Source organism: Melospiza melodia, chromosome 13, assembly GCF_035770615.1.
Source record: "Melospiza melodia melodia isolate bMelMel2 chromosome 13, bMelMel2.pri, whole genome shotgun sequence".
NCBI classification, from domain to species: Eukaryota; Metazoa; Chordata; class Aves; order Passeriformes; family Passerellidae; genus Melospiza; species Melospiza melodia.
Window position 1 is genome coordinate 4,924,547 of NC_086206.1, and position 60,948 is coordinate 4,985,494.

Sequence of the window (60,948 nt, forward strand, 5' to 3'; positions counted from 1 at the left end):
CCATAAGAGATTCCTTTCTCTGCTTTATTGGTAAACAAGATGTGCCAATGCCAATCCTCGAGGTTCTTATGGCTCTGTAGGTTCTTCAAAGAGCTTCCCAGTTTCCCTTGGTCTTCTCAAGGTTTGTCTTCTGAAGAATATTTGGATGATTCAGTTTCTTTATCCTCAGCTGAAATCTCAAGGTTGGCAGTATCACTGGAGAAGAAACCACATCATTCCCATCATACAGGTGCAGAAATTGCCTTTTAAAAAAAAAAAGGCAATTTTTTCCCCTTAACCTCTGTATTCCAGAACAGGAGAGAAATGTTTTGTAGAATCATACACCAATAAAAAATGAGGGCTATCATGAATAAGGCCATTTGGAGATCACAAAGTTCACCAGTTCAGTTGCCCTTCTTGCCATTTACACAGCTAATGAAGAAGAGTTTGTTGGTTGTTGGCCCTTCACTGACTCTGAATATTCTGCTCACTTTCTAGGTATAAACACTTGAATACAAACATTTCTCTCAGTCACAAAAGAGAACACAGCACAAGCTCTCCAAATGCAGCAAGTGGCCCAGAAATCTGGCAATGTGATTGTGGCAGTGCCTATCTGAGAGCTCCAAGTATGGAGGATGGGCTGGCCACAAGCAAAGGCAGCTTTGGGAGGGAGCACAGCTGCCACTCCTCCAATTTCCCAAGTGGGAATAACCCTCCCACCTGTTCCACCAGACCCAGTGTGCTGCTGGGGGAGCCCCTCAGCTGAAGGGGCCCTGGGGAGATGTTGGACACTAGCCTGTTGTTCAGGTGTGACAATCAGTGACCCATCAGTGACCCATCAGTGACTCCATCATCACAGATGGTCACAGATGATTCATCCTTTTCCTTTTCTTCTTCCTCTGGGTTTTTTCCTTCCTCTTGCAGTATCTCCTCTTCTGAAGGAAAGAATTATCCATGAATAGAAGACAAGGCACATTGCCAATCCCACTGAAGCTGAGAAGTCCCACTTCCCCAACAGTGGCCTGTCCCAGAAACAATGGATGCTGCTGCTCCTCTCTGAATCCCCATGTTCATTCTCACTCACAGGGGATCATCTCATCCCCTGCAATGCCACGCACATCCAACCCTGCCAAAAGCCCTGCCAGCCTCTCTCACAGCTTTCCCAAGCTTTTCTGCCTGGCCATCATCTTTCCAGGACTACAACAATGTGCTGGCAAGATCCTGGGAAAAGGATCCTGGGAAAAAGCCTAAACGGACTCAACTGCTCAAAACTCAGGAAGCAGCCAGAGAGGCCAAAGTGTTGGTCTGGCAGCCCTGCAACTTCCAGGCTTGTGGAGATGGGTGTGAGCTGCCTGATGTGTGATGGCAGGGGAAACCAGGGGATCCTCCTGGGAGCCAACACAGTGCTCACCTTTCAGCTTCCTGGGCCGGTACTTGGTAACCCCAGGGAAGGTCCCCTTTCCCTTCAGGGTGATTTCTGCCGGTTCCAGATGAGCCACTTTGACCTGGAAAGTCTTGTGGAAGGCTCCCAGCTGTCCTGGCAGATAATAGACCTTCAACACTTGCTTCTGGCCAGGTGCAAGGGAACCCTGCAGGGACAGGAGAGGAGGAAGGGACTGCATCAGGGCTTTGCTGTGGGATGGCTCAGGGGACAGACAGGCTGAGGGGACAGGTTCTCATGCAGAAGAAACCATCAGACCACATCACTTTCTACCTTCCTTGTGCTCAAAACCCTGGAGTGCAGTGTGTGCTCTCGAGCTCTCGCAGGGCTGCAGCCCCAGCACAGCTGGGGGGTTTCCCCCCACTTTTTCCCCTCTTTTTCCCCCCACTTTTTTCCCTCTTTTCCCCCTCTTTTTTCATTTAATTCTCTCCTGGGCTGCCTGACACAGGGCCAGAGGCAATGACTTGTGCTACTCACTGTGGTGGGCACGACCACGGGCACTCCAGGCAGAGGCTTTGCTGCAGTGCCAGTGCTGCAGTTTGGCACCACGAAGGTGAATTCCATGACCCCGGTGTTGCGCAGGGTCACCTCTGCTTTGAGGACTTTGTTCAACCTCTGCAGAGAGGACAGAGCAGGGAGAAGTTACAGACACAGGCCTGATGCTGGCAACCTCCTGCCTCTTTGATGGCACTGAAAGCAAACAGCCACAGTGCAACCACACAGCTACAGAGAGGTGGTAAAACCTTGGAAAGGCCAGAAAGAAATGAACCAGGGGACCAGGTCCTCTGCACTCTGAGGGGCCACCAACAGCCAGGAGAAACAGAGGAGGTGGCACTGAGATGTGTGAGATGAAGCCAAAAGCTTATGGAGTTAAAGAATGGAAGTTGTTGGTTCTGCATGTTGCTGTTTGTGGTTTGGATTTGTTCAGGTTGGTTTGTTGGGTGTTGCTGTGAGCTGGCAGAGGGATGGGGCTGACAACCTGACCTGACCAAAAGGAAAGAGGATGAGAGGGGAAGGAACAGAAAAGTTGTTGGTCAGAGAGAATGGAAGTTCCTGAGTGCCCCTCCAAGGGGAAAGGGGCCAGGGACTGTCTCAAAGGGGATACAAAGATTGCCCTTTTGTTGGAGATGTGTTTGCTCCTCTCCAGGGGCAGGGAGACACACACCCAGCTGGGCCGAATTGTTACTAATGAACAGTTTTGTTTTGCTTTGACACCTTTGTCCCCATTGAATTGTATCTAAAAGTCAGTGCATTTCTGAGAGGCATTCCAGGAGAAAAGGCACCTGCATGCAAATATTGGCAAGAAACAGACAGGTGACAAGAGAGACACACAGGACAACACAGGCAGTGCCAGCAGCTGGAAGTACCTGTGGACTTTAAAGTGTAAAGAAGTAAAGTGGGGATTATTGTGGGACATTGTTTTCAGGTACTGAAGTGACTGAAAGCCCAAGTTCCTCCCTGGATGATTTTGTGGATCAAGCCAGAGCATTTGACAAGAGCATCTCCTTGGAGCTCAAGCTTTAGGAGCAGATCAGTGGAGGGATATCCCAGGGACAGGTCCCTGTGGACATCTTCCCTGGGAGCCTTGTGCTCCCCAGGCGGCAGGGTCAGGTGCCTTGGAGAGGACAGTGTCCTGTCCCTCAGCCAGGGGAAGGGAGGGAGGGGTGGGGATGGCCATTCCAAACCAGCTGGGATGCTGGCCTGTCTCTCACAGGTTGTGTTCCAAGCCCCAGAGCCAGCAGAGGGGCTGAGAGGGGGAGAGAGCCTGGGACGGGGGTGGCCACGATGGCAGCCAAGGAGCTGTGGCAGGAGCAGCCTGTGGTACCTGCAGCCCCCAGTCGATCTCCTGCAGGTCCAGCTGGTAGCTGGGGCACGAGGCCTCCCCGGTCAGCACCACCTCGTAGCTGGGGCCTCCCTGCACGTGGCACAGCGCCCGCACACGCGCCACCACGTTGGCGTGCCCAAAGAAGGTGAAGGTGACCTGCTCGCTCTCTCCCGGCTGCAGCTCACCCCACAGCGGCCGCACGTCAAAAACCTGCAGGGAGGGGAGGAGAGATGGAGATGGTGAGAGTGGACATGGATGCAGAAGAGCAGCTGTGTCCTGAAATAAAGCAGAGTCACAGCTGGAGGGGCCTATTCCCCAAACACAGCCAGAATCACCCTGATCTCATCCTGTGTCCATGCCACTGACCAGTGGAGGGACCATGGGGAAAATCTTCTCCCATAATCACTTATCCATGAGTATAAACTACATTAGAGTCAACTGGAATGTCTCCTGGCAGCAAGAAATTCTCTCTGCTGCAGAACTTGTCTTTGGAAACACTTCTCACTGTCTTCAGAAAACCAGGAGACTTGGAGGTGGGAGCCCTTGGAGCTGGGGGAAGGCTCATCTGACTTCTGAGGCCTTTCTCCCTCTCTCTGACTTACGTGCTGTTCTCTCAAGCTGCTACAGCCAAAGTTCCTACAAAAATGTGCTGAAAACCACCTGATGAGGTAAATGGGAGCAATGCCCTCCCCAGGGGCTGCACAGGGAGCATCCTGGGGCAGCCCTACAAAACATTCCACATGGCCTCTCCAGTGAGCACTGGCTTCAGCAGAGCTTTGTGATGGACTGGGAGGGATGTGAGGCCCCTCTGTGAGCAGTGCTGAGGGCCACCAGTGGCACCGGGGCTACAGAACCACCTCCCACACTGGAAACATGGACGTGAGACAAATTCCCACTTACCTCCTGCATTCCCAGCTTGGGGTGCTCCATCTCTGAGAACCAGCTCAGTCCCCTCATCCTCAGCGGCCTCTGAGACGCCCCAGGAGTGGATGACAGCCCCTGGAAAAAGCACCACGGGCTGCAGTGAGCTGGCTGCTCTGAGCAAGGTCACGCTGCTGCTGCAGGCTCCAGCACCTCCCACACCAGGAGCAGCTGGAAAGGGGCCTGGGCACAAACCAAGGGTGACAATGTCCAGGCCATCAGTCGAGGGTGGGTCCAAGCCCAGCCACAGATCAGACCTGGGCTCCATCTGCACCTCCTACATCAAACCTGCCTGAGGGAACTGGGTGCCCCCAGCACTCAGGCAGGGAGGGTTGGAACTACATAATCTCTGAAAGCCCCTTCCAAGCCAAGCCATTCCAGGATTCCAGGATGGCCACCTGAATTTCCCTGGTTTACTTGTGCATACATGGCAACAATGAGGAAATAAAGATGATTTTGCGCTTCTATTTGAAAACATTCAGCCACACTGTTCATATAGGGCTTTGTTTCTCCTGATTCAGAAAAACTGTCCAGTGTAGAAACAACTGGTATTTGTGTGTGAGCAGGTACAACCCTTCTCCATAAACTTAATGCCAACACTGGGCTTTTGAGAAACTCTCTGGAAGCAGAGAGTTACATCTTTTTTTTTTTTTTTTTTTTTTTTAACTGCATAATAATAAGTGACTTTTTATTGCTCCATAATAAGTGACTTTGCAAAGTCTTGCTCTGGAGCTGTCACTGCAATACTAGTTTTTGGGAGAAGGCAGAGATGTGAGTGCTCTAGCTGGGTTGGGAAGGGGCTACGTGGAGATCAGGACTCTTCATGGACTGACATGGGAAGCTGGAGGCCTTCTCATCATGATGCAGATAAAGACCTCATTTTACATTGTAAAGAAAATATGCCAAAAAGTCCCAAACTCAGCATAGGTGTGTAGGATCTGAGTGAGCTTCTCTGAGCAAAACTTTCCTATTTCTGCCTCCCCAGACACCCCATGCCCAACTGCCACTTTCAGGGCACAGAATGGAAGGGCAGCAAAAAGGGAGGCTGGCACAAGTATGACTTTTTGGTGGCAAGTTGAGGAGGCAAAGCAAGTGGTAGGTGCACAAGAAAATCCACCTCTGATTCCAGGGAATGCTCTGCATATGCTGACTCCTGGTCAGAGTCCTCCTGAGCAGAATCCTCCTGGTCAGAGTCCTCCTGAGCAGGATCTTCCTGGGCAGGACCCTCCTGGGCAGGACCCTCCTGGGCAGAATCCTCCAGGGCAGGACCCTCCTGGGCATGATCTTCCTGAGCAGAATCCTGCTCGTCAGAATCCTCCAGGGCAGAATCCTCCAGGAGAGAATCCTCCAGGGCAGAATCTTCCTGGGCAGAATCTTCCTGGGCGGAATCCTGCGTTGTTTCTGGGGTTTCAGTTGGCTCCTCCACACTTTCAGTCCTGGAGTATCTCCGTAGAAACACTCTCCTCTTGTTTAATGACCGTGGCTTGAATTTAGGTGGTGAAGGGATGAACCTGGAAAATAACATAACTGTGATGGTGGACCTGTAGTGGGGGAGAGAGGTGCCTGCAAGAGCAGCTCCTCACTGCACTGCAGCCCCTGGCTGGGTGCTGGTGTGCTGGGCTCAGTGACAGCCACTCAGAGCCAGGCTGGAGCAGCTCCATGCTCGCAGCAGCATGGGGATGATGATGCTCATACCTGATGGTGTTCACCTGGCTGTCTGTCAGGAATGACCAGTGGTAGTTGACAGGGAGTGGGCTGCAGTTGGTCATCTCCATCTTCAACTCTTGTTCAGTGTCATTTATGATGCAGCCAAAGTCCACGGCCTTGGTGGGGAGGTGGAGATTTGGGAAGCAGACTTCCCCCCGAAGAGGGATCTTCTCCACATGAGGATGCTCCATGAAGCTCACCCTGAGAACCTTCTTTACCACCCAGCTGATCAGACTGTTCTTATAAGCTGGGTTAAAGCAGATGCAGAGATGAAGTTCCTTCCCTACACCCACTCTCACAGGCTGCAAGGAGATGAGCAGTAATTAATCACCTGTGGGATGATGTCCCAAGGCCTGACAGCAGCAAACAGTAAATGCTCCAAGCGAGCCCAGCATGGGCTCCTCAGTTCATGGTTCATCTCTCTACAGCAGGGGTCTGACTGCAGGCACCACAGTCCAGCCCAGGATCCCTCAGGCTCCCGTTGCTGTGCTCAGCCCCAATCCAAGGGGGTGGCTGCTGGAGAGCTGGCATGCTTTCCAGGAGACACCTTTACTGCATGGCTTGCCTCAATCTGCTTTCCTGCTCCCCTCTCCTCACGTTTTAGAGCCAGCATGGATGTTACCAATTCAGATAAGATTTTGATTCCTTCAGCAGCTCTGCTGATTCAGCTCAGGCCAATCCACTGCTGACACTACAGAATGAGCTTCTCAACTTGAGGAGCTCCCAGCAGAAGTGCAGCACCACATCCCTCCTCCTCAAACCCCACTGCACAAGCCCACAGAGGCTCACCTTGCAATTTGCAGGGAGGGGCTTCCGGTTGACATTGCAGACCAGGAAGGGCTGCTCCAAGTCCAGCACCACGCTGAATGGCAGGGAGCTGGTGTTTTTTAAGGTCAGCGGCTGGTACTGCAGTGTCAGGACATCACTGGGTTTCTACAGAAACAGGAGACAAGGGAAAACAACCTCAAGTGCCATAGACCTCCTTCCCCTTCTAATGCACTTCACACTTTTCAGCCCCAGAAGTGCATATATTTCTATTTACTTCCAGCCAAGTTAAGAGTTACACCTTTAAATGCCAGGATGCAATCTGGTGACTTTACCTTTTCCACACGGAAAGCGATGGCTCTGGGGGACATTTGCACTGCAGGGCAGATGAAGTTGCAGATGACATCTGTTTGCAGGATCTGTTTCTTTGCTGTCTCTTTCCCCACCACAGCGTGGCACAGCAGCCGCTCCTTCACCTCCTGCACACAAGATTCCCTTGTGTCCCAGTGTGTGCTGGCAGGCCCAACACCCCACACTGCCTTGCCACCCACCCATGGGCCCCATTCCTGTCACTTGTTATTAGGGACTGTAATTAGTCTCTGCTCTCCTCAATAGCTTTCTTTTCTTTCTGTGCTGCCACCTGTTTATTCTAAATATCTGTGCCCAGGGCTCCTGGAGCCAGGGAATGCATACCAGACTTAGCTGGCAGCTTCTCTGCAGAGTTTCATTTCCCCTGGAAAGAAAGGTCCAGGTAGGAGAACACTCCCAGACCCTGCTAAAATCTCCCCCTCTGCGCTGCTCTCCAGGGGTGCTGCAGAACCTGGCTGTCCCTGGGACACCAGGGGTGGCTGAGACACTGGGGCAAGCAGTGATAGAAAAGTTGACCAAAGTCAAACTGTCAATTCTGACGATGTCTGGGAACAGTTTCCTGCCTGGATGGACATTGCACAGATCATTGGAGCTGGCACACTGTGTTTGCCCCCTCCAGGACTCATAGCAAGAGCAGCCCTGTGCCCACGTTTGTCTTCAGAGGAAAAGCAATGCTGCTCCCAGACCCTCCTGCCATTCCCAGGGCATTTGTTTTACTGCCTGGGTAAAGGGTTTTTCCCTCAGAAAAAGCACTTGACAGTAGTTTAATTTGCTTCCTGCCTGGGCTTCTAGCCTAAGTGCAACTTCTTTTCTCTGCTCTTCCTTTCTGCCTCAGCACACGACACAGGTAAGCCCTGTTTGCCCAAAGGAGCAGTACTTCCTTCAGTCTGTATTTTGGGATCAGCAAGTTGGGTTTATGGTAGCTAGGGAAACACAAAAGAGCCTTAGCAACTGATGGTGGCCAGCAAGGAAAGCAACTGGCTTTGAAACAGTTTCTTGAAGTCACTTGCTCCTTGTGCCAGGCCAGTGTCAAGGGGCTGCAGAAGAAGCTGCAGTGGAGGGGATCTGATGGGGAAGGCTCAGCCCTGGGCAGGGCCTCACCTGGACAGTGCTGGAGCAGCCTTCCAGCACCATGTCCACAGTCTGGCCCGGCCTCAGGTCCACCTGCGCTGGGCACAGCTTGAACACGGGGCTGCCAGGCCTGGGCATGGGGGGAGCCCCTTTGCCCGGGGGGCCCGCGGGGGCCGGGGCCCGCGCGCTGCGGCGGAAGGTGCGGAACCCTTCCGTGCTCCAGTAGAGCCGCTGCGTGCGGCGGCCTCTGTTCGTCAGCTGGAAGTGGTAAAAGCAGCGACTGAAGCTGCAAGAGAAGAGAGATGGAAAATGTCACGGGAGCTGTTATTTCCCTGGCATCACTCAGCTTCAGCTTCACCCCGATGGCATTCCCTGACTGCGCACTCTGCAATAAAACCTCTGCCCAAAATGCTGCCCAGGCTCAAAGCTTCAGCCCTGCCAGGTCTTCCGGCTTTTCCATTTCTGTGGCTTTCCAGGATATTTGACATATTTCTCAATGAATTCCTGTGGTTTCATGGAAACAGAGCTGGGACCTTGAGTACTGAAGATCTAGTCTGAAGGGCTATGGAAAAATTGTTCCTTGCTGAACACACAGGAGATGTGGAAGTTTCTAGAGTCTCCTACCTGAAGCAGGACTTCAAGTCGAGCTTCGGAACAAGAGGTTTGTCCGAGACAACTGTGGTGCCAATGCCCACAGCCTGGAGAGGGATGATGGTCACAGGGTTGTTCTCAATGAACACCTTCAGCTTCTCCTGGAATTTCACTGTGTCATTCAGGTTAGCTACAACAGCCACGGACACCTCAGAACTGGGGGGGACCACTCCTTTACTGGGCTCAATCCTCCAGCAGGAACGTTCCACAGCCTGTAGGAAAAGCCAAACACTAAGTTAGATGGAAGCCATGGACCCTGCTCTGCTGTGAGGTGCAGAAAACGGGAAGGCTAAAGAGATGAGTATAAAAACCATAAACGTTTAATTTCCCTAAATGTAAGCTATGGTGTCCAGCACAGCAACTCCCCAAGAGCTTATACAACCTGTATTTTACCTTCCTTTGACAGACTCGGGTCATTAGCCCTGTTTTGCTCAACCCAAGGGAAGCACCTCCTCAGGAGAAGGTAATTCCCCCTGCTGGCTCTCTTTGGAGCCCTTGCCAAGGGAAGCTGTTTACTCCCTGCTGGCTTCCTGGCAGCGGAGCTGGCTGTGCACAAAGGCTCATGGCTGGAGGAAGGCAGGACTGCTCAAATCCCAGCCCAGCAGCCACACAGCTGGAGGACACTGCTGAGAGCCTGAAGGATAACTCTGCAAAGCCAGCTGAGCAAAATCCCAAATCTCCTTTCCCAAGGGGCCATCAGTGCTTCTCAACACCCCCTGAAGGACTGAAGCCCTCACTCCCCACCAATCATCAGCTGTAGAGAGGTGCCCCAGGGCCCTCTGCTTTGGAAAAGTCACCTCTAAATGCTTAGAGCAGAGCAGGAAAGCAGGAAGCAGAAAGAAAACTGGACAACATGTGCTCTGTGGGCATGGCCCACTCTTCCCAAGAACTCTTGTCATCTGCTTTCTCATGGACTTCATGGACTGAGCAAGGGAGCTGGAAGGTGCCCAAAGGAGGGGGAAAGGCCTTGCACCAGCACAGCTGTACAGACACAGCTCTGCAGGTCTGGCCCTGGCAGGAGCATGTGAAAGCCAACCTTTACACACCATGAGCACCCAGCCAAGGTGCACTGCTCCCTGCAGAGGCTGAAAGCAGAACTCCATTGTGGAGTCAGGAAAAACTGCCCTGCCAGTCCTCCACTTTGGGATAACATTTATCCCCCAAACAGCTGGAAAAGCAGCAAGAGGAAAATTCACGCCCCTCCTCCTTGGCCCAGGAGGCTGAGCCTGAACTCTCACACAACACCTGATGATTTATCCACAAATACAAACAAGTCCACTTGATCAGGGTTGGCTTTAACCAGCTCCAGAAGTTGAACCCACCCAATATACAGAAGATCTCTTTTCAAAGCTTTTTTCAAGCTGTAGCTCCAGCCCTGTGGCTTGTCCCCCTCTGTAACCTCCAGGAATGAAACAACCTTCCTCTGCAGGTGATCTCCAGAGCCATTCTGCAATGCTACAGAGACCACAGGCTCTGGGGGTGCACAGCCCTCACAGGTGCATTTGTTTGCAACAGCACCACTGGTTTGACCCACAGGAGTTGTGAAATTTGCCTCCCCATGAGCAGTTTGAGGGCAGATCTCACACCCTGCTTTCTGCCATTAACACAAGTCTGGCACAAACAAATGCAGATGGAATGGGGAGTCCATGGGGAAATCCATGCCCTCTTAGGAGCAAAGGGCCACAGCTTCTCTTGATCTCAGAGCTCCGAAAACAGGACTTGCACAGCTAAGTATCTTCCATAAAATAAAGAGAGAACTTGCAAACACGATCCAGACTCATTTCTGCTCCAATCTCTCTGCAAACTATTTCACAGAGGCGTGCCTGAGATCCTGGCTCCTCTTGCTTGCCCTTGGATGGAATATCTTGCTTCCACTCACACAGAACAGTACAGAAACGTTGCATACAAAAACAAGTCAAGGGCTGCTGGTAACCAGCACCTGTCCCTGGAAAACAGCCCCACAGACACTTACCATCTCCACCTGGAAGGCTGCAGGAATCTTACACTGATTGGCGAGGTGGAGAGTTTTGGAACAATCCTCTAGGACTGGGATAGAGCCGAAGTTTATCTCCCTGGGATGGACATAGACAACGGGGCCCTGGCCAACGCACTCTAAACGGATTTCCTGTTCCAGGAAGAAGGTAGGAAAGGTCAAAAGACGCAACAAAGGCAGTTTTAAAAACACAGCCAGCTCCAAGAGCATTCCTAGACTGGGGACAATGATGGCCCTTGGAAGTTGTCAGTGGTGCAGACTGAAACAGAAGGCCTGGAGCAAGTGTGGGGTCTGCAGTGATCCCACCTGAAAGCCACAAGCTCCCATTATCAGAGCACAAAGCACTGCTGTTTGCCATGCTTGCTTCTTCACACCTCTTCCACATGGCTCTTTCCTTTACCTCCTGCCTGCTTCATTCAAATGCTCCACCTTGGCCCAAAGCACCTTCCCAGCCTTTGCTGCTGCACAGCCATCCTTGAACACTAAGTTCTTTACAATTCAAAAAGCTGCTCTGGTGAAAGCAGCACGAGCCAGAAGCAAGGCAGGCTCTTCAGAGTGGAGATGAGGCAAGTTAGCTGCCATCAGTTTGTGCTGATGTGTAATCTTCATATATATGAGTAAGGGGCATCAATTAGTAGTTGCATCATTCAAGCAGTATTTTTTCCTTAAAAAAAAGTCTCAACTGACTTAATAGTCTGAAACTCAAAAGGATTGTTCTTGCAGAGGTAGCACAGATGATGGGACAAGGAACATGGAATTCTTTGCTAAACTATGTCCACATGCTGCAGCACTGCTGCCTTTGTGGGTTGCTCATGGCACAAAGCAGACTATGGAGGGATGAAGAGCATCCATGCCTGGCAGACTGGGCCTGTATTTTGTAGCCACTTGCTGTTATGATATATGTCTCTCTTAGGAGCTCTTTTAGAATCTTCTTTACAGTCCTTGGAATCTTCTTCAGAATCTTCAGAGTCCTCTTTTAGGAGGCTTTGGTTCAGGAAATTGCTTGCCTTATCCATTTCCAAACTTGGTGGAAAGAACAAGCAAAGCCTGTGCTCCAGATGCAAGTTGTGTGGACATTCATTTTGTTTTGGGTGGGCTTTTCTTGAGGAGATATGCTGGGTATTTCTCAGACCTGAGGGACCTGGCTTTCAGAGAAGCCTCAGTCCAGCTCTGCACAAAACATTCCTTTAGCAAACAGTGCTTGCTTTAGCAGGATTCAGGGATGTGATGCTGAACAGCTGTAATGAAGCAGCACTTGTGTTCATCTGATAACATGGCAGAGTATGAGACCCAGGGACTGGTTTGGGTTTCAGCCTGGGCTTGTTATCCCATCTCCCAGATTTGTAACTCTATGCTGGGTCAGGCACTCAGATTGCCACCTGTGAGGCTTCCACTCTTCCTCTTTCCTAGGCACGAGCTGCTGCTTGTGCCACCAGTCCCTTCTGTCCTTGTCCACACCAGCCATAAATCACAAGCTCCTGGAAGAATCCCTGTGCAGTTTACACCCCACTGGGAGGAGTTGCTCAAGGCACACGAGTCCCCTTGCTCTCACCAGTGGGGATCCTGGTCTCCCAAACACGGCCAGCTTGGCAGTGATGCTGCACTGTCCCAGCAACTGGGCCTGGAGTGTAATTGGGATCTGCACCGAGCTGTGAGCCTCGATAATCCCAGAGGGTGCAAGGCTGGAGTACCACGCAGCAGCCTCCTCCTTGTGTTCCTGGCAGGGACAGAATCAAAGGCATCTTCAGAACTGAGAAAACTTTAAACTCCTTAACCTCTACCACAAGAGCAACTCCCACACGCTTGTAAAAATTCTCAGGAGAAAGCAAGAAAGCAAAAACCAAGATGCAAGGTGTAGGTGCTCAGCATCCCCAGGGGTCCAAAAGTTGCTGCATCAGAGACACCCACTTGGGTGCTGACAGCTTCCTTGCATCGGATTTTCACTGCCCTCGAAGCTCTGCCACGTGAAAACAAGTCAAGGACTAGACTCTAAACATCTTCCTCAAGATGTTAAACTTCTTCCTAATGTTTGTATTTAGGTTCCTGTTCTCAGAAAACCTTTAGCTTTGAATAGAAACCAGCAAGGTCTTATCCAAACCCTTTTATTCCCCTAATAACCCCCCCAGTAAAATCTGAGGGGAGGAGATGGATGCAAGGCCAAACCTGAGGGAGAAGACAGTAGCAGCCTGGGAAGTCACTGTCATTCACCAGGGTCACCTTCTCATCATAGAGCACCTTCAGGCAGCAGTGCCCCAGTTCCACGACAGGGTTGAGCACTCGCAGAGTAGGAACGATGCACCTGGGCGAAGAAATGACCCCAGGGGAATGAGAGACACTGGGAGCATGGAGAACTTTTGTCCTCCAAGAGCATGCAATGGAGGATATCTGCAAATCTAACAGAGTAGAGTAGTAGAGCAGTCCTACAGTAGTCCAGAGCTGTCTTAGCAGTGTTGCCCCTTCTCTGCCCAAGGACACTTGCAAGGACTCCCGTAACAGTGCCAGTGGTCCCTGAGCTCTGGGGGAGCCTTTCCAGCGAGGACCAGTGCCCACCAAGGCTCAAGGAACACAAGACTCCAGTGTATCAGTGAAAATGACTCCCTTTTCTCCTCCAGCACGGTTGTCCTGCCTGAAAACTGAATCATCTCTTCCAGCAGTGAAGGGCACAAGGCCCACAGTGCAGGTGATCAACTTCTTCCAGTTCCTAGAACTCCCTCAATTCTTTCCCCCATGGGTCTCTACACTGACTGTCCCCATTTGTGCTTGCTTTACAAAATGGCAGCCCAGGCACTGACTGGATGGCTCTGCCTGGGAGAGGGAACAGCACCAGGGAACTGCATCCCTCTTGGCACTAAACTGACACCCACAGCAGCACAGCAGGATGGAATTCTGCTGCAGCAAGAATGACTTTTGGTCTCAGCTCTGAGAACATGACTCAACAGAGCCAGAGGGAAGCAGCGAAAGCTGAGCTGACCTTCTGACCGGTCCGGCCTTTTGTCTCTGCCCGGTCACGCACAGCATCCTATGCCTTGGGACAGCCCGTGCTCCAAAGGATGAGTGCACTCTTCATATTTTTCGGTCTTCAGTATTGTTTATGATTTCTTATCTACAAAATTTTCTTCCAGCCCGACAGAGGTCTGACCAGCAAGGCAGCCAAGGGCACACTGACCTCCCACTGGGCAGTCGTCTATTTTTATACTAAAAACTACGTACAATATATTTACCTTTACTTTCCAATACCTTTTACCCATACTAACAAGTGCACATTCAACATGAACCAATCCCAAAGTGCCAACATCACCACAGAAGATGGACGACAAGAAGAAGAAAGAAGAAGGGCAAGACACGACCCGATTCCTCCATCTTGTCTCCTACAAGCCCCCTGCACCAAAATCCTAAAACCTGTATTTCCACCCTGTGAATAATTAATTCTTACACCACTTATCCCCAAGTGATTCTCTTGTCCTCACAGAGGTGGCACATCCCCTGCAGGGTCAAAATCCTACCACCAAGCACTTCTGGCAACATTCCAGGATTTCCGAGCCCCCCAAGGGTTATCTCGGCAACTCTGGACATCAGGAGTGATATGCTGAGTTCCTACAACCTTCCACATCAAGGACTACAGTCCTCTTTGTAAGACCTTTTGCTCTCCCCACTCCTGCCTGGAGCCTCTTCCCCACTGCACACGCACTGCTGAAGGCACCCAGACCCCAGCTCTCAGCAGGCTGCTCACTGTGTTCCAAACCACTGCTGCAGGGTGGTCACAAGCAGCATAAGTTCACCACTTGCAGGAAGAAGGGCAGGCAAGCCTTTGGAAATTTGTTCCAGCTCAAGCACCAAAGCCCAGGCCAACAATTCATGTTATTCCTGCTCCCTTTAGAAAAAGGGCTAGGGCCATGGCTGGCTGTGAGCAGGGGGGTATCTCACTAAGGGCTGCTTTCCTGGCACTGTTCTCATGTCTAGATGGGCAGATGCAGCTCATGAAGCAGCACTTCTCCTTTGGAGCTGCAGCCAGGCAGTGTGCTGGTGCTGGATGCAGGAGCAAAGACAAGCAGGTGCAGGAAAGGTGTTGGTACCTGGCTGTGAGGGGCAGTGCAAACACCTTCCTGCCAACGTCTTCCACGTCCAGCACCAGCTCCAGATTGTAGTCCCCAACAGTGTTGGGACACAGGGTGACCTGGCAGAAAAGAAATGAAGTGCAGCAAGTATTTCCTAACTCCCAAAATTCTCATTACCCATGTGTGCTGTCCTCCAACTCCTGTTCCATGGTAGACAAAGGGAGGATTTGCTTTAATTTTTCTGCTGGTCCCTAAGTAGAGCAACAGTCTTTGAGAGTAAAAAAAGCCCTCTGTCAATATGAGATTTGCTAAAGGGACTAATTTTTCACCTGACTACAATGACATAAATGCAGAAGAAGTCTGTTGTCTCCAATGGAACAAGTCCAGCCTTACAGCGGGAAGCTGAGGGCAGAGTGTGGCCCAGCACATGCTGGGCAGTTTGTGGCTGCAGAGTATTTTCTGTCCCCACTGAAGATTCCTGCAGTGAATACAACTCATCTGCTGCCCAGGAGATGAGAAACAAGACCAGGAAGAGAAGAAAACTGCTTTCCACGATGATATCTCTCTCTTTAACAGCAACTTTCTGTTTTCATCCTTCCTCTGCCCACTTGCAATCAAAGAAATTGTTCTCAAAAACACAAGAATGGCTTCAGGACTTGACCATACGGTATTGATCTCAGTGTATGATTTTGGAAACAAAACAGTGCTCCTGAGGAACATCCCAGGTAAGCCAGCTAGCAGAGGCCTCCCAGCAGTGCAGATCTCTCACTCCCAGGATGCTCCAAGCTGGCACCAGAGCTGAAGCCCTCCCACACTGCAGTGAAGCCTCAGCCCCAGCAGCTGGACTCTTCCCATACCTTGATATCCTGGGATCCCAGGGCACGGACGGTCCCGCTGTGGGGGTTTATGGTAAATTCCTGTAATCTCCTCAGAACTCGAACTTCCTTCCTCCACAACTGGCTGCTGGGTTTGCCTATCTGAGTAGTGCTGCTAACACTGGGCACTCCCAAGCCATCCCCAGGAATGTAGAGGGAGAAGCCCATGGGCGTCAGGGAGGTGTTAAACAGGCAACACTTCAAGGTGTGAGGAAAACCTAAGAAAATGACACAAATCCCCATTTAGGCATCAATAGCTTGTGATTGCTGGTGTGAATATCCTGCTGGTAGTATAAAACTGTGCTTGGATTTTACTTCTTTGTTATCTGAACTACAGCTCATTGCAGTGGATCTACGGCTTGGCTGGCCAGCTATGTGTGGAGCAGACATCTCCCAGCCTGCTTACCAAGAGTCATTTAAACCCAGATGGGGAGGAAAAACCAACTGCAGGCACAGCCCAGGGCTTCTCCATGCCCATCAACAGTGACTGCAGCAGGGAGGCAGGAGAGGCACAAAAAGGATGTCACGCTCTCAAATGCCACTGAGGTAACACATGCAGACAACATTCAGCAGCACAGTTTAAAGAAACAAAGATTAAAGAGCTGCCCCCAGCTGAAGAAACCTTAGGAATGAAATCAGATTAAGCAGGATGGATCTGCTATTACAGAACCATATTCCTGCCCGGTGCCTTTCTTTATGGTGCCACTTACTAAAAGGGAAACAAGAAGTGGCCAAACAGTGATGCTGACACTTTTTATTCCTTTGGTCCTGTTTGATCTCATGATCAAACAAAAGGGTACCTGAGGCACCAGCAGCCCTGAATGAACACCCTGAAGAGGCTGTGGTGGAGGAACACGAGTGACGAATGCTCTTATGTTCAAGGGCTCCATTTCAGCACCACAGCAAGCTCTGACACTGTGGTGCCAGCCCAGGGCACACTCACCAAAGGCGATGTCACCGAAGTGCAGGGCGGGCACATCAAAATGGAAAGTGGGTCCCATCACAGAGCCCCTGCAGGGACAAAGGCAGGGAGGCAATGCCTCTGTTAAAGGGAATCACAAAGGGTTTGGGTGTCCTTAGGGAAAGGGTGGATAAATGCTGCTGTCAGAGCCACCCTGGGTTTCAAAGCACCCCAGCACTCTGTGCTCAGCACAGCACCCACGGGGGCAGGAGGCAGCCAAAGCAAAGTGCTCAGCAGCTGACAGATGCCCCAGTCCTTGGCACAGTTCCTGCTGCACAGCTCCTGACTCCCACATCAGCCCTTTGCTGGCTGTGCAAAGGAGGCACCAGAGCCCTCTGTGCACAGGAGCTGGGAGCACAGCTTGTCCCCACAGCGTGGCTGGGAGAGGGGAGCTGAGGCTGCTGCTGCCCATCTGGCAGGGATTATTCACAGGAGTTTTTGCAAACACTGCTGCTGCTGCAGAATGACCCAGGCTGGCCCATCTCAAAGCCCTGGGGGCCTTGCTGGGTGTTCAGGTGGGACATCCCAGAGCAGCTGCTGCCCAAAGCTGATCCATCCCACTGCCTGCAACAGCCTAAGCAGGAGACATCCCTGCAGGGAGGAGTCATTGCAGCCCCTGGTACCCACACAGGGCAGCAGGCACCCCACACTAAAGGGGTGCCAGAGCCACCTCAGGCAACACCTTTTTTCTCTGCTACACCACAAAATGAGGCAGATGGAAGATGATTACCCAGAGACAGCTACAGATGTGCCCAACAAGCTCCCAAAGCCCTCCTCACCTGACAGTGAAGATCACAGGCTTAGGGGATTCAGCCACATGGAAATAGAATTGTTCCTCAAACTCCCCCCGGATGGTGGGACAGAAGGAGACCCGGATGGCCTGGAGCTTCTCTGGTGCCACGATGCCCTCCTGGGGCAGGAAGGTGAAGCAGGAGCCCATGGCTGTGGTTGGAGGGATGAGTTTGAAGGGAGCCTCAATAGGCCCCTTGTTGATCAGGTATGCCTGCAGCAGCAGAAAGGCAAAGTGGAAATACATGAGGAATGTTCCTTTCCTACAGAAGTCTGAGTCACTTTCAAATTAAACTATTAACACCAGTAACAGACAGAAGATGCCTTGTGCTGCTGCATGGCAGAAGCCAAAAATACAACATTGAAATACAGCTTTGTGTATCTTTGGGGTTTTCATGCAAAGCAGTGATAACTTCATCTAACCAGAGGCACTCTGGGGTTTTCCCACTGGCAGAGACAGTCCAGTTTGACCTGCAGCACAGAGGGGCTGCTCAGCATCACCCAGTTCATTCACACCTGGCCCTTAGAGCAGCACTGGGCATCACAGCATTACCAGTGACATCACCACAGAGATTTCAAATGTGTCCAACCCCACCATGGGCAGGGCACGTTCAGCTTCCAATGCAGCCCAACCTGTTTACAGCAGGAGTGGGAGAAACCAGAAGCAAAGATGTAGGAAGTTCCTTTGCCTCCTTCCCAGAAACACTTTGCTCTTTCTAGAGCCAGAGGTACATCATGGCTGAGGTGTGGTGAGGGGCTGGTCAGCAAGGGAAAGCACTGCCAAGGGCTTTGACCAGCGCTGAGCCAGGAGGGTGGATGGTTTTCCTCTGACTCCCACGAATATGCAGGAGGGACATGGCTGAAAACTGTTTGCAATGGACTCGAACTCAAATGCAGCCAGTTTGTTCCAGTTGCTTTTGGACAGCCTGAGCACAAAGGTGATTTGTGTCTGGGACTGGAACAAAAGCCTCTGAACATGCAGCTTTTTGACCCAGTGTTGGTTTCATGTGTCAAGTGGTTTTGCAGGAAGCCTCCCAGCTGATCTCCAAAGAAGGCTGCCCAAAAGCAGGGCCTGGGGTCTCACGAACAACAGACACACCTTTCTGACCCCATCCAAAAGATCCAGATTCCAAGAAATCCCCCCAAAATTGACCACCATCACAACTACCCAAGTTGCCAGGAATTCCACAGGTCCACAAGGCTCACTGCTACCCTAGGAGCCAGCAGGACCCACCCCAATCCTGCTGCTTACCTCATATCTGTGGGTTACTCTGACAAAAACCTCCCCGATGTTCAGTTCCTCAAAGTGGAAATGGACCCGGGGCCCGAGGCCTTCCCCCATGAGGAGCAGGGGCAGCCTGTTCTCACGGCCTGGGGAGAGATTTCTATTTCAGTACAGGAATTCCTTCTGCTCTCCTGCGTTTTCCAGGCTGCCTTAGTGCTAGTCCCTGACTCTGTGCTGCATGGGACCAGCTCCTGATGTCCCAGGAGCAGATAGGGACCCTTCCCTTCCCTCAGGAGATGCAGTACATCCATAGAGACCATCCTTTCTTCTACCCCTGTGCTGAGTGTGGAACTTTAGGAAATGCCAGAAATTTTGTTCTTCCTCCTTCTGGGTGCACCTCAGAGTGTTTTCCCCAAGGGAGGAGGAGCAGACTAAATACAGGCAGCATTCAGAACAGCTGAGAGGGAAAAAATCAAAATAGAGGAGATGCCCTGGAAGCTGCAGGGACAGTGGGCATGTGCCAGCAGGGCCCTGCTGAGCACAGACCCTCCCCAGCCATGGCACAGGAGCCCAGTGACCTGGGGGAGTGTTTGCAGCTGCCTTCACTGCAGAGAGGGGCAGGGGAAGGAGCCGTACCTGAGATGTCACAGTAAACTGTTCGCTCATAGACCTGGGCTGCCTGGGGCGTGAAGAACACGCTGATTTCAGCCGAGCACTTCGGCATGATCTCACCCTCCTAAAGCAGAAGGACACAGCAAAACCTTTATCTTCAGACACCACAATTCTTGTTTTCAACCACAGTCCTGTAAGCTGTTATTTAGAGCATCAGTGACAAGCAAGGAGTGAGTAACACTCATCAATAACACTGAGAACAGAGTTTGGAAGCTTTAGTCAGGCTCCTGCTGCCTGCCAGGAGCCCACAGGGCAGAAATGCTTTTTGCAACCAGCTCTCTGACCTCACCAGAATCCCGATGACTTCTCTCCTGGCACACAAAGCCAGCTGAGGCAGGGATCAGTCAAGTGACCTTAGTCAGGGATGAGGAGGAAGAGGAAGGAGAGAAGCAGGAAGGGAGGTTCTCAGCCATCATTTACCTTTGGCACAAGGGAGAAAATGTCATCGTCTAACAGCATGGGATCTCCTCTGATCTTTGCTATCTCACTCTGGAAGGTGTGGTTGAGAAGAGCAAGGCGTTCTCGGCAAGTGATGTCCACTTCACGCTCCTTCAGAAAACTATACAACTTGTGCCTTTGCTGCTGGTATATCCTGTGATACTGCCTGCAGGCATAGGAAAGACAAACCCAGCAGGTTGTTTAATAAGCCACGTCTTTGCAGAGAGAAGTGGAAGTGCAGGAGCAGCTCCACAGCAAAGGGCTGACCCTGAGCCATGGGGTCCCAAATGGATCAGAGGGTCACTTGTTCACTCCACACTTGCAAGCTCAGGAGAGCTTTCCAAAGGCAGCAGCCCTCAACAGAACCTTCTGGCTCAAAGCCTCTGCCACAGCTGAGGGAGAATCCATCAGCCACCTCAGGCAGCTTTTCCTGGCACACAGCTGCTTGGGGGAGGCAGGAGAGATGGGCTGGTTTACTTACCCAAAGCCATTCAAAAGCACCAGTACCTCTTGAAGCCATTTGTTAGTTTTACCCTTGGGCAAGGAATGTCTCTGAAATGGATCTTTCAAACCCACCTCTGCCTCAGCTGTTCCTCCTGTTCCTCAGTATCCACAGCCTTCCACTGGAAGCGGGCTGTGATGTCGCTGCGGTTGTGGATGAGCACAGTTGCGCTGTTTGACATGGTGATGTACGTCTTCTCCAGGGTCACAGTATTCCTGTCCAGCCCGATGTGAGCATCCACAGCTCTGGCATGAAGGCTTGTGTGGGTGTCTTCACCTGGAACAAAGCACAGGGGAGTCTTTGCTCGCCTCACTGGCTGATGGAAGCACAAGGAACAGAGCACACCACAGGCAGCAGAAGAAAGTGTCACAGCTTTTAGCTGAACGAGCAGTTCCATGGATCAGTCCATGGATCACAAGCTGAGAGCTGCATGTGCACAGCATGACGCTGTCCTGACAACCTGCCAGCATTTCACCCTCTAGAACAGACCCCTACCAAGGCTCCCTCATTTCCAGAGCTTTCAAAGCTTCATTATTCCCAGCCAGCTCCTGGGATTCATCTGGGCTCAGACTTCAAGCTCACCGTTCCTGTTGCAGGTGAGCATTTCCCAGGCGAGATGCAAACAACAAATACCAGACATGCTCTCTAGAAATGGCATTTACATGGAGCTCTATGAGGATCAAGATGACAAACTGCATGACTACAAACCAGATGACTAGAACATGAACCCCATGAAAAGTATCATCATCTCCCTCTTGAAACCCACGGCCACACCAGCCTTTCTGCTTAGAACAGGCTCTGCTCTGAGGGATGCACAGAGTGCCCTGAGCACTGCCCAGCACTCACCTGTGTCGTAGTGCACAACAAGGGACCCGGAATGGTCACCAGTCTTCAGTGGCCGAAATTCCACTGCCACCTCCACGGCGTCACCAACATCCAGAGTTCCCATGGCCGGAGTGACAGAGAAAGGGCTGCAACACAGAGACAGTAGGACTCTTGGTGGAGATTTGGGGACCCTCTTGCAGTCCAGTTCTGCTCACTTGTGCAAGCAAAGAGCAAACCAACCACAGTCAGCAGAAGACAGAACAAACAGGGTCAGAAACAGCCGCTGACTCTAGTGTGAGGAGATCCAGCCCTCACAAGATCCTGTGGGATGAAATGACCTCATCTCCCCCATACTCTGTATCCAGCTCTCTGCAATGAGGCTCAAGGGTCATTTGCATCTTGCTTACTCTCATCAGATATCAGCTCCCCTTACAAACAGAGCTGGGCAAAAGTTATGGCCATGGATACCAAGGACAAAGTACTCCTAACATAATTTAGAAACAGAGCTGACCAGTGAGCAAAGCTGGCAATTTTGTGACCAAGTCTCTCAAAGCACCATTCACCTGCACTTTTGGTAGATGCTGTGTGCAAGGAGGCTGCAATCTGTTTCAAGTCCCATGGTACAGTTATCTGCTACAGCCAAACATTCTTTTGTCCACTGGTGTCTTAACTGCCATTATTAAATGATTTGATTTTGGGAGAATTGATCTCATTAAAAGTTGCCTCCCACATCAAGGGAGACAAAAAAAATAGGGCTAATTGAATTGCCTCATGTGTCCACTAACACTTATTGCAGGAAGAAACTCACATATCATCTAATCTTAACATCTATTACTTTTAAGTGATGGTCAGTTAATTCTGACGTCAAGCAGCATTAACTATTCTAATAAATTCAGTCTGTTAGGTTACAGCAGCTCCATCTCTGTGCTGAAAAATTCTGTCCAGAGTCAGCAGCTCACAAGCTCCATCTTTCCCTCTGTCACTACATCTAGGCTCTATTTCATCTACTTCAAGATTTAATTCCTGAAGTTCAGAAACTCTTTAAATCCCTATCAAGCAGGATCCAACATGCTCTGTAGCACTCAACAGAACTGCTGGCAAGCACATTGTAAAAGGATACCAGACTTTATTGGGGATTTATTTTGGTGGTGACAAAACAAGATCTGGAAATCCCAGAGAAAAACCGTGCATGGATTTACAAATTCCTGCCTACATGTTTGCACAGTCCAAAGCAGCAGCCTGTTTGAGCAGCATCTGAGGAGCCTGGGTTGGAGCTGCCAATAGCCCTGGCAGGCTTTGGTGGAAGCTCCTCTTGGACCCTCACGTTTCACAGCAGAAAAGTCAATTTGCCTTTTGACCTCTGTTTTGCCATAGAAAAAAACATCAAGGCCACTCAGCTGCCTGAGGTTAGACAGCAGGTCTGTGCTGCATTCCTGAGCTCAGCTCCTACACCAAGACCTCTGGGATCTCATAACCCTCAACACACCACCAGCCAACTGAACTGGTTTCCTTGCAGGTACGGTGTCAAAAATGCATTACCCTCTCCAGTTCAGCCAACAGGAGAAACAGTGATTGTCTTCTCATATTGGGCATTTGATGCGGGGACCACTGGAAAGCCACGTGCCTGTGGCCTCCCAGAGAATGGGTCTATTTGGCTGGCAGTGGTGAGTAAGCATTTCAGAAGCTGCTTGTGCTCAGGAGGGTGCAAGCCAGCTACCAACATGTTCCAGCACCCTCCAGGAAATCTGAGACAGAGAAAGCTCAAAGGCTGCATCCTGCTTAAACCATGAGAAGCAACGGCAAACGCCACACGTCCTGCTCACTTCCAGCCAGGGCTGCAGGGCAGCAGCTCTGATGCTCTGGTTCCTTTTGCTGCTCTTTCCCAACTCTGCCATCACCCAAAGGTGATATCCTTTGTACAAGGACAGATGAGCTGCCTCACCTCTGGGTGCTGAGCTCGTAACAAGCAGGCCGGTTTCCAACATTGTGAACCAGCAGGGTCTTCTGGGTCGTGTACTTGACCGGACAGGTGGAGAAGTCCAGCTGGTCAGGGAAGTCCAGGATGGCTCGGCCACCGATGGCCCAAATTGGCACAATGAACTCTTCATTTTCAGTGGTGCAGAGGAGCTGGTGGAAATAATCCTGTGGCAAAAGAAACTGTCTCAGCACAGAGCCTTTATCTTCATCTTTAGCATGGGCAAAGAGTATCTCCCAGTTCTAGATCCTCTGAAACCAGAACAGGTCCTCAAAAGCCAGGCCAGATGCCCTGAATCCAGCCTTGCAGGTCCACTTTCCACTGCAAACAGCAACCTCTTGGGCCCTCCAGACTCACCTTTCTCTGCCCAGGGGTGAAGAGGATGCGGACAGTGGTGTAGAGGCCCGGTGGCACCTTGCGGCACACGTCATTGGGGCCCACCAGCTGGAAATAAGGTGAGCTCTTCAAGGTGACCTTCACCAAGTGAGGAACCTGCAGGACAGACATGGAATGATGGTTTTGCCACTTGTGATGGCACAGGTGGACATGCCCTGGTGCCATCCTTAACCACCCTTCTCTGCTCTCCTCTTCCAGCCCAGCGTTGAACCTCCAGTCCCAGCACTCACCTTGTCCCTGTTCCTCAGAACCAGCGGCACTTCACAGACCTCACCGGGGCTGTAGTTCTGAAACACCACCTCTGGTGGGCAAGGCTGAAACGAGCGCTGCTCTGGGGCAGCTGCTGAGAACTGCAGGGAGAGGCCAGAGAGAGCAGAGACAGGTTCAGCTGCTGGGAGGAAGATTCTGCTCTGATCCCCAGTGAAGTGCAGACTCTGGGTGAGCACATCAGCCCAGCCCACGCTGGGCAAACAGTGGCTCCTCCACCTCTGCCCTGGGCTGACCAAAAGCTCCTGGACCAGGCTGAGCAGGCTCAAGCCAAGCTGCTCTTTTGGCATCCTCCTCAATTATCGCATCAAACAGCAAGGGCAGGGAAAGGCTACCTTGTGATGGGAGGTCCCAGGCTTGTCTTGAGGCTGGACAATGGGAGGCAGACTCAGCTTCTTAGCTGTGGCCAGCCTCTGCTTGGTGTTGAGAGACATCTCCTTCTGGAAGGCAGAGGGAGTCAGCTGGAAGGCAAAAAACCAGCAAGAGTCTCAGAAATGCCCTTGCTCATGGAGGCTTTTCTTGTTCACTTACTACTGATGAATGATTTGTGATCACAGCCACTAGCACAGTTCTGGAAGCCCTGGAAGTTTGCTGCTGAAATACTCAGCACCAATAAATGACTAACACAGAGTGGAACACACATACTCCAGCCACATGGCTGTGTCCCATGAGTCTCTCTGTGATTTGATGGGACATGGTTGGGGATTTCTGCTCTTTGGGCATTTGTTTCCTCTTACATTTCATTGGATTGAGGCAGTGACCTTTTCAGAGAGTGGGGAGGAGCTCTCAGAACTGCCCAAACTCCATCCCTGCACAACACTCTAAACTCACAGCCAGGAGATAGCACTGCTGGCTGAGTCCAAGGGAAGCAAGCAGGAAAAGCTGTACCAAGAGTGAGGTGCACAGGAATGTGTCCAAGTTTTAGCTCTCTCTGTCAATTAGCATTGGTTTTCTCTGTGTGGGCTGACAGAGCCCTGGACAGAAGAAAACAGAGGGATCTCCTTGGCAGAGGCTCAGCAGTGGGGCATCTTCAGCCAAGTGAGCTGCAGACAGCAAGGGCCCTTTGTGGCCCTGGCTCCATCCAGTGCTGCCTGCAGGGCTGCATCTGTGCCCACCCAGGAGCTGGGAGGGAACAGCTGCCTTGGGAGCTCTTCCAGCTGGGACCAGCCGTGGCTCTCAAGGCTTTGGGCAGAGTTTGAGCTTTCCCCTCACGTGCCTGGGTGCCCAAGGGCAGGATGGTCAGAGCAGCACAGGTGAGTGCCCAGCCTGACAGAAGGAATGGCTGTGGCAAAGGGGAAGGAAAGAAGCCCATGCTGAGGGCTTCAGCTGTACATTGGTTTCCCTTGGCTCTGCTGGCACAGCCAGGCAGGGCGCTGGGCTGTCCCTGACACATCCCACAGTGTTCCCTACTGCACCAGGACAGCCCCAGCAACAGGAGCACGGCACAGAGGGCTGGGGAGGGGCTCTGCAGCTTCAGAGCACTGCTGGACAGCAGGGGCAGGGAGAGCAGGGAGAGCAGGGCAGTTCCCAGCCTTAACACAGCCCCAGGGGCTACTCACAGAATCAGCCTTCAGTCTTTCCCTGAGCAAAATACGAGGTGTTGGAGGTGTTGGTGTCTTTGGCACTCCAGAAGCCATTGTGAAGAGATGATGTCACAGAGGAGTGACAGCGCCTCAACAGAACTGGAAGGAACAACAATGGAACTCTGAAAATCCAGAACCCAATTCATGGCAGACTCAAGGGATATACTGGTGCTAAAGATTTTATATGATTTGAAAGTAGCTAAGTGCTCATTAGGCATAAGCAGCTAGTGTTGTTAAGCCTCTAGTTGGACTTTATTTGAACTATATGGGTACCTTATTCCATTCAAAGATGGATTGTACTGAAACCTGGAGCTAAAATGCTGACTATTAATAATAGTTTGAACAGACAAAGCTGTAGCTCAAATATTACTTAAAACCAGCATGAGTAGACCTCCTCTTTTTTGGCTAAACACCCCCTGCTCTCTCAGCTGCTCCTCACAGGACTTGTGAGAGACTGGAATGTTATGGTTAATGGCTTAAGTATTGCTATAAAGGACTTTTTACCCATTGTGACAAAATTGAATAAAGAAGCTGAGACCCTCAAGCCCACCATTCCCTGAAAATGCCTCCTGACTGGAACTTGGCACTGGGAGTTAAGCTGCCTAAGGGAACCTGAGACAAGATAAAGCTGACAGTATTGTCCTGTTAGCTCAGGTCTGGGGAGAAGTGAACAAGGCTGAGGGAGAAAAATATATCCCCACTAAAGTCAAATCCAGCAGCTGTCCTGAAAATCAGCTCTCTCTGCCTTCAGGCTGGGGAAGTCATAGCCACAGACTCGTCTGCTGAGGCCAGGTTGGCACACAAACGTCCCATCAACAGAGGGGGAAGGAGGAAATTTTGGGGGTGAGGCACAGCCTCTGGTAAGGGGCAGAGGACACCCATCCTCCCTCAGACAAACTGGCTCAGCTCTAAAACCCCCCAGCCCCAGAAGGCCACATCCAGGGGACATTCCCATGAGGGGCAGCTGAGGGGGTGTCATAACCCAGCAAAGACCTCCAGAGTGCCCCCAGAGCCATTCCTGAGGCCTTGCACCAGATGACTGCATGGCATGCAGAGAAACACAACAGAGCTGAAAATCCACAACCCAATTCATGGCAGACTCAAAGGACATACTGGTGCTAAAGATTTTATATTATTTGAGAGTAGTAAGAGACAGAGCCAAACTTGCCCCACCCCAGGGAGGTACCTGGGCAGTCCCACCTTGCCCAAATCTGCATTAATCCATTGGAGTCTCACATTTTGCGAGGCCTCACCACAGAGACCAGAAGAGGACTGAATGTGATGGGATGGGATCCATGGAATGGTGATATTTTCTACTAAATCTGTCTCTATCACTCTATTCCTTCCTTCCCAGCCCCTTCCCTCCCCCTCTTCTTTTTCTATTTCTTTCTCCCTCTCTCTTCTTCACATTTACTGTTCCATAAAATCCAAACTATTGACTTTGACACATGGTCTCGGTTTGCACCTTAATCCAGGGGCATCTCCTTAATAATTGTAATAACCAGATTCATAACAACCCACTGAAACTTGAACAGAACTCATTCACCCATAAGTAGTTTAAATAAATACTATAGGAAAAAATGTATAGACAAGTATATTTAGGAAATGTTGCATTTCTTCAGTGAGAAAAAAACACCATCAGCAGACCATGTATTGTTCATCCCCTCAGCTGTCCATGCCACCGAACTGAAGACTGGCATTATCCCATCCTGTATTTCCCTTTGGCATTGTCTTTCAGAGCACAGATGTGACAAAACCAGAAAGTACAACTTGAGTCAATCTTTACCTTCAAACGAAATTCAGGACTCTCTGGCAGAAACCAATGTTCTGCGAGTTTAGGCGTCCCTCGCAGAGCAATGTTTTGCGAGTTCTCGCTCACAGACAGCACTGTTGTGCGAACAACTCCGCTGGCAGTGGCCGAGTGCCGCCGGTGAGCGCGCCGGGTGCGAATGAGCATCGGGGCGGCTGCGGGCGCTGAGGCCGCGGCGCCGTCACAGACGCTGAGGGCCCGGGCGCGGTTACCGGGCAACCGCGGCACCGAGCCTGGGGCCGGGCCGGGCCGCGCTGCCGGGGCAGGACATTGGCACTTTGGCTGCTGACTTGGCTTTAGTGCCTCCTGCAGAGTCCTTCTGTATTTATGGCAGTTTAAAATGTGGTGATAAAGGCACCTTTGGCAGGTCTATACCCTGCTCTTTGTATAGCACTAGGATGCCATCCTGGCTGGAGCCCCAGCAGGGGCTGAGGGAGCTGGGCAGGGGCTGAGCCTGGAGCAAAGGAGGCTCAGGGGGCCCTTGTGGCTCTGCACAACTCCCTGCCAGGAGGGGACAGCCGGGGGGCCGGGCTGTGCTCGCAGGAACAGGGACAGGAGCAGAGGGAACAGAGAAAACCAGTGCTAATTAACAGAGAGAGCTAAAACTTGGACACATTCCTGTGCACCTCACTCTTGGTACAGCTTTTCTTGCTTGCTTCTCTTGGACTCAGCCAGCAGATGTATTTCCTGGCTGTGAGTTTTGAGTGTTGTGCAGGGATGAAGTTCGGGCACTTCTGAGAGCTCCTCCCCACTCTCTGAAAAGGTCACTGCCTCAATCCAACGAAATGAAAGAGGAAACAGACCCAAAGAGCAGAAATCCCCAACCATGTCCCATCAAATCACGGAGAGACTCATGGGACAGAGCTATGTGGCTGGAGTATGTGTATTACACTCCATATTATTAATTTATTGGTGCTAAGTATAAGTTTAAAATGTGGTGATAAAGGCACCTTTGGCAGTCTATACCCTGCTCTTTGTATAGCACTAGGATGCCATCCTGGCTGGAGCCCCAGCAGGGGCTGAGGGAGCTGGGAAGGGGCTGAGCCTGGAGCAAAGGAGGCTCAGGGGGCCCTTGTGGCTCTGCACAACTCCCTGCCAGGAGGGGACAGCCGGGGGGCCGGGCTGTGCTCCCAGGAACAGGGACAGGAGCAGAGGGAACGGCCTCAGGCTGGGCTCAGGGTGGGCACCAGCAGGAATTTGCCCATGGAAAGGCTGCTCAGGCCTTGGCAGGGGCTGCCCAGGGAGCTTTGCAGTGCCCATCCCTGCAGGTGTCCCGGGAAGGGCTGGAGGTGGCACTCAGGGCTCTGGGCTGGGGACAAGGTGGGCACTGGGCACAGCTGGGACTCCATGGGCTGGCAGGGATTTCCCAACTCCAATGATTTTGGGTTTCTGTGATAGCAGAGACTTCAGTGACTGTGTGAAACTGATAAGGCCTTAGGAATTTCATGAACTGGATTCCATGGACTGAATTCCATGTGCTGAATTCCATGCCCAGCTGCTGTTGGAATGGAAAGGGCTCTCTAGGTGTGCATCTTATGGGTTTCTGTAACACATCCAACCCGTTGGCCTCTGCACTGAGGCTGTCCCAGACCCTTGTGGTCTATCCCAATTCTCATGGATCTCATTTATTTGCTTAAAAGGATCTTGGAAAAGCTTTTGTGTTGGCAGTTAAGCTCTGGAAGAGCCTCAAAGTGAGGAATATCATTAAATCTTTCTAGCTCCAAGTTTCTGGAGAGCTTTGTTCCCACTCCCTGTAACTCAGTGTAGCCAAGACTTCATTTAGAAGTTTTACAGACCTCGTGTGTGCCTCCAATTGGTCAGTAGCTTTTTTGCCAATTACTCTATTGATTAGAAAAAGGTATTTTACTTGTCTATCAAATCTCTTTATTCTTAAATTGTTTGTGTATTTTCTTCCCTGATTCTCATGGGATGGATCTAGTGTTTATGCAGGTGTGGTTGTTTTTCACTCAGAAATAGATTGTTATCTTAACAAACCATTCATACCAGGATTGTCTTCACATGGGAACTTGCTGAGTGCTAGCTGCACTTAGAAGAAATGATAGGCCAGCCATGGATCTAACATAGAGCAGGACTGATTTTATGAGGCCTTTCTTTAATAATTTTTTCTACTTGATTGCAACACAGTGAATCAAAATGTTAGGAAAATTAATCCACAAACACCAGAGGTTTATGTCCAAAAAGGAGACAGAGGCTTTATTTGGCTTTATTTGAATGAAGGGAAAGGCCATGGGGCATTCCCCTGGGATCTCTCCAATTTTTGGAGCACTCAGCCTCGCTTTTTATCCCAATTTCCAGCCACATTTCCCTTCTCTCTTTCCCCCTTGGCTGAGGTATATGAGAGGTACAGACTTCCCAAAACACCTGATACCAGAGATTTCCCTCTAAGGTATAACCCTCCCTTTTCATTTTTAATTCTTATGGAATTTAGGGGTTTTTCTTCCCTATTGTTTCTTTCATTTTCAATGTCTAATTTCATTTATCAGCAAACCTAAAGTTTATTTGTAAAAGCAAATATCTTTTCCCATTCATCAATCAGTGGAATCCTTCCCTTTGTTTCTTTTATCTCCCAGTGCTGGTTTTATCTACCAGCAGACCCACAGGTAGTTTGTAAAGACAAATCTGCCATTCCTGTCAAAATCAGTTACCATGATAGCACAATCTGCCCAGTGTGTGATCACAGCTAGAATCCCCATTGCTTGGCACAGCTGGCACGTGTGCAGTTAGTTGGGAGCCAGATGCTGCAAAAAGGGGTGCTGCTGGGGATGCTCCTCTTGTTCAACTCAGCAGCAAAGTGGCACAAGTTAGAGCAGTGATTTTCACTTTAGAATACCTTTGCCTTTGGGAGTGCACCTCACAGAGGCTGCTCTTCTGGAGTGTGAAATGCCATGATGGATGGGAAAGCATCCAGAAGGCAGAGGAAGAGCATCAGGCCGAGCCCTGCAGGGTTCCCTTGCATCTGGCAAGGAGCAAGGGCTGAAAGGCTCCTGCCACCCTCCCCTGTGCCACCTGAGCTCCTTGCATGCCCCAGCAGCTTCCTGGTGCCTCTGGCTGCAGATCCAGCTAAGACCCAGCCATGTCCAGAGATAAAATCCTGAAGCAGCTCCACAGGTGCTGAGTTGCTTTGTCCCTGTGAGTTCTGCAGTTCCAGTCTGTAAACCTGCAGGTTTCTAGCCAAAGCTGCTCATGTCATATTAGACCTGCTTATATTTCATACTGCACTGACAATATGTAGATACTGTATTGGCAATAAGTTCAGTCATAATGACCCACATGATCAGTGCCATACATCTCACAGCTGACCAAGAGTGTTCTCTCTGAGCCTGCCACAATCCCCAGGGTTATCTGGGCCCAAGTACCCCAAGGTAACGTGGCTGCTCTCAGACTGTCATCCATGACCATCCTAAGGGTGTCACTGCCTTCATGACAGGGGTTTAGAGCATTAGCTCTCCAATTCCAGGGGCAAGGGACACGTGGGACTTCAAGTAGTGGTTAAGGGTGGCTATAAAAGCTCCAGGTGCTTCCCAGAGGTGGAAAGGATCCAGTTCTCTGTCCCGAAAAGCTTCACTGGGAGAAGAGGAAGACAGTGCAGGATCTCATGGAGTTTGCACCATGCCTGGGCAGGGCTCAGCCTTCACAGATTTCTTCCCATAGGAGATTCCTTTCTCTGCTTTATTGGTAAACAAGATGTGCCAATGCCAATCCTCGAGGTTCTTATGGCTCTGTAGGTTCTTCAAAGAGCTTCCCAGTTTCCCTTGGTCTTCTCAAGGTTTGTCTTCTGAAGAATATTTGGATGATTCCGTTTCTTTATCCTCAGCTGAAATCTCAAGGTTGGCAGTATCACTGGAGAAGAAACCACATCATTCCCATCATACAGGTGCAGAAATTGCCTTTAAAAAAAAAAGGCAATTTTTTCCCCTTAACCTCTGTATTCCAGAACAGGAGAGAAATGTTTTGTAGAATCATACACCAATAAAAAATGAGGGCTATCATGAATAAGGCCATTTGGAGATCACAAAGTTCACCAGTTCAGTTGCCCTTCTTGTCATTTACACAGCTAATGAAGAAGGTTTGTTGGTTCTTGGCCCTTCACTGACTCTGAATATTCTGCTTACTTTCTAGATATAAACACTTGAATACAAATATTTCTCTCAGTCACAAAAGAGAACACAGCACAAGCTCTCCAAATGCAGCAAGTGGCCCAGAAATCTGGCAATGTGATTGTGGCAGTGCCTATCTGAGAGCTCCAAGTATGGAGGATGGGCTGGCCACAAGCAAAGGCAGCTTTGGGAGGGAGCACAGCTGCCACTCCTCCAATTTCCCAAGTGGGAATAACCCTCCCACCTGTTCCACCAGACCCAGTGTGCTGCTGGGGGAGCCCCTCAGCTGAAGGGCCCTGGGGAGATGTTGGACACTAGCCTGTTGTTCAGGTGTGACAATCAGTGACCCATCAGTGACTCCATCAGTGACTCCATCATCACAGATGGTCACAGATGATTCATCCTTTTCCTTTTCTTCTTCCTCTGGGTTTTTTCCTTCCTCTTGCAGTATCTCCTCTTCTGAAGGAAAGAATTATCCATAAATAGAAGACAAGGCACATTGCCAATCCCACTGAAGCTGAGAAGTCCCACTTCCCCAACAGTGGCCTGTCCCAGAAACAATGGATGCTGCTGCTCCTCTCTGAATCCTCATGTTCATTCTCACTCACAGGGGATCATCTCATCCCCTGCAATGCCACGCACATCCAACCCTGCCCAAAAGCCCTGCCAGCCTCTCTCACAGCTTTCCCAAGCTTTTCTGCCTGGCCATCATCTTTCCAGGACTACAACAATGTGCTGGCAAGATCCTGGGAAAAGGATCCTGGGAAAAAGCCTAACTGGACTCAACTGCTCAAAACTCAGGAAGCAGCCAGAGAGGCCAAAGTGTTGGTCTTGCAGCCCTGCAGCTTCCAGGCTTGTGGAGATGGGTGTGAGCTGCCTGATGTGTGATGGCAGGGGAAACCAGGGGATCTTCCTGGGAGCCAACACAGTGCTCACCTTTCAGCTTCCTGGGCCGGTACTTGGTAACCCCAGGGAAGGTCCCCTTTCCCTTCAGGGTGATTTCTGCCGGTTCCAGATGAGCCACTTTGACCTGGAAAGTCTTGTGGAAGGCTCCCAGCTGTCCTGGCAGATAATAGACCTTCAACACTTGCTTCTGGCCAGGTGCAAGGGAACCCTGCAGGGACAGGAGAAGAGGAAGGGACTGCATCAGGGCTTTGCTGTGGGATGGCTCAGGGGACAGACAGGCTGAGGGAACAGGTTCTCATGCAGAAGAAACCATCAGACCACATCACTTTCTACCTTCCTTGTGCTCAAAACCCTGGGGTGCAGTGTGTGCTCCTGAGCTCTCGTGGGCTGCAGTCTCAGCACAGCTTGGGATTTCCCCCCACTTTTTTCCCTCTTTCCCCCCTTTTTTCCCTCTTTTGCCCCCCTTTTTTTCCTTTAATTCTCTCCTGGGCTGCCTGACACAGGGCCAGGGGCAATGACTTGTGCTACTCACTGTGGTGGGCACGACCACGGGCACTCCAGGCAGAGGCTTTGCTGCAGTGCCAGTGCTGCAGTTTGGCACCACGAAGGTGAATTCCATGACCCCGGTGTTGCGCAGGGTCACCTCTGCTTTGAGGACTTTGTTAAACCTCTGCAGAGAGGACAGAGCAGGGAGAAGTTACAGACACAGGCCTGATGCTGGCAACCTCCTGCCTCTTTCATGGCACTGAAAGCACACAGCCACAGTGCAACCACACAGCTACAGAGAGGTGGTAAAACCTTGGAAAGGCCAGAAAGAAATGAACCAGGGGACCAGGTCCTCTGCACTCTGAGGGGCCACCAACAGCCAGGAGAAACAGAGGAGGTGGCACTGAGATGTGTGAGATGAAGCCAAAAGCTTATGGAGTTAAAGAATGGAAGTTGTTTGTTCTGCATGTTGCTGTTTGTGGTTTGGATTTGTTCAGGTTGGTTTGTTGGGTGTTGCTGTGAGCTGGCAGAGGGACGGGGTTGACAACCTGACCTGACCAAAAGGAAAGAGGATGAGAGGGGAAGGGACAGAAAAGTTGGTGGTCAGAGAGAATGGAAGTTCCTGAGTGCCCCTCCGAGGGGAAAGGGGCCAGGGACTGTCTCAAAGGGGATACAAAGATTGCCCTTTTGTTGGAGATGTGTTTGCTCCTCTCCAGGGGCAAGGAGACACACACCCAGCTCGGCTGAATTATTACTAATGAACAGTTTTGTTTTGCTTTGACAACTTTGTCCCCATTGAATTGTATCTAAAAGTCAGTGCATTTCTGAGAGGCATTCCAGGAGAAAAGGCACCTGCATGCAAATATTGGCAAGAAACAGACAGGTGACAAGAGAGACACACAGGACAACACAGGCAGTGCCAGCAGCTGGAAGTATCTGTGGACATTAAAGTGTAAAGAAGTAAAGTGGGGATTATTGTGGGACATTGTTTTCAGGTACTGAAGTGACTGAAAGCCCAAGTTCCTCCCTGGATGATTTTGTGGATCAAGCCAGAGCATTTGACAAGAGCATCTCCTTGGAGCTCAAGCTTTAGGAGCAGATCAGTGGAGGGATATCCCAGGGACAGGTCCCTGTGGACATCTTCCCTGGGAGCCTTGTGCTCCCCAGGCGGCAGGGTCAGGTGCCTTGGAGAGGACAGTGTCCTGTCCCTCAGCCAGGGGAAGGGAGGGAGGGGTGGGGATGGCCATTCCAAACCAGCTGGGATGCTGGCCTGTCTCTCACAGGTTGTGTTCCAAGCCCCAGAGCCGGCAGAGGGGCTGAGAGGGGGAGAGAGCCTGGGACGGGGGTGGCCACGATGGCAGCCAAGGAGCTGTGGCAGGAGCAGCCTGTGGTACCTGCAGCCCCCAGTCGATCTCCTGCAGGTCCAGCTGGTAGCTGGGGCACGAGGCCTCCCCGGTCAGCACCACCTCGTAGCTGGGGCCTCCCTGCACGTGGCACAGCGCCCGCACACGCGCCACCACGTTGGCGTGCCCAAAGAAGGTGAAGGTGACCTGCTCGCTCTCTCCCGGCTGCAGCTCACCCCACAGCGGCCGCACGTCAAAAACCTGCAGGGAGGGGAGGAGAGATGGAGATGGTGAGAGTGGAAACGGATGCAGAAGAGCAGCTGTGTCCTGAAATAAAGCAGAGTCACAGCTGGAGGGGCCTATTCCCCAAACACAGCCAGAATCACCCTGATCTCACCCTGTGTCCGTGCCACTGACCAGTGGAGGGACCATGAGGAAAATCTTCTCCCATAATCACTTATCCATGAGTATAAACTACATTAGAGTCAACTGGAATGTCTCCTGGCAGCAAGAAATTCTCTCTGCTGCAGAACTTGTCTTTGGAAACACTTCTCACTGTCTTCAGAAAACCAGGAGACTTGGAGGTGGGAGCCCTTGGAGCTGGGGGAAGGCTCATGTGACTTCTGAGGCCTTTCTCCCTCTCTCTGACTTACGTGCTGTTCTCTCAAGCTGCTACAGCCAAAGTTCCTACAAAAATGTGCTGAAAACCACCTGATGAGGTAAATGGGAGCAATGCCCTCCACAGGGGCTGCACAGGGAGCATCCTGGGGCAGCCCTACAAAACATCCCACATGGCCTCTCCAGTGAGCACTGGCTTCAGCAGAGCTTTGTGATGGACTGGGAGGGATGTGAGGCCCCTCTGTGAGCAGTGCTGAGGGCCACCAGTGGCACCGGGGCTACAGAACCACCTCCCACACTGGAAACATGGACGTGAGACAAATTCCCACTTACCTCCTGCATTCCCACCTTGGGGTGCTCCATCTCTGAGAACCAGCTCAGTCCCCTCACCCTCAGCGGCCTCTGAGACGCCCCAGGAGTGGATGACAGCCCCTGGAAAAAGCACCACGGGCTGCAGTGAGCTGGCTGCTCTGAGCAAGATCACGCTGCTGCTGCAGGCTCCAGCACCTCCCACACCAGGAGCAGCTGGAAAGGGGCCTGGGCACAAACCAAGGGTGACAATGTCCAGGCCATCAGTCGAGGGTGGGTCCAAGCCCAGCCACAGATCAGACCTGGGCTCCATCTGCACCTCCTACATCAAACCTGCCTGAGGGAACTGGGTGCCCCCAGCACTCAGGCAGGGAGGGTTGGAACTACATAATCTCTGAAAGCCCCTTCCAAGCCAAGCCATTCCAGGATTGCAGGATGGCCACCTGAATTTCCCTGGTTTACTTGTGCATACATGGCAACAATCAGGAAATAAAGATGATTTTGTGCTTCTATTTGAAAACATTCAGCCACACTGTTCATATAGGGCTTTGTTTCTCCTGATTCAGAAAAACTGTGCAGTGTAGAAACAACTGGTATTTGTGTGTGAGCAGGTACAACCCTTCTCCATAAACTTAATGCCAACACTGGGCTTTTGAGAAGCTCTCTGCTTCCTTACATCTTTTTTTTTTTTTTAACTGCATAATAATAAGTGACTTTTTATTGCTCCATAATAAGTGACTTTGCAAAGTCTTGCTCTGGAGCTGTCACTGCAATACTAGTTTTTGGGAGAAGGCAGAGATGTGAGTGCTCTAGCTGGGTTGGGAAGGGGCTACGTGGAGATCAGGACTCTTCATGGACTGACATGGGAAGCTGGAGGCCTTCTTATCATGATGCAGATAAAGACCTCATTTTACATTGTAAAGAAAATATGCCAAAAAATCCCAAATTCAGCATAGGTGTGTAGGATCTGAGTGAGCTTCTCTGAGCAAAACTTTCCTATTTCTGCCTCCCCAGACACCCCATGCCCAACTGCCACTTTCAGGGCACAGGATGGAAGGGCAGCAAAAAGGGAGGTTGGCACGAGTATGACTTTTTGGTGGCAAGTTGAGGAGGCAAAGCAAGTGGTAGGTGCACAAGAAAATCCACCTCTGATTCCAGGGAATGCTCTGCATATGCTGACTCCTGGTCAGAGTCCTCCTGAGCAGAATCCTCCTGGTCAGAGTCCTCTTGAGCAGGATCTTCCTGGGCAGTACCCTCCTGGGCAGCATCCTCCTGGGCATGATCTTCCTGAGCAGAATCCTGCTCGTCAGAATTCTCCAGGGCAGAATCCTCCAGGAGAGAATCCTCCAGGGCAGAATCTTCCAGGGCAGAATCTTCCTGGGCAGAATCCTGCGTTGTTTCTGGGGTTTCAGTTGGCTCCTCCACACTTTCAGTCCTGGAGTATCTCCGTAGAAACACTCTCCTCTTGTTTAATGACCGTGGCTTGAATTTAGGTGGTGAAGGGATGAACCTGGAAAATAACATAACTGTGATGGTGGACCTGTAGTGGGGGAGAGAGGTGCCTGCAAGAGCAGCTCCTCACTGCACTGCAGCCCCTGGCTGGGTGCTGGTGTGCTGGGCTCAGTGACAGCCACTCAGAGCCAGGCTGGAGCAGCTCCATGCTCGCAGCAGCATGGGGATGATGATGCTCATACCTGATGGTGTTCACCTGGCTGTCTGTCAGGAATGACCAGTGGTAGTTGACAGGGAGTGGGCTGCAGTTGGTCATCTCCATCTTCAACTCTTGTTCAGTGTCATTTATGATGCAGCCAAAGTCCACGGCCTTGGTGGGGAGGTGGAGATTTGGGAAGTAGACTTCCCCCCGAAGAGGGATCTTCTCCACATGAGGATGCTCCACGAAGCTCACCCTGAGAACCTTCTTTACCACCCAGCTGATCAGACTGTTCTTATAAGCTGGGTTAAAGCAGATGCAGAGATGAAGTTCCTTCCCTACATCCACTCTCACAGGCTGCAAGGAGATGAGCAGGAATTAATCACCTGTGGGATGATGTCCCAAGGCCTGACAGCAGCAAACAGTAAATGCTCCAAGCGAGCCCAGCATGGGCTCCTCAGTTCATGGTTCATCTCTCTAAGCAGGGGTCTGACTGCAGGCACCACAGTCCAGCCCAGGATCGCTCAGGCTCCCGTCGCTGTGCTCAGCCCCAATCCAAGGGGGTGGCTGCTGGAGAGCTGGCATGCTTTCCAGGAGACACCTTTACTGCATGGCTTGCCTCAATCTGCTTTCCTGCTCCCCTCTCCTCATGTTTTAGAGCCAGCATGGATGTTACCAATTCAGATAAGATTTTGATTCCTTCAGCAGCTCTGCTGATTCAGCTCAGGCCAATCCACTGCTGACGCTACAGAATGAGCTTCTCAACTTGAGGAGCTCCCAGCAGAAGTGCAGCACCACATCCCTCCTCCTCAAACCCCACTGCACAAGCCCACAGAGGCTCACCTTGCAATTTGCAGGGAGGGGCTTCCGGTTCACATTGCAGACCAGGAAGGGCTGCTCCACGTCCAGCACCACGCTGAATGGCAGGGAGCTGGTGTTTTTTAAGGTCAGCGGCTGGTACTGCAGTGTCAGGACATCACTGGGTTTCTACAGAAACAGGAGACAAGGGAAAACAACCTCAAGTGCCATAGACCTCCTTCCCCTTCCAATGCACTTCACACTTTTCAGCCCCAGAAGTGCATATATTTCTATTTGCTTCCAGCCAAGTTAAGAGTTACACCTTTAAATGCCAGGATGCAATCTGGTGACTTTACCTTTTCCACACGGAAAGCGATGGCTCTGGGGGACATTTGCACTGCAGGGCAGATGAAGTTGCAGATGACATCTGTTTGCAGGATCTGTTTCTTTGCTGTCTCTTTCCCCACCACAGCGTGGCACAGCAGCCGCTCCTTCACCTCCTGCACACAAGATTCCCTTGTGTCCCCGTGTGTGCTGGCAGGCCCAACACCCCACACTGCCTTGCCACCCACCCATGGGCCCCATTCCTGTCACTTGTTATTAGGGACTGTAATTAGTCTCTGCTCTCCTCAATAGCTTTCTTTTCTTTCTGTGCTGCCACCTGTTTATTCTAAATATCTGTGCCCAGGGCTCCTGGAGCCAGGGAATGCATACCAGACTTAGCTGGCAGCTTCTCTGCAGAGTTTCATTTCCCGTGGAAAGAAAGGTCCAGGTAGGAGAACACTCCCAGACCCTGCTAAAATCTCCCCCTCTGAGCTGCTCTCCAGGGGTGCTGCAGAACCTGGCTGTCCCTGGGACACCAGGGGTGGCCGAGACACTGGGGCAAGCAGTGATAGAAAAGTTGACCAAAGTCAAACTGTCAATTCTGACGATGTCTGGGAACAGTTTCCTGCCTGGATGGACATTGCACTGATCATCAGAGCTGGCACACTGTGTTTTCCCCCTCCAGGACTCATAGCAAGAGCAGCCCTGTGCCCACGTTTGTCTTCAGAGGAAAAGCAATGCTGCTCCCAGACGCTCCTGCCATTCCCAGGGCATTTGTTTTACTGCCTGGGTAAAGGGTTTTTCCCTCAGAAAAAGCACTTGACAGTAGTTTAATTTGCTTCCTGCCTGGGCTTCTAGCCTAAGTGCAACTTCTTTTCTCTGCTCTCCCTTTCTGCCTCAGCACATGACACAGGTAAGCCCTGTTTGCCCAAAGGAGCAGTACTTCCTTCAGTCTGTATTTTGGGATCAGCAAGTTGGGTTTATGGTAGCTAGGGAAACACAAAAGAGTCTTAGCAACTGATGGTGGCCAGCAAGGAAAGCAACTGGCTTTGAAACAGTTTCTTGAAGTCACTTGCTCCTTGTGCCAGGCCAGTGTCAAGGGGCTGCAGAAGAAGCTGCAGTGGAGGGGATCTGATGGGGAGGGCTCAGCCCTGGGCAGGGCCTCACCTGGACAGTGCTGGAGCAGCCTTCCAGCACCATGTCCACAGTCTGGCCCGGCCTCAGGTCCACCTGCGCTGGGCACAGCTTGAACACGGGGCTGCCAGGCCTGGGCATGGGGGGAGCCCCTTTGCCCGGGGGGCCCGCGGGGGCCGGGGCCCGCGCGCTGCGGCGGAAGGTGCGGAACCCTTCCGTGCTCCAGTAGAGCCGCTGCGTGCGGCGGCCTCTGTTCGTCAGCTGGAAGTGGTAAAAGCAGCGACTGAAGCTGCAAGAGAAGAGAGATGGAAAATGTCACGGGAGCTGTTATTTCCCTGGCATCACTCAGCTTCAGCTTCACCCCGATGGCATTCCCTGACTGCGCACTCTGCAATAAAACCTCTGCCCAAAAGGCTGCCCATGCTCAAAGCTTCAGCCCTGCCAGGTCTTCCAGCTTTTCCATTTCTGTGGCTTTCCAGGATATTTGACATATTTCTCAATGAATTCCTGTGGTTTCATGGAAACAGAGCTGGGACCTTGAGTACTGAAGATCTAGCCTGAAGGGCTATGGAAAAATTGTTCCTTGCTGAACACACAGGAGATGTGGAAGTTTCTAGAGTCTCCTACCTGAAGCAGGACTTCAAGTCGAGCTTCGGAACAAGAGGTTTGTCCGAGACAACTGTGGTGCCAACGCCCACAGCCTGGAGAGGGATGATGGTCACAGGGTTGTTCTCAATGAACACCTTCAGCTTCTCCTGGAATTTCACTGTGTCATTCAGGTTAGCTATGACAGCCACGGACACCTCAGAACTGGGGGGGACCACTCCTTTACTGGGCTCAATCCTCCAGCAGGAACGTTCCACAGCCTGTAGGAAAAGCCAAACACTAAGTTAGATGGAAGCCATGGACCCTGCTCTGCTGTGAGGTGCAGAAAACGGGAAGGCTAAAGAGATGAGTATAAAAACCATAAACGTTTAATTTCCCTAAATGTAAGCTATGGTGTCCAGCACAGCAACTCCCCAAGAGCTTATACAACCTGTATTTTACCTTCCTTTGACAGACTCGGGTCATTAGCCCTGCTTTGCTCAACCCAAGGGAAGCACCTCCTCAGGAGAAGGTAATTCCCCCTGCTGGCTCTCTTTGGAGCCCTTGCCAAGGGAAGCTGTTTACTCCCTGCTGGCTTCCTGGCAGCGGAGCTGGGTGTGCACAAAGGCTCATGGCTGGAGGAAGGCAGGACTGCTCAAATCCCAGCCCAGCAGCCACACAGCTGGAGGACACTGCTGAGAGCCTGAAGGATAACTCTGCAAAGCCAGCTGAGCAAAATCCCAAATCTCCTTTCCCAAGGGGCCATCAGTGCTTCTCAACACCCCCTGAAGGACTGAAGCCCTCACTCCCCACCAATCATCAGCTGTAGAGAGGTGCCCCAGGGCCCTCTGCTTTGGAAAAGTCACCTCTAAATGCTTATAGCAGAGCAGGAAAGCAGGAAGCAGAAAGAAAACTGGACAACATGTGCTCTGTGGGCATGGCCCACTCTTCCCAAGAACTCTTGTCATCTGCTTTCTCATGGACTTCATGGACTGAGCAAGGGAGCTGGAAGGTGCCCAAAGGAGGGGGAAAGGCCTTGCACCAGCACAGCTGTACAGACACAGCTCTGCAGGTCTGGCCCTGGCAGGAGCATGTGAAAGCCAACCTTTACACACCATGAGCACCCAGCCAAGGTGCACTGCTCCCTGCAGAGGCTGGAAGCAGAACTCCATTGTGGAGTCAGGAAAAACTGCCCTGCCAGTCCTCCACTTTGGGATAACATTTATCCCCCAAACAGCTGCAAAAGCAGCAAGAGGAAAATTCACGCCCCTCCTCCTTGGCCCAGGAGGCTGAGCCTGAACTCTCACACAGCACCTGATGATTTATCCACAAATACAAACAAGTCCACTTGATCAGGGTTGGCTTTAACCAGCTCCAGAAGTTGAACCCACCCAATATACAGAAGATCTCTTTTCAAAGCTTTTTTCAAGCTGTAGCTCCAGCCCTGTGGCTTGTCCCCCTCTGTAACCTCCAGGAATGAAACAACCTTCCTCTGCAGGTGATCTCCAGAGCCATTCTGCAATGCTACAGAGACCACAGGCTCTGGGGGTGCACAGCCCTCACAGGTGCATTTATTTGCAACAGCACCACTGGTTTGACCCACATGAGTTGTGAAATTTGCCTCCCCATGAGCAGTTTGAGGGCAGATCTCACACCCTGCTTTCTGCCATTAACACAAGTCTGGCACAAACAAATGCAGATGGAATGGGGAGTCCATGGGGAAATCCATGCCCTCTTAGGAGCAAAGGGCCACAGCTTCTCTTGATCTCAGAGCTCCGAAAACAGGACTTGCACAGCTAAGTATCTTCCATAAAATAAAGAGAGAACTTGCAAACATGATCCAGACTCATTTCTGCTCCAATCTCTCTGCAAACTATTTCACAGAGGCGTGCCTGAGATCCTGGCTCCTCTTGCTTGCCCTTGGATGGAATATCTTGCTTCCACTCACACAGAACAGTACAGAAACGTTGCATACAAAAACAAGTCAAGGGCTGCTGGTAACCAGCACCTGTCCCTGGAAAACAGCCCCACAGACACTTACCATCTCCACCTGGAAGGCTGCAGGAATCTTACACTGATTGGCGAGGTGGAGAGTTTTGGAACAATCCTCTAGGACTGGGATAGAGCCGAAGTTTATCTCCCTGGGATGGACATAGACAACGGGGCCCTGGCCAACGCACTCTAAACGGATTTCCTGTTCCAGGAAGAAGGTAGGAAAGGTCAAAAGATGCAACAAAGGCAGTTTTAAAAACACAGCCAGCTCCAAGAGCATTCCTAGACTGGGGACAATGATGGCCCTTGGAAGTTGTCAGTGGTGCAGACTGAAACAGAAGGCCTGGAGCAAGTGTGGGGTCTGCAGTGATCCCACCTGAAAGCCACAAGCTCCCATTATCAGAGCACAAAGCACTGCTGTTTGCCATGCTTGCTTCTTCACACCTCTTCCACATGGCTCTTTCCTTTACCTCCTGCCTGCTTCATTCAAATGCTCCACCTTGGCCCAAAGCACCTTCCCAGCCTTTGCTGCTGCACAGCCATCCTTGAACACTAAGTTCTTTACAATTCAAAAAGCTGCTCTGGTGAAAGCAGCACGAGCCAGAAGCAAGGCAGGCTCTTCAGAGTGGAGATGAGGCAAGTTAGCTGCCTTCAGTTTGTGCTGATGTGTAATCTTCATATATATGAGTAAGGGGCATCAATTAGTAGTTGCATCATTCAAGCAGTATTTTTTCCTTAAAAAAAAGTCTCAACTGACTTAATAGTCTGAAACTCAAAAGGATTGTTCTTGCAGAGGTAGCACAGATGATGGGACAAGGAACATGGAATTCTTGGCTAAACTATGTCCACATGCTGCAGCACTGCTGCCTTTGTGGGGTGCTCATGGCACAAAGCAGACTATGGAGGGATGAAGAGCATCCATGCCTGGCAGACTGGGCCTGTATTTTGTAGCCACTTGCTGTTATGATATGTGCCTCTTTTAGGAGCTCTTTTAGAATCTTCTTTACAGTCCTTGGAATCTTCTTCAGAATCTTCAGAGTCCTCTTTTAGGAGGCTTTGGTTCAGGAAATTGCTTGCCTTATCCATTTCCAAACTTGGTGGAAAGAACAAGCAAAGCCTGTGCTCCAGATGCAAGTTGTGTGGACATTCATTTTGTTTTGGGTGGGCTTTTCTTGAGGAGATATGATGGGTATTTCTCAGACCTGAGGGACCTGGCTTTCAGAGAAGCCTCAGTCCAGCTCTGCACAAAACATTCCTTTAGCAAACAGTGCTTGCTTTAGCAGGATTCAGGGATGTGATGCTGAACAGCTGTAATGAAGCAGCCCTTGTGTTCATCTGATAACATGGCAGAGTATGAGACCCAGGGACTGGTTTGTGTTTCAGCCTGGGCTTGTTATCCCATCTCCCAGATTTGTAACTCTGTGCTGGGTCAGGCACTCAGATTGCCACCTGTGAGGCTTCCACTCTTCCTCTTTCCTAGGCACGAGCTGCTGCTTGTGCCACCAGTCCCTTCTGTCCTTGTCCACACCAGCCATAAATCACAAGCTCCTGGAAGAATCCCTGTGCAGTTTACACCCCACTGGGAGGAGTTGCTCAAGGCACACGAGTCCCCTTGCTCTCACCAGTGGGGATCCTGGTCTCCCAAACACGGCCAGCTTGGCAGTGATGCTGCACTGTCCCAGCAACTGGGCCTGGAGTGTAATTGGGATCTGCACCGAGCTGTGAGCCTCGATAATCCCAGAGGGTGCAAGGCTGGAGTACCACGCAGCAGCCTCCTCCTTGTGTTCCTGGCAGGGACAGAATCAAAGGCATCTTCAGAACTGAGGAAACTTTAAACTCCTTAACCTCTACCACAAGAGCAACTCCCACACGCTTGTAAAAATTCTCAGGAGAAAGCAAGAAAGCAAAAACCAAGATGCAAGGTGTAGGTGCTCAGCATCCCCAGGGGTCCAAAAGTTGCTGCATCAGAGACACCCACTTGGGTGCTGACAGCTTCCTTGCATCGGATTTTCACTGCCCTCGAAGCTCTGCCACGTGAAAACAAGTCAAGGACTAGACTCTAAACATCTTCCTCAAGATGTTAAACTTCTTCCTAATGTTTGTATTTAGGTTCCTGTTCTCAGAAAACCTTCAGCTTTGAATAGAAACCAGCAAGGTCTTATCCAAACCCTTTTATTCCCCTAATAACCCCCCCAGTAAAATCTGAGGGGAGGAGATGGATGCAAGGCCAAACCTGAGGGAGAAGACAGTAGCAGCCTGGGAAGTCACTGTCATTCACCAGGGTCACCTTCTCATCATAGAGCACCTTCAAGCAGCAGTGCCCCAGTTCCACGACAGGGTTGAGCACTCGCAGAGTAGGAACGATGCACCTGGGCGAAGAAATGACCCCAGGGGAATGAGAGACACTGGGAGCATGGAGAACTTTTGTCCTCCAAGAGCATGCAATGGAGGATATCTGCAAATCTAACAGAGTAGAGTAGTAGAGCAGTCCTACAGTAGTCCAGAGCTGTCTTAGCAGTGTTGCCCCTTCTCTGCCCAAGGACACTTGCAAGGACTCCCGTAACAGTGCCAGTGGTCCCTGAGCTCTGAGGGAGCCTTTCCAGTGAGGACCAGTGCCCACCAAGGCTCAAGGAACACAAGACTCCAGTGTATCAGTGAAAATGACTCCCTTTTCTCCTCCAGCACTGTTGTCCTGCCTGAAAAGTGAATCCTCTCTTCCAGCAGTGAAGGGCACAAGGCCCACAGTGCAGGTGATCAACTTCTTCCAGTTCCTAGAACTCCCTCAATTCTTTCCCCCATGGGTCTCTACACTGACTGTCCCCATTTGTGCTTGCTTTACAAAATGGCAGCCCAGGCACTGACTGGATGGCTCTGCCTGGGAGAGGGAACAGCACCAGGGAACTGCATCCCTCTTGGCACTAAACTGACACCCACAGCAGCACAGCAGGATGGAATTCTGCTGCAGCAAGAATGACTTTTGGTCTCAGCTCTGAGAACATGACTCAACAGAGCCAGAGGGAAGCAGCGAAAGCTGAGCTGACCTTCTGACCGGTCCGGCCTTTTGTCTCTGCCCGGTCACGCACAGCATCCTATGGGACAGCCCGTGCTCCAAAGGATGAGTGCACTCTTCATATTTTTCGGTCTTCAGTGTTGTTCATTATTTCTTATCTACAAAATTTTCTTCCAGCCCGACAGAGGTCTGACCAGCAAGGCAGCCAAGGGCACACTGACCTCCCACTGGGCGGTCGTCTATTTTTATACTAAAAACTACGTACAATATATTTACCTTTACTTTCCAATACCTTTTACCCATACTAACAAGTGCACATTCAACATGAACCAATCCCAAAGTGCCAACATCACCACAGAAGATGGACGACAAGAAGAAGAAAGAAGAAGGGCAAGACACGCCCCGATTCCTCCATCTTGTCTCCTACAACCTCCCTGCACCAAAATCCTAAAACCTGTATTTCCACCCTGTGAATAATTAATTCTTACACCACTTATCCCCAAGTGATTCTCTTGTCCTCATACACATCCCCTGCAGGGTCAAAATCCAACCACCAAGCACTTCTGGCAACATTCCAGGATTTCCAAGCCCCCCAAGGGTTATCTCGGCAACTCTGGACATCAGGAGTGATATGCTGAGTTCCCACAACCTTCCACATCAAGGACTACAGTCCTCTTTGTAAGACCTTTTGCTCTCCCCACTCCTGCCTGGAGCCTCTTCCCCACTGCACACGCACTGCTGAAGGCACCCAGACCCCAGCTCTCAGCAGGCTGCTCACTGTGTTCCAAACCACTGCTGCAGGGTGGTCACAAGCAGCATAAGTTCACCACTTGCAGGAAGAAGGGCAGGCAAGCCTTTGGAAATTTGTTCCAGCTCAAGCACCAAAGCCCAGGCCAACAATTCATGTTATTCCTGCTCCCTTTAGAAAAAGGGCTAGGGCCATGGCTGGCTGTGAGCAGGGGGTATCTCACTAAGGGCTGCTTTCCTGGCACTGTTCTCATGTCTAGATGGGCAGATGCAGCTCATGAAGCAGCACTTCTCCTTTGGAGCTGCAGCCAGGCAGTGTGCTGGTGCTGGATGCCCGAGCAAAGACAAGCAGGTGCAGGAAAGGTGTTGGTACCTGGCTGTGAGGGGCAGTGCAAACACCTTCCTGCCAACATCTTCCACGTCCAGCACCAGCTCCAGATTGTAGTCCCCAACAGTGTTGGGACACAGGGTGACCTGGCAGAAAAGAAATGAAGTGCAGCAAGTATTTCCTAACTCCCAAAATTCTCATTACCCATGTGTGCTGTCCTCCAACTCCTGTTCCATGGTAGACAAAGGGAGGATTTGCTTTAATTTTTCTGCTGGTCCCTAAGTAGAGCAACAGTCTTTGAGAGTAAAAAAAGCCCTCTGTCAATATGAGATTTGCTAAAGGGACTAATTTTTCACCTGACTACAATGACATAAATGCAGAAGAAGTCTGTTGTCTCCAATGGAACAAGTCCAGCCTTACAGCAGGAAGCTGAGGGCAGAGTGTGGCCCAGCACATGCTGGGCAGTTTGTGGCTGCAGAGTATTTTCTGTCCCCACTGAAGATTCCTGCAGTGAATACAACTCATCTGCTGCCCAGGAGATGAGAAACAAGACCAGGAAGAGAAGAAAACTGCTTTCCACGATGATATCTCTCTCTTTAACAGCAACTTGCTGTTTTCATCCTTCCTCTGCCCACTTGCAATCAAATAAATTGTTCTCAAAAACACAAGAATGGCTTCAGGACTTGACCATACGGTATTGATCTCAGTGTATGATTTTGGAAACAAAACAGTGCTCCTGAGGAACATCCCAGGTAAGCCAGCTAGCAGAGGCCTCCCAGCAGTGCAGATCTCTCACTCCCAGGATGCTCCAAGCTGGCACCAGAGCTAAAGCCCTCCCACACTGCAGTGAAGCCTCAGCCCCAGCAGCTGGACTCTTCCCATACCTTGATATCCTGGGATCCCAGGGCACGGACGGTCCCGCTGTGGGGGTTTATGGTAAATTCCTGTGGCCTTATCAGAACTCGAACTTCCTTCCTCCACAACTGGCTGCTGGGTTTGCCTATCTGAGTAGTGCTGCTAACACTGGGCACTCCCAAGCCATCCCCAGGAATGTAGAGGGAGAAGCCCATGGGTGTCAGGGAGGTGTTAAACAGGCAACACTTCAAGGTATGAGGAAAACCTAAGAAAATGACACAAATCCCCATTTAGGCATCAATACCTCGTGATTGCTGGTGTGAATATCCTGCTGGTAGGATAAAACTGTGCTTGGATTTTACTTCTTTGTTATCTGAACTACAGCTCATTGCAGTGGATCTACCGCTTGGCTGGCCAGCTATGTGTGGAGCAGACATCTCCCAGCCTGCTTACCAAGAGTCATTTAAACCCAGATGGGGAGGAAAAACCAACTGCAGGCACAGCCCAGGGCTTCTCCATGCCCATCAACAGTGACTGCAGCAGGGAGGCAGGAGAGGCACAAAAAGGATGTCACGCTCTCAAATGCCACTGAGGTAACACATGCAGACAACATTCAGCAGCACAGTTTAAAGAAACAAAGATTAAAGAGCTGCCCCCAGCTGAAGAAACCTTAGGAATGAAATCAGATTAAGCAGGATGACTCTGCTATTACAGAACCATATTCCTGCCCGGTGCCTTTCTTTATGGTGCCACTTACTAAAAGGGAAACAAGAAGTGGCTAAACAGTGATGCTGACTTTTTATTCCTTTGGTCCTGTTTGATCTCATGATGGCAAAAGGGTACCTGAGGCACCAGCAGCCCTGAATGAACACCCTGAAGAGGCTGTGATGGAGGAACACGAGTGATGAATGCTCTTATGTTCAAGGGCTCCATTTCAGCACCACAGCAAGCTCTGACACTGTGGTGCCAGCCCAGGGCACACTCACCAAAGGCGATGTCACCGAAGTGCAGGGCGGGCACATCAAAATGGAAAGTGGGTCCTATCACAGAGCCCCTGCAGGGACAAAGGCAGGGAGGCAGTGCCTCTGTTAAAGGGAATCACAAAGGGTTTGGGTGTCCTTAGGGAGAGGGTGGATAAATGCTGCTGTCAGAGCCACCCTGGGTTTCAAATCACCCCAGCACCCTGTGCTCAGCACAGCACCCACGGGGGCAGGAGGCAGCCAAAGCAAAGTGCTCAGCAGCTGACAGATGCCCCAGTCCTTGGCACAGTTCCTGCTGCACAGTTCCTGACTCCCCCATCAGCCCTTTGCTGGCTGTGCAAAGGAGGCACCAGAGCCCTCTGTGCACAGGAGCTGGGAGCACAGCTTGTCCCCACAGCGTGGCTGGGAGAGGGGAGCTGAGGCTGCTGCTGCCCATCTGGCAGGGATTATTCACAGGAGTTTTTACAAACACTGCTGCTGCTGCAGAATCACCCAGGCTGGCCCATCTCAAAGCCCTGGGGGCCTTGCTGGGTGTTCAGGTGGGACATCCCAGAGCAGCTGCTGCCCAAAGCTGATCCATCCCACTGCCTGCAACAGCCTAAGCAGGAGACATCCCTGCAGGGAGGAGTCATTGCAGCTCCTGGGTACCCACACAGGGCAGCAGGCACCCCACACTAAAGGGATGCCAGAGCCAGAGCCACCTCAGGCAACACCCTTTTTCTCTGCTCCACCACAAAATGAGGCAGATGGAAGATGATTACCCAGAGACAGCTACAGATGTGCCCAACAAGCTCCCAAAGCCCTCCTCACCTGACAGTGAAGATCACAGGCTTAGGGGATTCAGCCACATGGAAATAGAATTGTTCCTCAAACTCCCCCCGGATGGTGGGACAGAAGGAGACCCGGATGGCCTGGAGCTTCTCTGGTGCCACGATGCCCTCCTGGGGCAGGAAGGTGAAGCAGGAGCCCATGGCTGTGGTTGGAGGGATGAGTTTGAAGGGAGCCTCAATAGGCCCCTTGTTGATCAGGTATGCCTGCAGCAGCAGAAAGGCAAAGTGGAAATACATGAGGAATGTTCCTTTCCTACAGAAGTCTGAGTCACTTTCAAATTAAACTATTAACACCAGTAACAGACAGAAGATGCCTTGTGCTGCTGCATGGCAGAAGCCAAAAATACAACATTGAAATACAGCTTTGTGTAGCTTTGGGGTTTTCATGCAAAGCAGTGATAACTTCATATAACCAGAGCCACTCTGGGGTTTTCCCACTGGCAGAGACAGTCCAGTTTGACCTGCAGCACAGAGGGGCTGCTCAGCATCACCCAGTTCATTCACACCTGGCCCTTAGAGCAGCACTGGGCATCACAGCATTACCAGTGACATCACCACAGAGATTTCAAACGTGTCCAACCCCACCATGGGCAGGGCACGTTCAGCTTCCAATGCAGCCCAACCTGTTTACAGCAGGAGTGGGAGAAACCAGAAGCAAAGATGTAGGAAGTTCCTTTGCCTCCTTCCCAGAAACACTTTGCTCTTTCTAGAGCCAGAGGTACATCATGGCTGAGGTGTGGTGAGGGGCTGGTGAGCAAGGGAAAGCACTGCCAAGGGCTTTGACCAGCGCTGAGCCAGGAGGGTGGATGGTTTTCCTCTGACTCCCACGAATATGCAGGAGGGACATGGCTGAAAACTGTTTGCAATGGACTTGAACTCAAATGCAGCCAGTTTGTTCCAGCTGCTTTTGGACAGCCTGAGCACAAAGGTGATTTGTGTCTGGGACTGGAACAAAAGCCTCTGAACATGCAGCTTTTTGCCCCAGTGTTGGTTTCATGTGTCAAGTGGTTTTGCAGGAAGCCTCCCAGCTGATCTCCAAAGAAGGCTGCCCAAAAGCAGGGCCTGGGGTCTCACGAACAACAGACACACCTTTCTGACCCCATCCAAAAGATCCAGATTCCAAGAAATCTCCCCAAAATTGACCAGCACCACAACTACCCAAGTTGCCAGGAATTCCACAGGTCCACAAGGCTCACTGCTACCCTAGGAGCCAGCAGGACCCACCCCAATCTCTCTGCTTACCTCATATCTGTGGGTTACTCTGACAAAAACCTCCCCGATGTTCAGTTCCTCAAAGTGGAGATGGACCCGGGGCCCGAGGCCTTCCCCCATGAGGAGCAGGGGCAGCCTGTTCTCACGGCCTGGGGAGAGATTTCTATTTCAGTACAGGAATTCCTTCTGCTCTCCTGCATTTTCCAGGCTGCCTTAGTGCTAGTCCCTGACTCTGTGCTGCATGGGACCAGCTCCTGATGTCCCAGGAGCAGATAGGGACCCTTCCCTTCCCTCAGGAGATGCAGTACATCCATAGACACCATCCTTTCTTCTACCCCTGTGCTGAGTGTGGAACTTTAGGAAATGCCAGAAATTTTGTTCTTCCTCCTTCTGGGTGCACCTCAGAGTGTTTTCCCCAAGGGAGGAGGAGCCGACTAAATACAGGCAGCATTCAGAACAGCTGAGAGGGAAAAAATCAAAATAGAGGAGATGCCCTGGAAGCTGCAGGGACAGTGGGCATGTGCCAGCAGGGCCCTGCTGAGCACAGACCCTCCCCAGCCATGGCACAGGAGCCCAGTGACCTGGGGGAGTGTTTGCAGCTGCCTTCACTGCAGAGAGGGGCAGGGGAAGGAGCCGTACCTGAGATGTCACAGTAAACTGTTCGCTCATAGACCTGGGCTGCCTGGGGCGTGAAGAACACGCTGATTTCAGCCGAGCACTTCGGCATGATCTCACCCTCCTAAAGCAGAAGGACACAGCAAAACCTTTATCTTCCGACACCACAATTCTTGTTTTCAACCACAGTCCTGTAAGCTGTTATCTAGAGCATCAGTGACAAGCAAGGAGTGAGTAACACTCATCAATAACACTGAGAACAGAGTTTGGAAGCTTTAGTCAGGCTCCTGCTGCCTGCCAGGAGCCCACAGGGCAGAAATGCTTTTTGCAACCAGCTCTCTGACCTCACCAGAATCCCGATGACTTCTCTCCTGGCACACAAAGCCAGCTGAGGCAGGGATCAGTCAAGTGACCTTAGTCAGGGATGAGGAGGAAGAGGAAGGAGAGAAGCAGGAAGGGAGGTTCTCAGCCATCGTTTACCTTTGGCACAAGGGAGAAAATGTCATCGTCTAACAGCATGGGATCTCCTCTGATCTTTGCTACCTCACTCTGGAAGGTGTGGTTGAGAAGAGCAAGGCGTTCTCGGCAAGTGATGTCCACTTCACGCTCCTTCAGAAAACTATACAACTTGTGCCTTTGCTGCTGGTATATCCTGTGATACTGCCTGCAGGCATAGGAAAGACAAACCCAGCAGGTTGTTTAATAAGCCACGTCTTTGCAGAGAGAAGTGGAAGTGCAGGAGCAGCTCCACAGCAAAGGGCTGACCCTGAGCCATGGGGTCCCAAATGGATCAGAGGGTCACTTGTTCACTCCCCACTTGCAAGCTCAGGAGAGCTTTCCAAAGGCAGCAGCCCTCAACAGAACCTTCTGGCTCAAAGCCTCTGCCACAGCTGAGGGAGAATCCATCAGCCACCTCAGGCAGCTTTTCCTGGCACACAACTGCTTGGGGGAGGCAGGAGAGATGGGCTGGTTTACTTACCCAAAGCCATTCAAAAGCACCAGTACCTCTTGAAGCCATTTGTTAGTTTTACCCTTGGGCACGGAATGTCTCTGAAATGGATCTTTCAAACCCACCTCTGCCTCAGCTGTTCCTCCTGTTCCTCAGTATCCACAGCCTTCCACTGGAAGCGGGCTGTGATGTCGCTGCGGTTGTGGATGAGCACAGTTGCGCTGTTTGACATGGTGATGTACGTCTTCTCCAGGGTCACAGTATTCCTGTCCAGCCTGATGTGGGCATCCACAGCTCTGGCATGAAGGCTTGTGTGGGTGTCTTCACCTGGAACAAAGCACAGGGGAGTCTTTGCTCACCTCACTGGCTGATGGAAGCACAAGGAACAGAGCACACCACAGGCAGCAGAAGAAAGTGTCACAGCTTTTAGCTGAACGAGCAGTTCCATGGATCAGTCCATGGATCACAAGCTGAGAGCTGCATGTGCACAGCATGACGCCATCCTGACAACCTGCCAGCATTTCACCCTCTAGAACAGACCCCTACCAAGGCTCCCTCATTTCCAGAGCTTTCAAAGCTTCATTATTCCCAGCCAGCTCCTGGGATTCATCTAGTCTCAGACTTCAAGCTCACCATTCCTGTTGCAGGTGAGCATTTCCCAGGCGAGATGCAAACAACAAATACCAGACATGCTCTCTAGAAATGGCATTTACAAGGAGCTCTACAAGGATCAAGATGACAAACTGCATGACTACAAACCAGATGACTAGAACATGAACCCCATGAAAAGTATCATCATCTCCCTCTTGAAACCCACGGCCACACCAGCCTTTCTGCTTAGAACAGGCTCTGCTCTGAGGGATGCACAGAGTGCCCTGAGCACTGCCCAGCACTCACCTGTGTCGTAGTGCACAACAAGGGACCTGGAATGGTCACCAGTCTTCAGTGGCCGAAATTCCACTGCCACCTCCACGGCATCACCAACATCCAGAGTTCCCATGGCCGGAGTGACAGAGAAAGGGCTGCAACACAGAGACAGTAGGACTCTTGGTGGAGATTTGGGGATGTTAACCCTCTTGCAGTCCAGTTCTGCTCACTTGTGCAAGCAAAGAGCAAACCAACCACAGTCAGCAGAAGACAGAACAAACAGGGTCAGAAACAGCCACTGACTCTAGTGTGACGAGATCCAGCCCTCACAAGATCCTGTGGGATGAAATGACCTCATCTCCCCCATGCTCTGTATCCAGCTCTCTGCAATGAGGCTCAAGGGTCATTTGCATCTTGCTTACCCTCATCAGATATCAGCTCCCCTTACTGACAGAGCTGGGCAAAAGTTATGGCCATGGATACCAAGGACCAAGTACTCCTAACATAATTCACAAACAGAGCTGACCAGTGAGCAAAGCTGGCAATTTTGTGACCAAGTCTCTCAAAGCACCATTCACCTGCACTTTTGGTAGATGCTGTGTGCAAGGAGGCTGCAATCTGTTTCAAGTCCCATGGTACAGTTATCTGCTACAGCCAAACATTCTTTTGTCCACTGGTGTCTTAACTGCCATTATTAAATGATTTGATTTTGGGAGAATTGATCTCATTAAAAGTTGCCTCCCACATCAAGGGAGACAAAAAAAATAGGGCTAATTGAATTGCCTCATGTGTCCACTAACACTTATTGCAGGAAGAAACTCAAATATCATCTAATCTTAATATCTATTACTTTTAAGTGATGGTCAGTTAATTCTGACGTCAAGCAGCATTAACTATTCTAATAAATTCAGTCTGTTAGGTTACAGCAGCTCCATCTCTGTGCTGAAAAATTCTGTCCAGAGTCAGCAGCTCACAAGCTCCATCTTTGCCTCTGTCACTACATCTAGGCTCTATTTCATCTACTTCAAGATTTAATTCCTGAAGTTCAGAAACTCTTTAAATCCCTATCAAGCAGGATCCAACATGCTCTGTAGCACTCAACAGAACTGCTGGCAAGCACATTGTAAAAGGATACCAGACTTTATTGGGGATTTGTTTTGGTGGTGACAAAACAAGATCTGGAAATCCCAGAGAAAAACCGTGCATGGATTTACAAGTTCCTGCCTACATGTTTGCACAGTCCAAAGCAGCAGCCTGTTTGAGCAGCATCTGAGGAGCCTGGATTGGAGCTGCCAATAGCTCTGGCAGGCTTTGGTGGAAGCTCCTCTTGGACCCTCATGTTTCACAGCAGAAAAGTCAATTTGCCTTTTGACCTCTGTTTTGCCAGAGAAAAAAACATCAAGGCCACTCAGCTGCCTGAGGTTAGACAGCAGATCTGTGCTGCATTCCCTGAGCTCAGCTCCTACACCAGGACCTCTGGGATCTCATAACCCTCAACACACCACCAGCCAACTGAACTGGTTTCCTTGCAGATACGGTGTCAAAAATGCATTACCCTCTCCAGTTCAGCCAACAGGAGAAACAGTGATTGTCTTCTCATATTGGGCATCAGATGCGGGGACCACTGGAAAGCCACGTGCCTGTGGCCTCCCAGAGAATGGGTCTATTTGGCTGGCAGTGGTGAGTAAGCATTTCAGAAGCTGCTTGTGCTCAGGAGGGTGCAAGCCAGCTACCAACATGTTCCAGCACCCTCCAGGAAATCTGAGACAGAGAAAGCTCAAAGGCTGCATCCTGCTTAAACCATGAGAAGCAACGGCAAACTCCACACGTCCTGCTCACTTCCAGCCAGGGCTGCGGGGCAGCAGCTCTGATGCTCTGGTTCCTTTTGCTGCTCTTTCCCAACTCTGCCATCACCCAAAGGTGATATCCTTTGTACAAGGACAGATGAGCTGCCTCACCTCTGGGTGCTGAGCTCGTAACAAGCAGGCCGGTTTCCAACATTGTGAACCAGCAGGGTCTTCTGGGTCGTGTACTTGACCGGACAGGTGGAGAAGTCCAGCTGGTCAGGGAAGTCCAGGATGGCTCGGCCACCGATGGCCCAAATTGGCACAATGAACTCTTCATTTTCAGTGGTGCAGAGGAGCTGGTGGAAATAATCCTGTGGCAAAAGAAACTGTCTCAGCACAGAGCCTTTATCTTCATCTTTAGCATGGGCAAAGAGCATCTCCCAGTTCTAGATCCTCTGAAACCAAACAGGTCCTCAAAAGCCAGGCCAGATGCCCTGAGTCCAGCCTTGCAGGTCCACTTTCCACTGCAAACAGCAACCTCTTGGGCCCTCCAGACTCACCTTTCTCTGCCCAGGGGTGAAGAGGATGCGGACAGTGGTGTAGAGGCCCGGTGGCACCTTGCGGCACACGTCATTGGGGCCCACCAGCTGGAAATAAGGTGAGCTCTTCAAGGTGACCTTCACCAAGTGAGGAACCTGCAGGACAGACATGGAATGATGGTTTTGCCACTTGTGATGGCACAGGTGGACATGCCCTGGTGCCATCCTTAACCACCCTTCTCTGCTCTCCTCTTCCAGCACAGCGTTGAACCTCCAGTCCCAGCACTCACCTTGTCCCTGTTCCTCAGAACCAGCGGCACTTCACAGACCTCACCGGGGCTGTAGTTCTGAAACACCACCTCTGGTGGGCAAGGCTGAAACGAGCGCTGCTCTGGGGCAGCTGCTGAGAACTGCAGGGAGAGGCCAGAGAGAGCAGAGACAGGTTCAGCTGCTGGGAGGAAGATTCTGCTCTGATCCCCAGTGAAGTGCAGACTCTGGGTGAGCACATCAGCCCAGCCCACGCTGGGCAAACAGTGGCTCCTCCACCTCTGCCCTGGGCTGACCAAAAGCTCCTGGACCAGGCTGAGCAGGCTCAAGCCAAGCTGCTCTTTTGGCATCCTCCTCAATTATCGCATCAAACAGCAAGGGCAGGGGAAGGCTACCTTGTGATGGGAGGTCCCAGGCTTGTCTTGAGGCTGGACAATGGGAGGCAGACTCAGCTTCTTAGCTCTGGCCAGCCTCTGCTTGGTGTTGAGAGACATCTCCTTCTGGAAGGCAGAGGGAGTCAGCTGGAAGGCAAAAAACCAGCAAGAGTCTCAGAAATGCCCTTGCTCATGGAGGCTTTTCTTGTTCACTTACTACTGATGAATGATTTGTGATCACAGCCACTAGCACAGTTCTGGAAGCCCTGGAAGTTTGCTGCTGAAATACTCAGCACCAATAAATGAATAACACAGAGTGGAACACACATACTCCAGCCACATGGCTGTGTCCCATGAGTCTCTCTGTGATTTGATGGGACATGGTTGGGGATTTCTGCTCTTTGAGCATTTGTTTCCTCTTACTTTTCCCTGGATTGAGGCAGTGACCTTTCAGAGAGTGCGGAGGAGCTCTCAGAACTGCCCAAACTCCATCCCTGCACAACACTCAAAACTCACAGCCAGCAGATAACACTGCTGGCTGAGTCCAAGGGAAGCAAGCAAGAAAAGCTGTACCAAGAGTGAGGTGCACAGGAATGTGTCCAAGTTTTAGCTCTCTCTGTCAATTAGCATTGGTTTCCTCTGTGTGGGCTGACAGAGCCCTGGACAGAAGAAAACAGAGGGATCTCCTTGGCAGAGGCTCAGCAGTGGGGCATCTTCAGCCAAGTGAGCTGCAGACAGCAAGGGCCCTTTGTGGCCCTGGCTCCACCCAGTGCTGCCTGCAGGGCTGCATCTGTGCCCACCCAGGAGCTGGGAGGGAACAGCTGCCTTGGGAGCTCTTCCAGCTGGGACCAGCCGTGGCTCTCAAGGCTTTGGGCAGAGTTTGAGCTTTCCCCCTCACGTGCCCGGGTGCCCAAGGGCAGGATGGTCAGAGCAGCACAGGTGAGTGCCCAGACTGACAGAAGGAATGGCTGTGGCAAAGGGGAAGGAAAGAAGCCCATGCTGAGGGCTTCAGCTGTACATTGGTTTCCCTTGGCTCTGCTGGCACAGCCAGGCAGGGCGCTGGGCTGTCCCTGACACATCCCACAGTGTTCCCTACTGCACCAGGACAGCCCCAGCAACAGGAGCACGGCACAAAGGGCTGGGGAGGGGCTCTGCAGCTTCAGAGCACTGCTGGACAGCAGGGGCAGGGAGAGCAGGAAGAGCAGGGCAGTTTCCAGCCTTAACACAGCCCCAGGGGCTACTCACAGAATCAGCCTTCAGTCTTTCCCTGAGCAAAATACGAGGTGTTGGAGGTGTTGGTGTCTTTGGCACTCCAGAAGCCATTGAGAAGAGATGATGTCACAGAGGAGTGACAGCGCCTCAACAGAACTGGAAGGAACAACAAGGGAACTCTGAAAATCCAGAACCCAATTCATGGCAGACTCAAGGGATATACTGGTGCTCAAGGTTTTATATGATTTGAAAGCAGCTAAATGCTCATTAGGCATAAGCAGCTAGTGTTGTTAAGCCTCTAGTTGGACTTTATTGCAACTATATGGGTACCTTATTCCATTCAAAGATGAATTGCACTGAAACCTGGAGCTAAAATGCTGACTATTAATAATAGTTTGAACAGACAAAGCTGTAGCTCAAATATTACTTAAAACCAGCATGAGTAGACCTCCTCTTTTTTGGCTAAACACCCCCTGCTCTCTCAGCTGCTCCTCACAGGACTTGTGAGAGACTGGAATGTTATGGTTAATGGCTTAAGTATTGCTATAAAGGACTTTTTGCCCATTGTGACAAAACTATATAAAGAAGCTGAGACCCTCAAGCCCACCATTCCCTGAAAATGCCTCCTGACTGGCACTTGGCACTGGGAGTTAAGCTGCCTAAGGGAACCTGAGACAAGATAAAGGTGACACTATTGTCCTGTTAGCTCAGGTCTGGGGAGAAGTGAACAAGGCTGAGGGAGAAAAATATATCCCCACTAAAGTCAAATCCAGCAGCTGTCCTGAAAATCAGCTCTCTCTGCCTTCAGGCTGGGGAAGTCATAGCCACAGACTCGTCTGCTGAGGCCAGGTTGGCACACAAACTTCCCATCAACAGAGGGGGAAGGAGGAAATTTTGGGGGTGAGGCACAGCCTCTGGTAAGGGGCAGTGGACACCCATCCTCCCTCAGACAAACTGGCTCAGCTCTAAAACCCCCCAGCCCCAGAAGGCCACATCCAGGGGACATTCCCATGAGGGGCAGCTGAGGGGGTGTCATAACCCAGCAAAGACCTCCAGAGTGCCCCCAGAGCCATTCCTGAGGCCTTGCACCAGATGACTGCATGGCATGCAGAGAAACACAACAGATCTGGAAATCCACAACCCAATTCATGGCAGACTCAAAGGACATACTGGTGCTAAAGATTTTATATTATTTGAGAGTAGTAAGAGACAGAGCCAAACTTGCCCCACCCCAGGGAGGTACCTGGGCAGTCCCACCTTGCCCAAATCTGCATTAATCCATTGGAGTCTCACATTTTGCGAGGCCTCACCACAGAGACCAGAAGAGGACTGAATGTGATGGGATGGGATCCATGGAATGGTGATATTTTCTACTAAATCTGTCTCTGTCACTCTATTCCCTCCTTCCCAGCCCCTTCCCTCCCCCTCTTCTTTTTCTATTTCTTTCTCCCTCTCTCTTCCTCACATTTACTGTTCCATAAAATCCAAACTATTGACTTTGGCACATGGTCTCGGTTTGCACCTTAATCCAGGGGCATCTCCTTAATAATTTTAATAACCAGATCATAACAACCCACTGAAACTTGAACAGAACTCATTCACCTATAAGTAGTTTAAATACATACTATAGGAAAAAATGTATAGACAAGTATATTTAGGAAATGTTGCATATCTTCGGTGAGAAAAAAACACCATCTGCAGACCATGTATTGTTCATCCCCTCAGCTGTCCATGCCACCGAACTGAAGACTGGCATTATCCCATCCTTTGGCATTCTCTTTCAGAGCACAGATGTGACAAAACCAGAAAGTACAACTTGAGTCAATCTTTACCTTCAAACGAAATTCAGGACTCTCTGGCAGAAACCAATGTTCTGCGAGTTTAGGCGTCCCTCGCAGAGCAGTGTTTTGCGAGTTCTCGCTCACAGACAGCACTGTTGTGCGAACAACTCCGCTGGCAGTGGCCGAGTGCCGCCGGTGAGCGCGCCGGGTGCGAATGAGCATCGGGGCGGCTGCGGGCGCTGAGGCCGCGGCGCCGTCACAGACGCTGAGGGCCCGGGCGCGGTTACCGGGCAACCGCGGCACCGAGCCTGGGGCCGGGCCGGGCCGCGCTGCTGGGCGCAGGGCATTGGCACTTTGGCTGCTGACTTGGCTTTAGTGCCTCCTGCAGAGTCCTTCTGTATTTATGGCAGTTTAAAATGTGGTGATAAAGGCACCTTTGGCAGGTCTATACCCTGCTCTTTGTATAGCACTAGGATGCTATCCTGGCTGGAGCCCCAGCAGGGGCTGAGGGAGCTGGGCAGGGGCTGAGCCTGGAGCAAAGGAGGCTCAGGGGGCCCTTGTGGCTCTGCACAACTCCCTGCCAGGAGGGGACAGCCGGGGGGCCGGGCTGTGCTCCCAGGAACAGGGACAGGAGCAGAGGGAACAGAGAAAACCAGTGCTAATTAACAGAGAGAGCTAAAACTTGGACACATTCCTGTGCACCTCACTCTTGGTACAGCTTTTCTTGCTTGCTTCTCTTGGACTCAGCCAGCAGATGTATTTCCTGGCTGTGAGTTTTGAGTGTTGTGCAGGGATGAAGTTCGGGCACTTCTGAGAGCTCCTCCCCACTCTCTGAAAAGGTCACTGCCTCAATCCAACGAAATGAAAGAGGAAACAGACCCAAAGAGCAGAAATCCCCAACCATGTCCCATCAAATCACGGAGAGACTCATGGGACAGAGCTATGTGGCTGGAGTATGTGTATTACACTCCATATTATTAATTTATTGGTGCTAAGTATAAGTTTAAAATGTGGTGATAAAGGCACCTTTGGCAGGTCTATACACTGCTCTTTGTATAGCACTAGGATGCTATCCCGGCTGGAGCCCCAGCAGGGGCTGAGGGAGCTGGGAAGGGGCTGAGCCTGGAGCAAAGGAGGCTCAGGGGGCCCTTGTGGCTCTGCACAACTCCCTGCCAGGAGGGGACAGCCGGGGGGCCGGGCTGTGCTCCCAGGAACAGGGACAGGAGCAGAGGGAACGGCCTCAGGCTGGGCTCAGGGTGGGCAGCAGCAGGAATTTGCCCATGGAAAGGCTGCTCAGGCCTTGGCAGGAGCTGCCCAGGGAGCTTTGCAGTGCCCATCCCTGCAGGTGTTTAAGGAAGGGCTGGAGGTGGCACTCAGGGCTCTGGGCTGGGGACAAGGTGGGCACTGGGCACAGCTGGGACTCCATGGGCTGGGAGGGATTTCCCAACTCCAATGATTTTGGGTTTCTGTGATAGCAGAGACTTCAGTGACTGTGTGAAACTGATAAGGCCTTAGGAATTTCATGAACTGGATTCCACGGACTGAATTCCATGTGCTGAATTCCATGCCCAGCTGCTGTTGGAATGGAAAGGGCTCTCTAGGTGTGCATCTTATGGGTTTCTGTAACACATCCAACCCGTTGGCCTCTGCACTGAGGCTGTCCCAGACCCTTGTGGTCTATCCCAATTCTCATGGATCTCATTTATTTGCTTAAAAGGATCTTGGAAAAGCTTTTGTGTTGGCAGTTAAGCTCTGGAAGAGCCTCAAAGTGAGGAATATCATTAAATCTTTCTAGCTCCAAGTTTCTGGAGAGCTTTGTTCCCACTCCCTGTAACTCAGTGTAGCCAAGACTTCATTTAGAAGTTTTACAGACCTCGTGTGTGCCTCCAATTGGTCAGCAGCTTTTTTGCCAATTACTCTATTGATTAGAAAAAGGTATTTTACTTGTCTATCAAATCTCTTTATTCATAAATTGTTTGTGTATTTTCTTCCCTGATTCTCGTGGGATAGATCTAGTGTTTATGCAGGTGTGGTTGTTTTTCACTCAGAAATAGATTGTTATCTTAACAAACCATTCATACCAGGATTGTTTTCACATGGGAACTTGCTAAGTGCTAGCTGCACTTAGAAGAAATGATAGGCCAGCCATGGATCTAACAGAGGAGGACTGATTTTATGAGGCCTTTCTTTAATAATTTTTCTACTTGATTACAACACAGTGAATCAAAATGTTAGGAAAATTAATCCACAAACACCAGAGGTTATGTCCAAAAAGGAGACAGAGGCTTTATTTGGCTTTATTTGAATAAAGGGAGAGGCCATGGGGCATTCCCCTGGGATCTCTCCAATTTTTAGAGGACTCAGCCTCCCTTTTCATCCCAATTTCCAGCCACATTTCCCTTCTCTCTTTCCCCCTTGACTGAGGTATATGAGAGGTACAGACTTCCCAAAACACCTGATACCAGAGATTTCCCTCTAAGGTATAACCCTCCCTTTTCATTTTTAATTCTTATGCAATTTAGGGGTTTTTCTTCCCTATTGTTTCTTTCATTTTCAATGTCGAATTTCATTTATCAGCAAACCTAAAGTTTATTTGTAAAAGCAAATATCTTTTCCCATTCATCAATCAGTGGAATCCTTCCCATTGTTTCTTTTATCTCCCAGTGCTGGTTTTATCTACCAGCAGACCCACAGGTAGTTTGTAAAGACAAATCTGCCATTCCTCTCAAAATCAGTTACCATGATAGCACAATCTGCCCAGTGTGTGATCACAGCTAGAATCCCCATTGCTTGGCACAGCTGGCACGTGTGCAGTTAGTTGGGAGCCAGAGAGCTGCAAAAAGGGGTGCTGCTGGGGATGCTCCTCTTGTTCAACTCAGCAGCAAAGTGGCACAAGTTAGAGCAGAGATTTTCACTTTAGAATACCTTTGCCTTTGGGAGTGCACCTCACAGAGGCTGCTCTTCTGGAGTCTGAAATGCCATGATGGATGGGAAAGCATCCAGAAGGCAGAGGAAGAGCATCAGGCCGAGCCCTGCAGGGTTCCCTTGCATCTGGCAAGGAGCAAGGGCTGAAAGGCTCCTGCCACCCTCCCCTGTGCCACCTGAGCTCCTTGCATGCCCCAGCAGCTTCCTGGTGCCTCTGGCTGCAGATCCAGCTAAGACCCAGCCATGTCCAGAGATAAAATCCTGAAGCAGCTCCACAGGTGCTGAGTTGCTTTGTCCCTGTGAGTTCTGCA

General features: G+C 51.0%; 4 protein-coding genes across 4 annotated transcripts; all 4 read right to left on the bottom strand.

The window, feature by feature from the left end:
- Nucleotides 1-604: 604 nt before the first annotated feature.
- LOC134424031 (hydrocephalus-inducing protein homolog) lies at nt 605-2,020 on the bottom strand. Its single transcript, XM_063167543.1, has 3 exons — nt 1,898-2,020; nt 1,391-1,568; nt 605-914 (listed from the first exon to the last, which is right to left on the bottom strand). The coding sequence occupies exons 1-3, from the start codon at nt 1,982-1,984 to the stop codon at nt 796-798; spliced, it is 384 nt and encodes a 127-aa protein (XP_063023613.1). The 5' UTR covers nt 1,985-2,020; the 3' UTR covers nt 605-795.
- A 1,078-nt stretch (nt 2,021-3,098) lies between these two features.
- LOC134424496 (hydrocephalus-inducing protein homolog) lies at nt 3,099-24,398 on the bottom strand. Its single transcript, XM_063168313.1, has 26 exons — nt 24,348-24,398; nt 24,038-24,163; nt 23,666-23,785; nt 23,397-23,531; nt 23,007-23,206; nt 21,086-21,210; nt 20,314-20,515; nt 19,720-19,903; nt 19,264-19,363; nt 18,655-18,773; nt 17,393-17,616; nt 16,596-16,663; nt 15,635-15,870; nt 14,796-14,896; nt 12,886-13,021; nt 12,275-12,439; nt 11,123-11,211; nt 10,702-10,957; nt 8,703-8,941; nt 8,109-8,364; nt 6,974-7,117; nt 6,663-6,806; nt 5,862-6,175; nt 5,284-5,677; nt 4,146-4,244; nt 3,099-3,455 (listed from the first exon to the last, which is right to left on the bottom strand). Exons 1-26 carry the CDS (start codon nt 24,396-24,398, stop codon nt 3,129-3,131), a joined length of 4,554 nt encoding a protein of 1,517 aa, XP_063024383.1. The 3' UTR covers nt 3,099-3,128.
- A 6,019-nt stretch (nt 24,399-30,417) lies between these two features.
- LOC134424497 (hydrocephalus-inducing protein homolog) lies at nt 30,418-34,399 on the bottom strand. Its single transcript, XM_063168314.1, has 6 exons — nt 34,346-34,399; nt 34,000-34,209; nt 32,652-32,789; nt 32,150-32,327; nt 31,533-31,672; nt 30,418-30,956 (listed from the first exon to the last, which is right to left on the bottom strand). The coding sequence occupies exons 1-6, from the start codon at nt 34,397-34,399 to the stop codon at nt 30,954-30,956; spliced, it is 723 nt and encodes a 240-aa protein (XP_063024384.1). The 3' UTR covers nt 30,418-30,953.
- Nucleotides 34,400-36,364: 1,965 nt separating this feature from the next.
- On the bottom strand, nt 36,365-55,101 carry LOC134424498 (hydrocephalus-inducing protein homolog). The gene is made up of 24 exons (XM_063168315.1): nt 55,051-55,101; nt 54,741-54,866; nt 54,369-54,488; nt 54,100-54,234; nt 53,711-53,910; nt 51,783-51,907; nt 51,011-51,212; nt 50,417-50,600; nt 49,961-50,060; nt 49,352-49,470; nt 48,090-48,313; nt 47,286-47,353; nt 46,329-46,564; nt 45,490-45,590; nt 43,528-43,728; nt 42,982-43,153; nt 41,830-41,918; nt 41,409-41,664; nt 39,410-39,648; nt 38,816-39,071; nt 37,681-37,824; nt 37,370-37,513; nt 36,584-36,883; nt 36,365-36,385 (listed from the first exon to the last, which is right to left on the bottom strand). The coding sequence occupies exons 1-24, from the start codon at nt 55,099-55,101 to the stop codon at nt 36,365-36,367; spliced, it is 3,813 nt and encodes a 1,270-aa protein (XP_063024385.1).
- Nucleotides 55,102-60,948: the final 5,847 nt, after the last annotated feature.

What these genes read in the sequence shown, in the direction of transcription:
- LOC134424031 (XM_063167543.1), bottom strand. Translation starts at nt 1,984, where the DNA reads ATGGAATTCACCTTCGTGGTGCCAAACTGCAGCACTGGCACTGCAGCA. An exon ending in CCGTGGTCGTGCCCACCACA is followed by an intron (nt 1,569 to 1,897) that starts GTGAGTAGCACA and finishes CTGTCCCTGCAG; the next exon opens with GGTTCCCTTGCACCTGGCCA. An exon ending in CCGGCCCAGGAAGCTGAAAG is followed by an intron (nt 915 to 1,390) that starts GTGAGCACTGTG and finishes TCTTTCCTTCAG; the next exon opens with AAGAGGAGATACTGCAAGAG.
- LOC134424498 (XM_063168315.1), bottom strand. Translation starts at nt 55,101, where the DNA reads ATGTCCCATCAAATCACAGAGAGACTCATGGGACACAGCCATGTGGCT. An exon ending in TTTTCTCCCTTGTGCCAAAG is followed by an intron (nt 50,061 to 50,416) that starts GTAAACGATGGC and finishes CTTCTGCTTTAG; the next exon opens with GAGGGTGAGATCATGCCGAA. An exon ending in GTTATTAGGGGAATAAAAGG is followed by an intron (nt 43,154 to 43,527) that starts GTTTGGATAAGA and finishes TTGATTCTGTCC; the next exon opens with CTGCCAGGAACACAAGGAGG.
- LOC134424497 (XM_063168314.1), bottom strand. Translation starts at nt 34,399, where the DNA reads ATGGGAGAAGATTTTCCTCATGGTCCCTCCACTGGTCAGTGGCACGGA. An exon ending in GTCAGTGGCACGGACACAGG is followed by an intron (nt 34,210 to 34,345) that starts GTGAGATCAGGG and finishes CCCTCCCTGCAG; the next exon opens with GTTTTTGACGTGCGGCCGCT. An exon ending in CCGGCCCAGGAAGCTGAAAG is followed by an intron (nt 31,673 to 32,149) that starts GTGAGCACTGTG and finishes TCTTTCCTTCAG; the next exon opens with AAGAGGAGATACTGCAAGAG.
- LOC134424496 (XM_063168313.1), bottom strand. Translation starts at nt 24,398, where the DNA reads ATGTCCCATCAAATCACAGAGAGACTCATGGGACACAGCCATGTGGCT. An exon ending in TCACCCCTGGGCAGAGAAAG is followed by an intron (nt 23,207 to 23,396) that starts GTGAGTCTGGAG and finishes CTTTTGCCACAG; the next exon opens with GATTATTTCCACCAGCTCCT. An exon ending in TACGAGCTCAGCACCCAGAG is followed by an intron (nt 21,211 to 23,006) that starts GTGAGGCAGCTC and finishes TCTGTGTTGCAG; the next exon opens with CCCTTTCTCTGTCACTCCGG.